Source organism: Lytechinus variegatus, chromosome 14 (assembly GCF_018143015.1).
Source record: "Lytechinus variegatus isolate NC3 chromosome 14, Lvar_3.0, whole genome shotgun sequence".
In the NCBI taxonomy this organism is placed as follows: domain Eukaryota; kingdom Metazoa; phylum Echinodermata; class Echinoidea; order Temnopleuroida; family Toxopneustidae; genus Lytechinus; species Lytechinus variegatus.
In genome coordinates, this window is record NC_054753.1 from 8578053 (window position 1) to 8650141 (window position 72089).

Sequence of the window (72089 nt, forward strand, 5' to 3'; positions counted from 1 at the left end):
ATTTACATGAAATGGCTTAGGCTTTATTTTCATTTTGTTAATCATTGTCAAGCTTGGAAAAAGTGTGGAGAAACAAGTGAAAAATGAAATGTAAACCCACTTTAAATGATAAAAACTTAGTGAAAAAAATGCTGGAGATGTCTGATATAAACTTTTGTTCAGATTTAGTTATGTCCTCAGATCCAGCTGGCACAAAAAGGGTAAAGGTTGTGCTTACTAAGTGTTGAAATTTCAATTTTGGGTGGTAAAATTGTTACAAAATGCTTGAATGTATCCATTTATTGACAAAACGTGCAATGGGAAATGTATGAGAAATGTTTCGCAGGTTTGATTTCGCATTTTCCCCTTGACACAGCGTGAAAACGAGCATTTCTGCGCAGATTTCTGCGAGCTTTACAAAAATGGACAGTGCTCACTCAAGTGTAACATTCTGTCAAAACTTTTATTTTCATTGGATAGATGAGACTCAAACCGGAGATTATATGCAGTGGCGGATCATGAACCAGAGGAGAAAAAGCATTGGAGGGGCACAGCATTGTTCACTATAACAATACAAAGTCCCTCCAATCAAATGTCTCCTCCGGGTCACGGTCCGCCACTGATTATATGTGAAAAAAATTACCCACATGTTGTATATTTTTATATTCCCAGGGCTTTTTCAAAGTGTAATTTTTTATACGCACAGTATAACACACATCCCATCAATAGAATAACGCGAGCGCGAAGCCACAGAGTTTAATATATATTTGCCTTTTTTTTCATATTCCGACCTGAAAATTTATCTAAGCAACTTGCTCATCATGAACAGGGTTGATATCTTACTAAACAATGGTGCGAGCACGAAGCGCGAGCCAAAGATTTTTTATATTCTTACCTAAACTACGTTCTTTCAGAAAGGGTTTTATATTTTAGAAAGGGCACTTTTCACGTTCAAAAGGTGTATTTTTCCTTTTTTTTATATAATTTGTCATTAATAACATGCAGCAGGCATCATAAGTTGATTGGTTTCGGCAGTAGGTTGAATTCTGTCAAGGTTTTCGACGTGTTTCTGGGAATTTCATTTATTGCTTTCATATTCTTTCATACATTTTGTTAATAATTGTGTATTTCAGTGTGAACTGTGATTCTATAGAATTTGATATTGTTTTCGTATCAAAACATTACCTTTATCGATGAATACACAGTATATACAATATAAATACACCGTATATACAATAGTCCATCGTTGCTAACAATATAGCTCCATTGAAAAGAATGTCTGACCATGAGCATACCCAATGCTTCCAAAACAAACACTTATTCTTATAGAATGTTTTTCATAACACCAAAACAACTGTTGCCTAATATCTTCACCTGTATTCTCAAAAGAGGGTTTGTTATTGCACATTTTCCAAGCAGTTATATATTGACGATAAAATAATGGAAGTTGTATCATTTCAGGCATTTGACATTCTTTTTCAAAAGACATTTTAAGAACAAGTGAATTCGGTCCAAAGTAATTGAGGTGTAGTTCAGGAAGGAACTTCCACCGAAAATTGTGATTCTTGTTTTCAAATAGATTGTTTAGCAAAACTGTTTTAGGGCGTTACATTGTAAGATAAAATCAGGCATAATTATTCATCCTCTTTCAGTTCTATCTATCATTGTTTTTATTTTTATTTTATCACGCCCTTTCCATATAAATTTAAATATAATTTGTTCAACTTTTTATTAATATGATCAAGCATGGGAAATACAGTCATTAAATAGGTAATGTTTGAAAGAATTAAAAATTTTAGTACAGTAACTTTTCCGAAAAAATGTTAAATATCAGTATTTCCAGAATAATACTTGGTTTTCAATTTTTGTAACTTTTTCTTTCCAAGTTTTTCATAAGCATCAAACTTATTTTTACTGAAATACACCCCAAGCGTCTTTATAAATACACTTTGCCAATCAATCTTTTGAAAAAGATTGCTATTAAAACTTTTGAAGCTAAAACCCGAGCTTTTCGAAACATTTAACGATGGTCCAGCAATTTTGCAAAACCTTTTGGACTCTCCTTTACAGTTTTTAAAGAAATTTCATCTGCTACAAATACGTTGGTGTCATCAGCGAATTGACTTATCTTGATCTCAACTGAATTATTTACAGTATTCGTCAAATTAATACCTTTAATGTTATCATTCTTATTCAAATCAATTGTTAAAATTCTACAACTACTAAAAATGACAGGGCAGATACTTGTCTTATATACTCCTCTAGTTAGAGGGAAATAAACTGACTACCAATTTAAATTCATGATACAATTTGCGCCCAATAGTCACAGCTGAATATATATATGATCCTTCTCTTCTTGTTATTTGGTTTGGCTGGCAACTATTCAAGTAATGAATATTTTCTGCCACTGCTTTTGGGGGCTTTTATTTCTTTGAAAGGATGAATAGCTTCTTTCATGTTTGAGTTATTTTCTTTTCTTTCTTGCTGCGTGTAGTCTTGCTTCGTGTGTTGTTGTTTTGTTGTTGTTTTAGCTTATATTGTGCTTCTCAACTTTACATTAAGCAGTTTAATTGCTAAAAAGCCTTTATTTGGTTTACATCATTCTTGATCTCCCCTTTTCAGGCCCAACTCACAGGATCTTAGAGGTCAAGTTCATCCCAGAAAGAAATTGATTTGAACAAAAAAGAGAAAAATCAAGCAAGAATAAGACTGGAAATTACATCAAAATCGGATGTAAAATAAGAAAGATATGACATTTTAAATATCGCTTTTTTTTACAAAAACAGTGTTAATTATGTATAACTCAGTGACATGCAAATGATATAGACGATATTTTCCTCACTAACGGTTTCCTTTGTTTTTTTTATTGTTTGAATTGTACAATTTTTCATTTTTTAGAGATTTGACAATAAGGGCCAACTTGACTGAACCATATATGCTAATTTTAAATGTTCAGGGAGGATTTAATCGTTGTTTCACTCTTCATTTCATTTCATTTATTTTCATATTTCTCATTGACATTTGATTGACATAAAATAAAGCAGCAACAATAATACATAACTATTGAATTATGAACAATTGAGAAGAATACAATACAATCAGCCGAGTTACAAGGTAACAGCTTAATTTAAGTATAATCATTTAAGTATAAAATAAGGTAAAAGCTTAATTTGAGTCCAAGAAATATGATGTCATTTACATAAAAGCAATGAGGAGAAATTGACAATGAGGAGAAAATTATGATATTCAATATTTCATAATAAAATACAAAAGAAATAGAGAGTGGGTTTCGTCATAAATGCTATTTTGTTCATGTGAATTTAATAAAAAAATATTCCATTTACTCAAGTTCAACATTATACGTTTGTTCTTTTTTTTTTTACCATTGTACTTACCCAGAGCGATTTTGGTAGCAAGCAACGTGGCAAAGATCGCCAGTGTTATATTCTTCTCCTTGCTACTATTAAGCGTGGTACTCCTTATACCTCAAGATCAGAAAACGTTTTTGAGCAAAGGCGTTCCCGAATTTCTTGCCCAAAACCACAGACGTAAGTATTAATTGTTCATATGATGCCAATGATATTAATCAGCCTTGAAAATTTTGTAAAACATGTATATTATTCTGTGGTCGATTTAATGTTAATATCATCACAATCATTATTATTATTATTGTCATCATCATTAGCCTATTCAACTATCATACTTACCATTTAGTATAGTAGTAGTAGTAGTAGTAGTAGCTGTTGTAGTTGTTGTTGTAGTAGTAGAGTAGTATAAAACCTTAGTAGTAGTAGTAGTAGTAGTAGTAGTAGTAGTAGTAGTAGTAGTAGTAGTAATGATATAGTAACAATAATATTGATTATATTGTTTGTTATATCCTACATAAATTAAAACACGTATACTGATTGGCTTAAATAGCATCATGTGACCAAACATATTCTCAATATTTCGTAATGGCCTAACGTTAGACTAGGACTTGGCTTTGCTAGTTTAGTATAGTGGCCGTATTCGATCCTGCCTGATGGATTGCAAAATGTGGGTTAGATTTGTGGATATAGCATAATTATTTTGGATTTTCAGACTACAATCTACACTGTACGCGAAAATTAAAATTCTAACCTTGAATAGGCCTATTTATCGTTGCTCATCCGCCATAGTGCCACATAAATGACAGACCAAGTCTATATCTTTCAAGTCCATATCTAGCTACGTCGAGCCGCGTCGAGATTATCCTGCCAGTGCAGTGCGGCCAGCATATCATTCGCGCAGCGCAGTACGCGCACCGTATACCGAGGTGACCGGGGAAGTTTCGGCGCGGCCAGACCAGAGCATCACGGTCTTAGCTCTGGCGTTAGTTTGTGTAGATTTGGTAGGGGCAGCGAAATTAAGGAAAAGAACGGTAACACAAAGTCATCAGTCAACGTATTTTTATTGCTCTGTAAACTACAAGAATCATGATTACCTTTTGTCTTACATTTTTTTACAAATAGAAATATAGAAAAACATATTTTTCAACACATTTTCATGGAGGTTTCATTATCCACAAAATTGAACAAACGAAAAAAAATCAACTACAAATCTTCCCAAAAAAGTGGTCTGGGATCCGGGAGAAAATGGTCACAAAAGCTGAGCGAAGTGGACCTTCCTAAAAGCAACACTGTCGTGTGTTGCTGCCCTTTTAGTTCGTTGGGTTGAACTAAGAGTACAAGAACTACAGTGCGTATAAAAAAAATACACTTAGTAAAATTCCTGTTAAATTATACATTTGTAATATCCTGAACATTTTTTTCTCCACATTTTAACATTGGCACAGATCCATTTAAGCAAATAACGGTACAACTGTCGAAAAATATTTCCGCTTGAGCACCACTTACTTTTGAAAAGTTAGTGAAAATGATTTGCGCAGAACTCTGAAATAGTTATGCGAATAAAAGTAGACCTTAATCATAAAGAACATGTTGAATTTAGCTAGAAAAATTGATATGAGGATATCTTTCACCTTTTTAAACTTGTTTCCTTGCACAAAACACTTCGATTAAGAGTGCATTGCGCCCCACCCCACTCCCCCACACATGATTAACATGAAATGGCTTAGCGGCTTGACTTTCAAGTTTTGTTAATCATTGTCAAGCTTGGGAAAAGTGTGGAGAAACAAGTAATAAATGAAAAATTAAAATTTAAAGCCACTTTAAATGATACAAAATTAGTGAAAAAATGCGGGAGATGTCTGAAATAAGCTTTTGTTCAGATTCAGTTATGTCCTCAGATCCAGCTGGCATGAAAGAGTAAAGGTTGTGCTTATTACGTGTTGAAATATTAATTCGGGTGGCAAAATTGTTACAATATGGTTGAATGTATCTGTTTTATTTCAAATGACCATAAGTGCAAGGGAAATTTATGAGAAATGCTTCGCAGGGTAAGTTTGATTTCGCCATTTACCCTTGACACAGCGTGAAAACGAGAATTTCTGCGCAAAAAGATTTCTGCGAGCTTTACAAAAACGGACAGTGCTCACTCAAGTGTAACATTCTGTTAAAACTTTTACTTTCATTTGATAGATGAGACCCAAACCAAAGAATATATGTGAAAAATACCCACATGTTGGATATTTTCTAATTCCCAGGGCTTTTTCAAAGTGTAAACTTTTTTTTTGGATACGCACTGTAGTTTAAAACGAGCATAATAGACCCCATATTTTTATTGTTTTAACGTCTTCAGAATATATTCTTCTACCAATCTGCAAATCCATAAAGGCAAACGTTAAATCCATGTTATTTATCAGAATATTTGAAGTAAATTTTCTGAGTTAGTATTTCAGTTAAACATTAAAACATTTTCCTTTGATTTAATCATCATCAAATACTCCACCATGACCATCATCATCACCATAATTATCATCATCATCATCTTCATCATCATCATCATTATAATGATTTGGTAAATTTGGTAAATGGTGATTTTTTTGTTCACCTGCTTGCTAAGAAAGCATGAATGCTTCTAAGAAAGCAACCAGAGGACCGATGGCTTAATGTCCTCTCCATGGGACCTGGTAATGAGGATGAATGTCTTACCCCTAGCGCACCAAGTGGGAATCGAACCCGGGTCACAGGGGGAATGTTTTATGAAAGGATTTTATCCGACAAGTCATGTTTTATTCGCCAATTACCATAGAAACAGCACCTCTCAGCCAATCAGAATCAGGGAAAGTATTAAGATCTTTCGACAATCCCCGTACCAGACAACACAACTAAATAATATAACGCTCTCAATAATAGTTTGGTAAAACAAAATAAGAATAGTCCTGTCTACATTAAAAATGCAACTCACATTTAACTTTTCGTGAAACATCCCCTTATGGGGACCAGGTTATAGCAGGCAAATAAAACTATTTCGTAATCGTATCGTTATAGGGAACGCTTGATGAAAGTTATCAGCACTCGCAGTTACCATTGTAACAGAAGGAAACCTATGCTTCTCTGCCAATGACAACGCAGGATAATTTGTCAGAAGAATTAATTTTCTTGTTGACGAAACGCTCCCTAATTTGTGACACATATATTTTAGCACGAGCTAATGCTCTGTGTCCTCTGACAAAAATGGTTTATATATACATTTTATAGCTCCATCATCCCATGTGAAAAAATTCACATACATGTAATCTAAAAGAATTATCTTTAGATTATCATCTGAAATTATTTCCTATATACTTTTAGCTGGGTTTGCTGTGCGACATATTGCAAGCAATGACATCTTTCCTCTTCAAAAAGATGAACAAGCATTATCCACTTCTGGGACAACATTGCCTCCCGATCTCTATCGTTTGGCGAAACAGGTAACTATATACTATTCATTTTTTTCAATAACTTAATTAAAAATTTCATAATTATTTTCATCACAACAAGAAAGATAAGAAACATGAAAGACGGTATAAAGGTTTACCTTTGGAGTACGCAATAAAAAATCAAATAAGTGAGCTTTGAAGGTTTGCATGGTAGTAAGACTGAATGGGGAGTTTCACCGTTACACCATGTAGGTTTAATAGTCCTGAAAAGGACTGTTTGTTTATCTTTCTGGTTATAGTTCTGAACTGAACAGAACAGTTTTCTCGACGTTTCGATCGAGCAGGTAAGCTTTGCTATTCGTCGGGAGTGAAGACTTGATTGGTTGGTTGAGTTTAGTGTGGAGGTGGCGCTATCCATCGATATTCGATGATTTCTGCCAGGCTAAGCGAGAGGGATTCCACCCTCCCCTGTACAGCTCTCGTCATTCGGTTTTGCTTTTAATTGCACTGTGTGTGAGTGTGTATTTGAGTTTTGTCAGACGTGTATCAATCAGATATGATTATTTACGTCTGGGACCGACCTTTAACGTCACCATCCGAAAGACGTGACCAGGGCTCGAACCTCGACCCTCTGCATCAATTTGTAACTTCCCCACAGCTTGGATTACAAGCGCACGCCACAACGCCCATTGTGAGCCAAATGTTGAGTACTTATACTATCTGAGGTGAATGCCGATTGGTTGGTTGCTAATTGGTGGATGCTGATTGCTGATTGGTTAATTATTAATTACTCGTTGCTGATTGGTTGATAGTTAATTGGTCGATGTTGATTGGTTGATGGTTAATTGTTTGATGCTGACTGGTTGATGGCTTATAGGTAGTGCTGATTGGTTGATGCTCATGGAAGAAGTTGATTGGTCGGTTGCTAATGGTTGGTTTGATGGTGAATTCAGAAACTTGTTAGGAACTTAGGGCTGGTTTGAAGGTTGGGTCAGAAGTGGTAGCCAAATGTTGTTCAGGATTAAGCTACTATCTTGAGGGACTGTTATGTTGGATTATTTCAATAGCCTCTCTCACTCTGCTTGTGTGCCAATTCTTGATGGTAGTTAATATAGCTGGCTGTCTTTCCACTGAATTTCATGTTTGTGTTGTTGAGCATGTTGAACAATAGAAGACTTCTCCCCGTCGTGTAGTCTCTGGCGAGATTTTGTGTTCTTTCAGACGAGTAGTGAAGTCTCTGCCAGTTTCCCCAATGCAGACCTTCCCGCATTCACAAGGGATTTTGTAGACACCTGGTAGCTTGTGTTGGGAATTCTTGAACTCAGGGGCGGAAATCTTTCCCAAAAGGTAGGGGGGACAAGGGTCTGGAAAATTTGACAAGCAAAAAAAAAAGAAAAAATAGGTCATCACCCCCAAATTCAAGGTCATTTCGACGAAAATAAATTTGACAAGCGAAATAAAAGGTCATCTCGTCATCTGATCTCGTCCCAAAATACATGTTTTATTTCTATTTTCAGTCATATATTTCTTACCATCATCAGAGACCAAAAATAGGGGGACATTTGATATTGTGTCCCCCTACTATTTTGAGTAGGGGGACACGTCCCCCCTGGGATTTCCGCCCATGTTTGTACTTGTTTCTGTTTCTGTTGGTGGTAACTCCCGTAGAAACTCAGCAAGACAGCATTTTTGCTGGTAAACGCCAAGCTGGTATATAACCAATTACCTTGGAAACATTTTACGTCTAGGTTAATCAGTCATAGTGGCTGACGTAATAGACGACAGATATCACTCTTGGGCCTTTTTATCAAAGTGGAGACAATGGCAGAGTTGGGATTCGAACTCACAACTTTGCGATTATGAGTCTAATGCTCTAACCACTGGACCACACGACCCGTATGGGTGTGGAGAGTAGAATGCAGTTTGTGTGAAGACCTGTATTTGGTTTGGATGTTGACTGTCTTAAGAATTCGTTGTAGCTTGCGAGATGCTCTTCCAAGGTAGGGTAGGACGACTCTGCTTGTAGGTTGAGTATTGGAGGGTTGGTCAGTATCCTGGCGAGTGGTAAAACGTGTTTTGATCTGTTCAGCAGGGTAGCCATTAACAGTGGTGAGGGTCCTCTTGATGTGTTGTAGTTCCTGGGGTAGGTGTTGTTAGTCGCTGAGGTCGTGTGCCCGTTTGATCAGAGTCTTGGGAATCGAACGGAGAATGGATGGCTAATGGAAGCATCTGAAGTTGAGACATCGGTCCGTATGGGAAGGTTAATATTTAACACTTAATAATCCATTGTCTACTCTATTGTAATTACGTAACAAAATTGTTATATAAATCTGTATCCCTTACGGAAAGTCTGTTGCTATTTGATTGGTCCAGAGCCCTTCACGTGACTAATCATAATTTCACCAGAAAATGAAATTCATCAGAGATCAAAATAGTTCGTGACGTCAGAGAAGAATAATTTTTGTCTCACCTGCAGCTCAGAGTGACACTAAAGGCGCCGCTTTTCCGACGGCGGCGGCGGCGGCATCAACATCAAATCTTGTAGACCTAGTTTATGAGACTTGGGCATAAGGTTAATCAGTACTGTTTCAGGTCACATGACCAAGGTCAAAGGTTATTTAGGGTCAATGAACTTAGACCATGTTGGGGAACTCAACATCAAAATCTTACCTAAGATTCAGTTTTTGAAATTTCGTCTTAACTTCGAAAGGAAATGGACCTAGTTCATGAAACTTTGCCATAAGGGTAATCGAGTATTACTAAACATCCTGTCTGAGTATCACGTCATATGACAAGTCAAAGGTCATTTAAGGTCAATGAACTGTGGCTAAGTTGGGGGTATTTGTTGAATTACCATCATAACTTCGAAAATTTATGGATCTGATTCATAAAACTTGGACATAAGAGTAATCAAGTATCACTGAGCGTCCTGTGGGGTTTCAGGTCACATGACCATAGGGTCAAAGGCCATTTAGGGTCAATGAATTCGGCCATGTTGGGGGTATTTGTTGAATAACCACCATAACTCTGTAAGTGTATTGGTCTAGTTCATAAAACTTGGACATAAGAGTCATCAAGTATATCACTGAACATCCTGTGCGAGTTTCAGGTCACATGACCAACTAGGTCAAAGGTAAATGAACTTTGGTCATGTTGGGGGTAATTGTTGAGTAACCATCATAACTCCGTATAGTGTATGGATCTAGTTCATAAAACTTGGACATAAGAGTAATCAAGTGTCACTGAACATATCATGCGAGTTTCAAGTCACATGACCAAAGTCAAAGGTCACTTAAGGTCAATGAACTTTGGCCATTTTGGAAGTAATTATTAGAATGCTGTCATAGCTTTCAAAGTTTATAAAATGTGGATATAGGGGTATCACTGACAAGTCTCGCATGATCAAGGTCAAATGTCTAATTGAAGGTCATTTATTGTCAATGAACATAGTATTGTATCATTATATGAATTGTGTTTTTTGTGAATGATTATTATATAGTAGTTTTCAAAGTCAGCACTGGTGCTATATTTAATCGCGTGATGCCGGTGAGACTGCCAGAGGCGCTCCACTTGTTTTACTATTTTGCTCCGACTGAAAACCACGCAATCACTCGGGCACATCGCACGACGGACTGCCTCGGCCGCCTTTAAACTTTCAAAGTTATAATGGTAATTCAACAGATACCCCCAATTAGGCCAAAGTTCATTTACCCTAAATGACCTTTGAACTTGATCATGTGACCTGAAACTCAAGCAGAATGTTTAGTATTACTTGATTAACCCTATGGCCAGGTTTCATGAGCTAGGTCCATATACTTTCTATGTTATGCTGCCATTTCAAAAACTTAACCTTAGGTTAAGATTTGGTGCTGACGCCGCCGCCGCCGTCGGAAAAGCGGCGCCTATAGTCTCATTCTGCTATCCATGGCAGAAGTCTCTGAACTTGAACACTTCAAATATGTTAATTTTCTGGTGTGTGTCAGCACCGCTGTTTATAACCCAAAACTATATATTATTCACAATTTAAATACACCTTTTCTTTGCTCCCATTAAAGGTCAAGTCCACCACAGAAAAATGTTGATTCGAATAAATAGAGAAATATCAGACAAGCGTAATGCTGAAAATAAAATATTATAGTAATGGTAATGCCACATGTTCAGGGAAGAATAAAACTTTGTTTCACATGACAATAATGAGAAAAATAAGAATATTTCATATTTCATATAATATAATACAAAAGAAATAGTGAGTGATGTGATCAGTCCCCTCATGCATAATGCTGAAAATCATCAAAATCGGATGTAAAATAAGAAAGTTATGGCATTTTAAAGTTTCGCTTATTTTTCAAAAAACAGTTAAATGCACAACACAGTGATATGCAAATGAGAGAGTCGATGATGTCCATCACTCAATATTTCTTTTGTTTTTTATTGTTTTAATTACCAATTTGGCATCAAGGACCAACTTAACTGAACCATAAAATATGATAGCAAGGGTAATGCCACATGTTCAGGGAAGAATGAAACTTTGTTTCACAGGACAATAATGAGAAAATAAGTCAGCGACTATTCCCCGGGTCCATGGCACAGTTAAGATTATGAACAAATACTTCAACTGATTTCATTCTGATTTGCATTCGTAGTTCACCATGGCACGGACAAAGAAACTGAATATTCATGATGAAACTCCCACAGCAAGCCATCAACTTTCTATATTGTTCATGTTCGTTTTCAATATAATAATCATTCTCTCTGAACAGCTGAAAAAAAAACGAAATGTCTTTAAACAACCGCAGTCCGGCCGGATGCACTGGCATACTGCAAGAGGCTTGAGGGTAGAAAAGGAAAGGGACCAGTTTAAAATATGATATTATTGGTTGAATGATTATGTCAATATCGAATTTTGACATACCGGAATTATAATCTTCAATTTTAAAGTAGATTTTCACTTAAAAAAGGCCAATATTTCCGCTTGCTCGCAACTCTCTAGATTCCCCCCGCAAACTGATTCGTTATCTTGTAACTCACAGGTTTTTGACGAGCTCCCGGACGAGTATCTCCCTGGTTACAAAAGCTCTTGCTGGATGGCTAAGAAGAACACACCTGGTATTGGACGTCTTCGGTGTCTGCCGTACTTCTACATTCTAGGAGTAGCGAAATGTGGCACCACTGATCTTTGGGACAAGATTGTTGCACACCCACACGTGGTCCGGGACTTGGGCAAGGAACCACACTGGTGGTCCCGGCGTCGATTGGACGGTAACCACTTTGTTTATAGAAAAACTACCTAACATGCACTGGTACGTATATAGGGGGTGGGGACAGCTCCCCCCCCCCCCCCGAAAAAACCCAAATAAATGTAAATGATATAAAAACAAAACGAAGTTCAACCAATAAAAAATTGAGAAATTGAAAAAAAGGGAAATGTATTGTTTGTTTATATATACTCTCAAAATCTATCAAACATAGCTTTACGTTTGAAGAGGGGACGAATTTTTCACTCACTTCGTTCTCTTTTTTTTTCTTTCCTTCTTTAATAGAAAAATTGCTCTATACACTTACGCTATGTTTGGCCCCTCTTTGTTTTTTTAGTACGTGCACAACTGATCTTCCCCCATCTCTCTTACTCTGGCCATTATCTGATACCGGTATATCTTTCCCTGTATCCCACTACTTTCTCCTTATATTATTATCTGTACCGTATGTCATCTCTCTCGTCCTCCTCTTCCCATTCTTCAATATCTCTCCCTCATTCATGTCATTTATTTAACCCCTTTTTTTATCTCTACCTCCAACCCCCCTCCTATCACCCTTGTCTTTCAGCTCTCCTCCCCCCCCCCCCTCTATTCGTCTATCATTGTTCCATCTTCCATGCTCTAATGTTTTTTTTATTATCTTTCAATAGGGGTATCATTTGATGCATATCTTCAGAAACGTTCTGCAAGTTTGGTCAGTTCGTTTAATCAGGACTCTTCGAATAAACTTACGCACATTGCGGGTACGTATGAAATGCATGTGTGTTTCGATTCAAATTTTCAACTCCAAGTGAAAAGTGGGGAAAAAAATCGTTTTGAAAGATGTAAGAAATAAATACGATTTGATATTCAGTCGATGTAGATTCGATTTTTTTTCGTTAGATTTGGTAATTTTGTATCAAAAATTTGCCATGATTTAAATTTTTGTTCGATATATTAAGATAGATTAAGATAATTTTTTTTCATATACACACAGTTCATTTATGTGTGCATGTTGTGGACTTTAAACCCTCAATGTTTGGTATCATTTGCCCCCCCCCCCTTACCTTATGTACTATGTTATCGTAATGGGTTTCATACTGCATTTATAATTTTATGTCTGGTAATTGTAATTTTTATGATTTTGGAAATTATGACATTGATTGCATTTATTTCATTTAGATTTAATATACATATAGTTTCAATGTCATCAACACCACAAGCCGGGTTAATAGTAACATCGTATTAAAGGGATGGTCCGGGCTGAAAATTTTTGCTGTCTAATAAGTAGAGTAAAATTCCCGGAGCAACATGCTGAAAATTTCGTCAAAATCGGATAACGAAGTTATTGAATTTTAAAGTTTATCAATGTTTTGTAAACACAGTTATATGCACATCGTCATGAATATTCATTAGGTGGGCTGATGATGTCACATCCCCACTTGTTTTTTTCTTATGTTATTACATGAAATAATAAATGTTTGATTTTGTCAAACATGTGTAAATGATGTGTCTCCATTATCATGAAATAAGTTGCGGCAATAAATAGCTAATGCACTGAATCAATTGTCAATCCAATTGTTTTGTTCTTGGTAGAAACTTTCTAAATAAACCTAATTTCATATAATAAAATAAAAAAGAACAAATGGGGATATGACATCATCAGCCCACCTAATGAATGATAATTGCCTAGAACTGTTTTACCGGAATAATGCAAATCTTTATAATTCAATAACTTTATTATTTGTTATCCGATTTTGATCGAATTTTTAGCATTTTGCTTTGTGAATTTTACTTTATTCATTGAGATATAAATATCTCCAGCCTGGACTATTCCTTTAATCAGGGCCCGCTGGTCATGCTGGTAGAACAGTTTTCAGAACTGAAGTGGCTACCCTGGGTAAAATATGACGTTATTAATTATTATTATTAAAGTGATTGGTTATCATTGGTTTGACTTTTAAAAAATCTGAGCTAGAAGGTTACACTTGTCACCCGTGTCTGTGATATGTTACAAAAATGAAGCCCAGAAAAAATTGCGTTCGAAAATAATTAGGCCTATTAAGTGCTTCAAAAATTGAAATATAAAGTGACCGGAAACACCATCTTAATTTCATCCCATACACTTGTGTGTACTATTTAGGCATCTATAAGACGCGTTTTTACAAAATCGGGGTTTGCCTTGTAGTTTTAGCTTTTCATTCTCAATAATGGTTGTTTTCAGGGTTTATTAGTTCTAATACAGGCACTTGCACACATGTTTCATCTTGGTTTGAGAATTTTTTTAAATCGGCTGTTCACAAAGTTAAACAATACCTTTAAAATACCATGAACCCATTCATATTTACACAACCACGACGAGGGAGGCCTATCATAGACTTCTGATGTGTACACTATAGGCTGATTGTTTTTACAAAGTAAATTTGTACTCGTATTCGATCTTAAATAAATTCATATTTAGGGGTAAAACGAAACCAAGTACTATGTGAATTTTATACCCTTAAATTTATCCACAAAACGTGGAATTCTGCCTGGAAATTTTTGGAGGACATTTGTCTTTCAACCCCAAAACTTGCATGTTCAATTTTTACCCATTTGGGGGTAAACCTTCACACAATCTTTTTCTTTTAGAATTAATGATTGGTCAAAATAGTGTTGTTGAACATGTTAAATAGTCGTGTATGTGTCCGATTGATCAAACTAATGATCAATATCAACCAAATATCTGGGGAGCATATCATCAACATTTCTTTGGCTGACAGGTTGTCAGATCTGACAATTTTCCTTGATTTTGATTGGCTGAGAGGCACTGTTACTATGGTAACTGTCCTTCTATGGATCGCTCTCGGGGTAGGTTCTAACCAACAATTTGGTTGATTTTTTATACCATTTTTTTCAGTAGGACCATGGTAAGACACAAATTCGCCAACATATTGTTTCCTTTTTACCAATCATTTTTTAAGGAGTGTAGATATAAAGATACATCAGGACCCCGTCTTACAAAGAGTTACGGTTGATCCAATCAACTACAACTATGGAAAGCCAGCAACGTCAACATCTAAAAATACACGTTTGTTCAAAATATTTTCTAGATAATGTATATTCCTATACAGTCACTGTTTTCTTGGCAATTCATTATGCTTCTATTTGTTTTCAAATGACATTGTGCAAATTTCCTAAATAACAAATTATGACGTTGATGGATTTCCATGTACTTGAGGTTTGATTTGATTTGATTTATTTATTTTCACATTCCAATAACAAACGTACATTCTAAAAAACGAAGAGCTAATTTAGCTCTTAAAGAGCGTGTATAGTGACTGCACTTCGAAGTGCTGATTTGTCTAGTTCAAATTTCAACCAGAAAAATCAGCACTTTGAAGTGCAGTCACTATAAACGCTAAATTAGCTCTTCATTTTTTTAGAGTGTATATACAATAGTAATCATTTTTTTTCTCAGCATAACATAACAATAAGCAATGACACAATGAATAGCATATGCATACCTACATTCTAACAATCTAATTGAAATATATTTATACCTGACGGATTTCTTTTATTATTATTATTAAAACAAATAGCAGAATATATATCGACCTAATACATTTTGAAATGTGGGAGACCTCCATCTTAAGCTTAGAGCTTGAAATTGATAAAGGCTTCGAAGGAAAGGGGAAAGAAAACCAGACAAACCGTGCATCATCTTAGCATGTTTCCTTTACCTACTGCAGGTGATGGTTCTGCATCTACCTTATGGGATAACAATCACTGGATGCAAATGTTTTCAGTGGTAAAGGAAGGTCCTAAATATGGCACAGCGGACATTTTACGTGCTGCTCAACCGAATGCAAAATTATTTGTAATACTGAGGGATCCCGTCTCCAGGTAAAAACAAACAAACAAACACTCCTTTTTTATCATTTACAGTTTGTCATTTTGGTCAAGGGCGTATAGGCTGGTTTGAGCATATATGGGGAGGTGCACATCCTGGGAAGGTGGAACTAAAGAGTTTGTAAAATCAGCTGTTGAAAGCAGAATTAAAGGTCAAGTCAACCTCAGAAAAATGTTGATTTGAATCAATAGAGAAAAATCAGACAAGCACAATGCTGGAAATTTCATCAAAATCGGATGTAAAATAAGAAAGTTATGACATTTCAAAGTTTCGCATATTTTCAACAAGATAGTTATATGAACGAGCCAGTTACATCCAAATGAGAGAGTTGATGATGTCACTCACTCACTATTTCTTTTGTTTTTTTATTGTTTGAATTATACAATATTTCAATTTTGACGAATTTGATGATTAGGACCTCCTTGCCTGAAGCACAAAATGTTAAAATAATGGAATTCCACGTGTAAGGGAGGAATGAAACCTCATTTCACATGACAATGACGAGAAAATAAAAATATTTCATATTTCATGTAATAAAATACAAAAGAAATAGTGAGTGAGTGATGTCATCAACTCTCTCATTTGGATGTAACTGGCTCGTTCATATAACTATTTTGTTGAAAATAAGCGAAATTTTAAAATGCCATAACTTTCTTATTTTACATCCGATTTTGATGAAATTTTCAGTGTTATGTTTGTTGAATTTTTCTCTTTTTATTCAAATCAAGTTTTTGTTGGGGTGGACTTGTCCTTTAAGAAGAGGTATAAATTTCGTTTTGCTTGCCAGTGTCGGAACTCCTCTGCCTTAGCGGGAGGAGGTACACGTGTACCCCAGCCTACGCCCTCGTTGGTAGTTCTTCTGGTACTACCAAGCGTGTAAAATTATGGTTGTTGAAAATTGGTAATGGTGGCAGTCTTCAAATTGAAGGGGTTTGGCAGAGCGGTTGCGCTATTAATTACCACGTCCCTAGGAAAAGACTCATAGCCGTCGGTCCTCAATATTGCGAATAATGTGAATTTATATTCATGATTTTCTATAGCCAGCAAATTTACTAATGAAAAGTTGTAGCTTAGATTTCCACCCCCCCCCCCCCGAGTGATGGTGTTGATATTCTGCAGAGGCGCGGTGCCATGGTATTTTTTCTGGGGTGGGCAAGACAACATAATATAGGTGACGTCATTTTTTGTCAAGTAAATTACAGGGATGACATAGAGTTACACCACCCATACATCTATTTTTTTTTTGTTAGTATATTCTGTTTCCATTTTCTTCCTCGTCACCCACCCAAAAGTAATAATAATAATAATAGATAAATTGATAAGAAAAATTGAATTCCCCTGCCCTCTTGGCAATTCCTCAGATTCTAACATGAACACTAAAACGGGACCTGTTCTGTCTGCATCATGTTGAATGTCGCATTCTACATTGCTCTGCAGAGACGGGCGACTGACTCTCCCGCCCGTTCACTTAGGCGGCGGAAGCGGGGGGAGGACGTGCCCCCCTAAATTTAAGGTGGGGGACGATCCCCCCCTAATTTTGTGTTGCTAACTTTTTTTTTTTTTTGCTTGTCATTTTTTTTCCTGCGTCCCCCCTAAAATTTTGGGGTTGATAACATTTTGTTTTTTGTCTTCACTTTTAAAGGTTCAATTCAATTCAAATAAAACATTTATTTACTTCCATGTCATTACATTTTTCGTAAACATAAATTTATACATAAATCAATTTGTTATAAAAAAAATATAAATATGTACGTAGGTGGGTTTATGGAAGAAGGCGTATACCCTATAAACACTGAGGCTTGTGGCGGGATACGCCTGTAGACAAAAATACAATACAATAAACAATACAAAGGAAAGGGCAGAGAAAAGAAAAGGAAAGGGAACAAGAGAGGGAGACGTGAGTGGGGAGGCGGGCATGTTTTTGTGTGCTTAATACATGTATATAATTTCTTTATTCAGATTGTTGTATACTTTTTAAGTATAAACGTAGAGACCTATTCTTTTTTGTATTGTATAATAAAATACAGAGATAGACTTTTTTTCTTTTTTTAATCATGGGACAGCTTATTTACATCTTTATTAAACAAAGTATATATATCAATTTTATTATTTGCTCAGAATTTAAAAAGTCTTTATGTTTGTTTTTTTTTAGTATACAATACCACATTATGATACAGAAAATACATGTGAAAATAATGGATTTCTTTGCATTATGGGTTGTGATAATCTTTGTTAAAAAATAATTATCATAATGTATATTTCATTTCTTATATTGCGACATTTATTTCACTTTACTTTGTATATTTTATTTATTATTATTGTATGCATAAATGTGATGTTATCTGAATAAAGGCTAAAAAGCATTAAAAAAATGAATAACATTAAAAAAAAATACTAAATGAAATAAAATTAAGGTTAATAAAATAAAAATAAGGTTAAGTCCACCCCCAGAAAATTTTTATCAGAATCGGATGTAAAATAAGAAATTTGTGACATTTTTAAGTTTCGCTTATTGTCACAAAATAGTAATATGCACAACTCAGTGATATGCAAATGAGAAAGTTGATGATGTCCCTCACACACTATTTCATTTTTTTATTGTTTGAATTCTGCAATATTTCAATTTTTACAGATTGGACAATAAGGACCAATTACTTGACTTATCCATAAGCTGTTAAAATAATGGTACTTTCACATGTGCAGGGAGGAATAAAATTTTGTTTCACATGACGAGGAAAAAATAGAATTTTTCATATTCCATATAATGAAATACAAAAGAGATAGTGAGTGGATGACGTCATCATTCTCCTCATTGCATACCGACCAGGATTTCTATATAACTGTTCAGTGAAATTAATCGAAACTTTGAAATATCATAACAGTCTTATTTACATCCGATTTCGATTAAATTTTCAGTGTAGTGCTTGTTGTATTTTTCTCCTTTTATTCAAATCAACTTTCAGTTGGGATGGACTTGTCCTTGAAAGTCCACAATTGATTACTATATGGCAATTGAAATGGGAGATGAAATTTAAAAAAAAAATAATTATTAGATTTAACCTGTTTGTTTTTTGTCCATTTGTAGGCTATACTCGGATCATCTTTATTTTGATGGCAGCCCGGACCCAGAGAAATTTCATAATGCCACGGTCGACACCATAGCCAGATTTAGGAGATGTACTGAAGCACTTACTCCTCGCGCATGCGCATACACCCTCACAATTCATAATGGAGTAGTAAGTAAAGACAAATGGGTGTGGGGGCGACCACTACATTCGATTTTTCAACTAGTGAGCAACATAAGAAAAAGAGGATGAAAACGGAAGATAGATCGAGAATGAAATTATAATATTACCACTGGTAATTTAATTGGGGGGTTGGGTCGGGGGCCCTATGAAAAAAAAAATTTGACGTAACAATCTCCTTGCTGCAAGGGCAGTGCTTCTGGGGGAGAAGTGGGGACACTGGGCACTGCATATTGCCCCATTTTCAAACACTCGCACAATTCCAATTTATATCTATGAAAACCGCCCTTTTTTATATAGCTAATGAAATGTCCCTTTTTTGTGTATTGACCCTTTGTAGACGGTGCCCTTTCGCATTCAGAGAAGACTGATCAATTTAGCGTAATAAATGTCTACGGCTCTTTTTGATATTTTTTGCCTGGAAATTGATATGGAAATTTCCATCCGCAGTTGTAAATCATTTGAAAGCAAACCGTTTTTAGTCTAATGTACGAAATGAATTCAGCACTTCTACCCCCCCCCAAAAAAAAAAAATGTGCGCGGGAGATTAACCTATTTAATGCTGTTATTTTTCTCACCATTCAAACAGCGCATCAATATTGGTCTGTATTCTATTTATATCCGAGACTGGTTGAAAGTATTTCCACGAGATCAGATATTTATTCTCAGACTTGAAGACTGGCATTCTGACTGTGAGGAGATTTTACCAAGACTATATGCATTTTTAAATCTAAGTAAGTGATCTATAAATGTGAATGCTAATATTTCAATTCCACACACTGTACTTATACTGTCGAGTGTCGATATTTGACTGTCTAATTACTTTAACCAACGTTTATTATTTTTTTTTATTTTGTTAGGATTCCTGGATAAGAAATCGAATAAAGTAAAGTTTAAAAACTATATTCATTTTATATTTTATACACCTCAATTTCTCTCTATATATACCTCTCTCTATCTCTATCTCAGTGCTTTTTCAATTTTTGTTGAAAAAATGTCAACGGAAGCCCAAATATTGACAAAGATCCCCCCCCCCTCCCCCCCCAAAAAAAAAAAAACTTGTACGGGTTTACGGTCCTATATAAGCATGGTAAGAATTTCGTTGAAAGTTAATCAAGTCATATATTCAAATTGTTAATTGTTTAAGTTACACTTGGAGGTTCATGTCTTTTTTATCTATTCGCAGAAATTTTGACGAAGGTTCAAATCTCAGATATCTGCCAGACTCGAATGAAAAATGCAAACACTCGTAAAGCAAGTAAAATCGGAGGAATGTTTAGCGAGACACGGACAATCCTTCAAGAATTCTACTCGGAATGGAACCGAGATTTGAGTAATTTACTCGGTGACACACGCTTCTTATGGCAGTAACCATGGTAACGATATAATGATGAACAAGAAACAAAGTTGGAAACCATTCTTTTTTTTAGGAAAGATATCAGCGCCGACAAGTTGTCATAATCGGTCAATTACCATAGTAACAGTCGGACACTTGTTGTTCTCAGCCAATCAAAAACTAGGAAATTCGTCAGATCTGACAACTTGTCGGACGGTAGATATTGATGAAACGTTCACCTGCAGTTTTTTTTCGACGTCGTCGTCATCGTCGTTATGGCTGTTGCTGCTTCCTCCATCATCTCTGAAATACACTTTATTCTCTCCAAATTCCGTAGATTGAAAGTCAATCTAATAAATTGTGGTCAGGAACGGATCGAAAGTTTTATCCAAAGTTTCAATCGATTAAGATTGTATTCTAAATCTATTAGATTGAAAATTTCAATCAAACTTCGACCACCGAAGGGCATCCCCTAAACCACGCAGGCAGATTGGTCCCTGATCGCAATCTATTTCAATCTAAGGGATTTAGAGAGTAAGAGTTGGCAGATATGTAATATCATTTCAATCATGTGTGTTTACAATCGATTGGTGATATACCACATTGTATTAACAGTTTTGTTTCTGTAATAGGCCTTTATAAAAAAATTAGGCCGAATCGTGGACCTCATATATGGCGAATGTGTGATCTATAGATTTAAGGGACTATTCAAAATGTTCTTTGGGTAATTATCCCTTATCTTGGATGAACGGTTTAATCTCAGGTTGTTTAGTTGCCAATGATAGACTAAGCCCAGTTGCGTTTTTTTCCAATATGATATTGCAATAATATTACGTGTTATTGTTATCAACTTATTTATAAATAAATAAAAAGTCTAAAAATTCTAAAAATCTAAAAAGTCTATAAAATCGAATGTTAAATCAACATTTGAAAGGTTGGAGGAGTGACAACCTTTTCCAAATGTCATATACAACCTTGTATAAAGCTGAATCCAACATTTTAAGTGTTGGGTAGAACCATTTAAAGTGGCAAATGCAACATTTAGAAAATGTAGTAACTCCTCCAACCTTTCAAATGTTTAGTAAACATTTCTTTTTTTAGAGTTGGTTGGTTTTGTGGTATATGCAGATTTATGGAATAATTAATTACATGACATTAGGTTATGCACACCGCTTTATTTATTCAAAGCTGTTTTGAAGAAAAAATCACTGGTAAGAGCTATAATATACAGCCGACCGATGACACCCCCCCCCTGCCGCACAGGCACACTCGCACACTTGCACTTTTCACTTTCATCAACATTACAATACCTCTCTTTGATTTTCTTTCCCGATTTACATTACTTTTGCTGCATTGATATTATTTTGTGCAATAAAAGAAAATGCTATTTTATTCCATTGCATTGTCTGGTTTACGATATTGCATGTATTTATTTGGTTTATATACATGTTTCAACATTTTTTTAAAGAAAATTTTCCATGTACATTTATGAGTGCCTTACAAGAATACAATGTTAATTATTGTTTATCATTATATATTATGATAAAATTATTTTATATTGTATTTACTTTTGTTATTGAAATGTAGAATAGAATAAAACAAAACAAAATCAAAACAAGAGGAACAAATTATTTCAAAGTGAATAAAAATCAAACCACAGTGGTCGAGAAATATACACAATATAGAACAATGTGAACTAAGTTAAGTAGTTTCGGAAGGTAGCTAACTAACTATTCCCTAATACTGACCCTACGAGGCATGGGCGGCAACAAGGTTTTTAGTCCATTTTTTTAGTTCATTAGCATTTTAGTATTATGATGCCGGTATCTGCTGGGTCTTCTTTGTAGGTCTTCTTTCGTCGTCCTCCTCCTCCTCTTCCTCTTCTTTCTTTTTTTTGTCGTCTTCTTCTTCTTCTTCACTTTCTTCTTTTTCTCCTTCTTCTTATTCTTCTTTTTCTTCTCTTTCTATTACTTCTTCTCAATCTCTTTCTCTTTATTCGTTTCCGTCCTAATTTCCTTCCCTCCTACTTTTTTTCGCAGTCCCACCAGTTGTTTGATAACATCCTTTCCCTATATTAAAACATCTTTCTCTGTTTCTTTTTCATCTGTGCGACTTACAATAAAATATAGCACTTTCGTCCCCCGTCCACCCTCTTTCCTCTTCTTTCCCTCTCCATCTGTAGATGTGTTTATGCTTCCATTGCGAGGACAGAATCAGCGTTTTCAAACGTCGATTCAAAACGCCGATCGTAAACGTTGTTCTGGGAGTGTTGTTGTTCAGAGGCGAAATCACGATCTCCAGCTGGCTTCGCAGGAAAGCGAGGTCAAACTGGACGCGCCCTTTTTCGATGTTTTTTTTTCGAGTGTTGGTATTACGTGGAGATAACATGGAGCAATGCGACTGTATTTGCCCGCGGATTTTCATCTCACCGGAAGCATGTACCAAATGACGTCATTTAAACACGTTTACGATCGTGGTTCTGTTTATACTTCCCCAGAAAGCCTGATTCTGGTCAAACGACGTTTACAAACTCACCTTTTTGTGAGTTTACGATCGGCGTTTTGAAACAGCGTTTAAAATGAAAGTAAGCATGGACGCAACCGTGTTTTGGACTAATCACGTTTTGAAACGCTGATTCTGGCCTGAAAAGTGGAAGCATAAACATAAAACATAAATTACTTCTCTGTTTTAAATATAGGGTCGTACCATCACCAAACCGTTCCCTTATATTTTATAAATTCGTTTATTATATACTTTTCGAGCTGTGCCAAAATAAGAGCTTACCGGTCGGGTAAACAACATATCTATATCTATAGTATTTTAAATAGAGTTTATCATTTATTTATTTCAGGTGATCGGATTAAGAACCAATGATTGTGTTTACATCAGTTTTGCTTTTTCAGTTCTTTAAAAATAACATAAAAATAGTTATTTCTATATATGTCATAATTTTAAGTAATTCAACGTTTCTGACTATGTTCTCATTTAGTAGTACATCTAAGTGTGAATGTATTTCAATAAATGTGTATTTCGATTCAAAGTATTATTGTAATTTTACTCAATTGCTTCTGTTTTTAAATCTTGATTATGTTATTGAAATGTGAATTTAGTTGTGTTTGTCGAACATTTAAAATGCTCGCAGTCAACTGCATTTCAGATAAATGAATAATCAAAGCAGTGTTGCAAACGATAGCTGTAAACTCGTCAAAAGGATTTGTTAAAATCGCGAATGCATTGATTAATAATTGGTCCGACCAGGGTCCGACCGACAAAAATGTTTTCTTTTTTTTTGTAGTTCGGTACTCGGTAGAGACCTCCTGTTGGCCCGGGGGGCCACTTACATTGACGAGTGGATACCATGCGCGACCAAAAAAACACGTAAAAAGGATGTCCTTTTCACGATAGGGCACGTTACGTACGTAACGTGATAAGGGTGTCAAAAACACAAAAATAATTCAAAAAAGGTATCTATTTCGCTAGGAAAATTACGTGTTTAGGGTCGAATTTGCGGGGATGATAAAACAAAATTAAAATGTTTTATAAAGGATGTCCTTTTGCCCCAACACTACGTGTTTAGAGTCCTATTTGCGCGAGGTGTAGAAGGTGGGGTCGTACTAAACCAAATAAGGCAAAGCCGACGACCGAAGGACCCGTAACAATAAAACATTCCTGTACTTGTTTAGGGGTTCATTTCAGGGAATATTTGCCAAGAGTATCGTTTTGTTTCCAATACTTGTTAAGGGTAGGGTTTCACACGCCAATACTTGTTAAGGGGTGCATTTTCAGAATATGGAAATACGAGTTTAGGGTGCTTTTCGAGACCCCAAGGCATGGTCGCGCATGGTAAGCCCAGGGTGACCAGACGTCCCGTATTTCCCGGGATTGTCCCGTATTTTGCTCCTGTGTCCCGGCGTCCCGACAAACCCTTCCCGGGACGCCTATTTGTCCCGTATTTCGGAATATTGAACAAAATGTAGTTAATACATTTAAAAGTGACGAATTTTCATTAAATAACCAACAGCTGACGAAGCAGGGACAACAATTAAATCGATAACTGTAAACTTTTGCAAGTTCTGCGGTGATTTCTTGCTAACCCAATACATTACAAACGAACTGGCCTCCTGCCTATGTGTGGCAGGCTACTAGCTAGGCATGTAGGATCGAAGCAAATTCTCAATGGTGAAAACAATCTCACATGATAAACAGTTTTTCCACCAAAATATTCACAAAAATATTCTTATTATTATACTATGGATTCTCAGATTAATGATTTGGAGATGTAATTGAATTAAGGAACAAGTTATTGACTTTTTATAGATCTAGTTGTTTCAGCTTTCGTTTTTGAGTCTTGGTGTGCACGATGCCGCGATGTTTCATCTAATTTTTAAGTTTGACAATATGTTTCACTTTGAAATTTTACTCATTTCTAAAACATTTTATTTCTTAAATTTTAAAAATACATTAAAAAAACACCAAATAAAATTATGATTTTTATTAGATGATTGGATTTTTTTGTTTACTTGAATTTTGAACTTTTTCTTTCTTTTATATACCCTATCCTTTCTGCTTGCCCTTTTTTGTTCCATCTATCTTTATTTCCAATACCATACTTTATCCGTATTATTAATTTTGTAATTATCTGTGTTATTATTTGAATATTTTTTTGTGTCTTTATTACCTTGTGAATACATGGCAATTCGGCCTTAGCCGCGATGATGTCTTGATTTTTATCAATAAACCATTTATCTAGCAATATCCTATTATTCTTTCCAAGACATTTTCTTTTCTCTCTCTCTCTGTTCATTTTTCTTTCTTTCCTTCTTTCTCTTGCTTTCCTTATCAAATATCCTTTATTTCCTTCATTCTTTCTTTCCTTATAATTACCTTGGCTTCCTTCTCTCTTCGTCTCCTCTCTATATTCTTTCTGTTTCTTTTCGTCCTTTCTCTCCTTCCATTATTTTCTCTTTTTTCGTTCTCCCCTCCCTTCATTCTTCCCTTCCACTCTTTATTCCTTTTTTAAATTTTTTTCCCTTCTTATTCTTTCCCTTATTCTTTCTTTCTTTCTTTTGTTTCTTTCTTTCCCTTCCTTCCTTCCTTCCAGTTTTCTTCTTTCTTTCAAAGAATGAAGGAAACATGTTTATTTTCTTCATTATTTCTTTCCCCTTCTTTTTCTTACCTTTTCCCCCTTTAATTCTCTCCTTTATTTTGTCTTTCAGACATTTATTCAGCTTTCCTTCCATTCTTTTTCTTTCTTTGTTTCTTTCTTTCTTTCTATATTTGTAAACATTGTTTACGAAGTAGCCCTACCATGAGATCAGTGGCGGATCGAAGGCGCGGGGACGCAAAGGGCAATCCCCCTCCCTATATTTTGAGAATTGCCCATTGAAGATACAATACAGCTAATTCTTAAAAAAACTTTCTTCTATCCCGGGCCTTTACCCCCCCCCCCTACCTTTAGATTTGCTTTTATCGCCCCCCTCTATTTTAAAATCATTAATCAACCACTGAAGATGGCCCACAAATTCGATTTTGATATCCTATAAGAATATAGACCTATCGCACACGCCCGGCGACAGCTTTAGATCTATTTAACTGCCAATATTGCCCCGTAAATATTAGCTTATCTACTGTTAAACATCGGTTAAACCATGTTTGTTAAACCTATAAAAAGGGCACAGGTTTCTCTGTTTAATCAAGAGTTTTTTTACCACGGTGGTATTAAAGTGATTGGTTAACATTGGTTTGACTTTTAAAAAATCTGAGCTAGAAGGTCACACTTGTCACCTGTGTCTATGATATGTTACAAAAATGAAGTACAGAAAAAATTGCATCCGAAAATAATTATTTATAGTGCTTCAAAAATTGAAATATAAAGTGACCGGAAACACCATCTTAATATCATCCCATACATTTATGTGTATTATTTAGGCGTCTATAAGACGCCTATTTACATAATCGGCATTTGCCTTATAGTATGGAAGCTTAAAAGTGCCACCGAGATGTTGAGATAATTATCTCGGGAAGTCGACATCTTGATAGTAAAAGATAAGATGACGAGATCCCAGATCTCATCATGTCAACATCTTTTAGAAGAGATGATGAGATGACAAGATCCCGAATCTCATCATGTCAACATCTTTTAGAAGAGATGATGAGATGACAAGATCCCGGATCTCATCATGTCAACATCTTTTAGAAGAGATGATGAGATGACAAGATCCCAGATCTCATCATGTCAACATCTTCTGGAAGAGATGATGAGATGACAAGATCCCGGATCTCATCATGTCGTCATCTTTTAGAAGAGATGATGAGATGACAAGATCTCGGAGCTCGTCATGTCGACATCTTTTAGAAGAAATGGTCAGATGACAAGATCTTCGATCCATGATCATGTCATCTCATCATCTCTTCTACAAGATGTTGACATGATGAGATCCGGGATCTTGTCATCTCAACATCTCTTCTAAAAGATGTCAACATGATGAGATCCGGGAACTTGTCATCTCATCATCTCTTCCAGAAGATGTTGACATGATGAGATCCGGGATCTTGTCATCTCATCATCTCTTCTTAAAGATGTTGACATGATGAGATCCGGGATCTTGTCATCTCATCATCTCTTCTTAAAGATGTCGACATGATGAGATCTGGGATCTCGTCATCTTATCTTTTGCTATCAAGATGTCGACTTCCCGAGATAATTATCTCAACATCTCGGTGGCACTTTTAAGCTTCCATATTATAGTTTTAGCTTTTTATTCTCAATAATGGTTGTTTTCAGGGTTTATTACATGCACTTGTACACATGTTTCATCTTGGTTTGAGATTTTTTTAAATCGGCTGCTTACAAAGTTAAGCAATACCTTTAAAGGCAAGGCCCGAGTCGAACTGCGCATGACCGAAATCAAATAATTTTTTTAAACATGATTTCTAGATTTTTTAATAAGATTTTATGTTAATCATTGTTAAGTTGGTCATTTTATTTCCTTTCTGGAAATTCCAGTCACACTTTACAATTCAGAATCATTAGATGATCTGTCATAAAACATAAAAAAGATATTTTGTATAGAACTTTATCGTCCTAACTATTGGGCACATTAATTGAGAGGATTCTAGTTTGAATTAATAATGTATTTTCTTTGAAATTATATTGACAAAAATGATGTTTTTTCGTGGTAAAGATTGGGAAACCCATAGGCATACACAATAATGTTGAATCATTCAAATTCTGTGAAAATTGTTGCAATGTAATGATTTTTTCTATTCTTAAAGAATTAAGTTTGAACGATATCATTTATATTTCATAATAATGATAATAATGATAATAATAGTCAGTTTTTATATAGCGCATAACAAATAATAAATATGTCTCTATGTACGTGATAACCTCTTCAATTTTTCTTTAAAGGACAAGTCCACCCCAACAAAAACTTGATTTGAATAAAACGAGAAAAATTCAACAAGCATAACACTGAAAATTTCATCAAAATCGGATGTAAAATAAGAAAGTTATGACATTTCAAAGTTTCGCTTAATTTCACAAAAACAGTTATGAACGAGTCAGCTACATCCAAATGAGAGAGTCGATGATGTCATTCACTCACTATTTCTTTTGTATTTTATTGTTTGAAATATAAAATATTTTGATTTTCTCTTCTTCATGTCATGTGAAATGAAGTTTCATTCCTCCCTGAACACATGGAATTCCATTATTTTAACATTTTGTGCTTCAGGCAAGGAGGTCCCAATCGTCAAATTCGTAAAAATTGAAATATTGTATAATTCAAACAATAAATAACAAAAGAAATAGTGAGTGAGTGACATCATCAACTCTCTCATTTGGATGTAACTGGCTCGTTCATATAACTATTTTGTTAAAAATAAGCGAAACTTTGAAATGTCATAACTTTCTTATTTTACATCCGATTTTGATGAAATCTTCAGCATTGTGCTTGTCTGATTTTTCTCTATTGATTTAAATCAACATTTTCTGAGGTGGACTTGACCTTTAAATACCGAGAAAGTGAAAATGTACTGCTGAAGAGATACAATAAAATTCATTGTAAGCACGGGAGAAAAGATTGCCATGGAGCGAAAAAAAAATCAAGACACCATGACGTAAAGTGGAAACACAAAGTTATAAAAGGGGAGGTGGAAAAATAAGGTTATTTTCATCCACATAATCATATGAGGGGAGGGTGGGTTCGTATAGGGTGTGCGCATGTGCGGGATTGACCAATCTTTACCATTGTAGACTGCCCTCATACTTTATAATTTCCTTCTTTTTTTCTTTAGATTTAATTTCTTTCTCTCTTACTTTCTTTCTACCTTTCCCTCTTTTTCTGTCTTCCCTTCTTTCTTTTTGTTTCGCTCTTCCTTTATTTCTTTATTTTTTCTTTCTTTCTTTCTTTCTTCCCTTTCTTTTTTTCCTTTCTTTTTTTCTTTCTTTTTTCCTTTCTTTCTTTCTATCTATCTTCCTATCTGTCTTTCTTTCTGTCTTTCCTTCTTTCTTTTGTTTCGCTCTTTCTTTATTTTTTTTCTTTCTTTTTTCTTTCCTTTCTTCCTTCCTTCCTCCTTTCTTTATTTCTTCCCTTTATTCCTTCCTTCCTTTATTTTTCTTCTTACTTTATTTCTTTCTTTCTTTCTATATTTCTTTCTTTCTCCCTTTTTTTCCTTTTTATACTTTCTTTCTTTCTATTCACCTTGCTGTTTTTTTTCCGTTTCTTTCTTTTTTTGCGGTATAACTATCTTTATGTATGTCCATATGTATCTATCCTTCAGTTCTTATGATGTCGTGTGTGCGTGCGTATTGTTTTGTGTTCAGATATTCTGAAGTGAAATGTGTTGTTTTGTATAGTGTCTATGTTTGTTGTTTTATTTTGTGTGCATGTGGATGGAGCTCTTAATTCCCTTTTTATAATTACTCTTTCATTGTAATTTCATTGATTTGTGTATATGAAAATCATTTTCTACAATGTTCTTTATACAGTGCGTATCAAAAAAAGTTTACACTTAGAGAAAAAATCCTGTAAAATGATATATTTGTAATATTCTGAAGATTTTTCCACATTTTAACATTGGTACAGATCTATTTGAGCAAATGACGATATAATTGTCGAAAAATATTTCTGTTTGAGTAAGCACCACTTACGTTTGAAAAGTTAGTGAAAAATGTTTGCGCAGAACTTTAAATTGTTATGCGAATAAAAGTAGACCTTAATCATGAAAAACACATGGAATTCAGCAAATGAAATTGATTCGAAGATATCTTTTACCTTGTTTAACTAGTTTCCTTGTCAAAAACTCTTCGAAGAGTGCATTGCGCCCCACCCCACTCCCACACACACCGAGGCCATCGTGACGATATTTGCTTTACACTGAGCTGTGATTTACATGAAATGGCTAAGTTTGTTTTTCATTTTGTTAATCATTGTCAAGCTTGGAAAAAGTGTGAAGAAACAAGTACTGAATAAAAAATGAAATGTAAACCCACTTTGAATGATAAAAACTTCGTGAAAAAGTGTTTTGAAATGTCTAATATAAACTTTTGTTTACATGCAGTTATGTCCTCAGATCCTGCTGGCACAAAAGAGTAAAGGTTGTGCTTACTAAGTGTTAAAATTTCAATTTTGGTGGCAAAATTGTTAGAAATGCTTGAATGTATCCGTTTTATTGCAATTGACTAAAAGTGCAAGGGACGTGTATGAGAAATGTTTCGCGTGAAAGCGAGCATTTCTGCGCAAACAGATTTCTGCGAGCTTTACAAAAAACGGACGGTGCTCACTCAAGTGTAACATTCCGTCAAAACTTTTACTTTTATTGGTATAGAAGAGACCCAAACCCAATAATATATGTGAAAAAATACCCGCATGTGTTATATTTTTTAATTCCCATGGCTTTTTCAAAGTGTAAACTTTTTTGATACGCACTGTATTTTGAATATATATAATATGACATGACTACCCAATATGTTATTTGATATGAAATTGTTTGGCATATTATGAATAATTTGTACCTTTATGCATTTAATCATATTGTAACGTTTTGCAATGTAGGATTTTAACTGAATGGATTTAATGAATGTTATTAAAAACAAAATTCCTCATAATGGTAAACAGTGTTGATCAAAGGGTCGTAAATATATGTTGATTAAGTTCATGAAGCACGAATTTTCCCCCTTTTATACTTTCTGGCATCAGTTGTTGATTATGATTTCTTAAAAACATTATTAATAATATTTTAGATAGTTCAGCAGGTACTATAAAAAGAGGGAAAAAAGAAAAAATAGAAGAAGATGATGATGATGATGATGATGAAGAAGAATAATAAGAAGATGATGACGAAGTAGAAGACCTATATGTCATTCTGACCAGCAGATATTACGGGCATCATAATACTGAATGGCTATATTACCCTTTATTCCCTTTAATATAATTAACTGAGACATGTGAGAAGTATGGTGGCCCTGAAGGGAATCGCAAATAGACCAAATCGCGAATATTCACGACGAAATTGGCGACGAAATTCACGACATCGTGAATTTCGTCGCGAATTATTCACGACGAAATGTATGGTGGATCTGAAGGGACATCGCATATTGACCAAATCTCGAATATTCACGACGAAATTCACGATGTCGCCAATTTCGTCGTGAATATTCAAATTGACGCGCGTTGGTTTGGAAACGAGTGGCAGACGAGAGGCCGATAAAATCAACTCAAGAAATTCTTGAGAAACATTGTTCAGTTCATAGTTCAATAAGTCTATATTAAAATCTCCCATGAGAAAAAATATTTATTGTCAAAATTAATATCTCTTAATAAATCTGAAATATATTGTAAAAAATCTTGAGTTCTAGAGCTAGGGGATCTATAAATAACATCGGCGATGATATTCTTATTTCCAGGAATCAAAATTTCAATGAAGAGTGATTCAATAATGTTGTTGCAAACCGAAATTTCATTCAAAATAGTATAGTTAAGTGATTTGCAAACGTAAAGAGCAACACCACCACCAACTTCATTTTTTTCTATTTTTATTAATGAAATCATAATCCTTTATATGAAATGGGTGGTTTAAATCGTGATTTAACCAGGTTTCCGTAAGGCCGATTAGAGAAAGTGGGTTTGACATGGGCTTATCTATAAGTGAAAGAAGTTCATCAAAATGTCGATTCAAACTTCTGATATTTAGGTGAAGTAAGGAAAATGTATTTGATTCAAATTCTTTCAAGACACTGGAAAACTGATGTAATTAGTAATTCCTCGTTGGGCTGGGTTATCGAAATCAAAATCAAACTCTAAGTTTACAGATGAAGAGTTCATGCTATCTCTGATAAGATTGTCGTAGAAATTAGTAAAGGTAAGAGAGGCATCATTAAATTGAATAGGTTGATGTAACTCGAAGAAATCGTCATCACCAAGCCTATGGAAAGGCAATGATTGTCTATCTAACGAATCAGACATCGTCATAGATGAAAAAGTATTTTCTTATCACAGATATTTGGCGATTAAAAGGAATCATGTATAAAATGGCACTATCAGCAAGATATAGAGGATGTGGGGAATGAACAACGTCCACATGAAGTAAGATTGGAGACGAGTAGATGGATAACAAATGCAAATGGAAGAAAGTGGCGATAAGGAACAAAAAACGATTGGAGATATGAACACACGATGATGGTGATGATGATGATGATGACGATGATGATGATGATGATGATGAATAAGAAAGGAGATACAAACACAGGGTCTCTGGTGGCACAAGAAATTTAGGGCAATCTAATGGCTGGAACATTATAGGTAAAAATATCAGCATTAGAATTAATAACAAGAACTTGTATAATGAGGAATTTTGATAGAAAAGAGGTATAGATCATGGAATATACTTGTAACAAATTTATTCTAATGAGGAAAAAATGTCAATGTTTTCTAAAAAGTAGCAAATACTACTATACTGATAAAACAACCCTTATTTAGATGACTTGGAAGATATTTCATTCGCACCACTAGGGACAACAAAAAATATCGTAAACCAGACTATACAATGGAATAAAAGAGCATTATCTTTTATTGCACAAAATAATATCAGAGTAGCAAAAGTAAATTAAATAGGGAAAGAAAATATCAAACAGAGGTATTGTAATGTTGATGAAAGTGAAAAGTGCAAGAGTGCGAGTGTGCATGTGCGACAGGAGGGAGGGGGGTGTCATCGGTTGGCTGTATATTATAGCTCTTACCGGTGAATTTTTCTTCAAAACAGCTTTGAATAAATAAAGCGATGTGCATAACTTAATTGTCATGTAATAAGTTATTCCATAAATCTGAATACACCCAAAACCTAAAATAAATAAGTTGATAACACGATATTATTGCAATATCATATTGGAAGTAAGAATGAAACGTGACTGGGCTCAGCCATCAATAACAACTAAACTACCCGAGATTAAATCATACATCAAAAATAATTACCCAAATATTATTTTGAATAGTTCCTACAATCTATAGGTCACACATTCACCATTATGAGGTCCACGATTAGGCCTTATTTTTTTCTGCCTATTACAGAAACAAAACTGTTAATACAATTTGGTATATCACCAATCGATTGTAAACACACATGATTGAAATGATATTACATATCTGCCAACTCTTACTCTCTAAATCCCTTAGATTGAAATAGATTGCGATCATGGACCAATCTGCCTGCAGTTTAGGGGATGCCATTCGGTGGTCGAAGTTTGATTGAAATTTTCAATCTAAGAGTTAGAATTCCATCTTATTCGATTGAAACTTTGGATAAAACTTTCGGATTCGCCCCTGACCACAATTTATTAGATTGACTTTCAATCTACGGACCTTGGAGAGAATAAAGTGTATTTCACAGATGATGGAGGAGGCAGCAACAGTCACAACGACGATGGCGACGACGACGTCGAAAAAAAACTGCAGGTGAACGTTTCATCAACATGATCAATGTCTACCGTCTGAAAAGTTGTCAGATCTGACGAATTTCCAGGTTTCTGATAATAGCAGATGTCTGACTGTTACTGTGGTAATTGTCGGACTATGACAACTTGTCGGCGCTGATAACTTTTATAGAAATAAATAACGGTTTCCAGCTTTGTATCTTGTTTATCATTATATCGTTACCATGGTTACTGCCATAAGAAGCGTGTATCACCCAGTAAAGTACTCAAATCTCGGTTCCATTCCGAGTAGAAATCTTGAAGGATTGTCCGTGTTTCGTTAAGCATGCCTCCGATTTTACTTGCTTTATGAGTGTTTGCATTCTTCATTCGAGTCTGGCAGATATCCAAGATTTGAACCTTCGTCAAAATTTCTGCAAACAAATTGAAAAAAAAGACATGAACCTCCAAGTGGGACTGTAACATTAATAACAATTTAAATACATGTCTTGATTATGTGGAAGAGCTGTGGTGTAGTGGTTCTCAGGGGTGGATCCAGCCTTCGCCAATAGGGGGGCGGATTTTTTTCAGCCATATTTTCCACGATCGGCCGCTCGATGATGATTTTGGTTTCTTTGAAGGGGTCCGGCGAAGGGGTAGTCCTATAACTAGTCACTTCTTAGCTTTATTTTTATAAATCAACATAAATATATAATATCAAAATCCTTATTTGTATGATGTGAGCGGGAAGAGCGAGCTTTTTGGGGCGGGGAATCTTATTATTTTTTTTCTGAAATTTGAACAATCTGGGCAATGTTTGTTATCCTGAAAAAGATGTGTATGCAACTAAATAATTACTACGAACACGAAGCGCGAGCAGAAATGAACTGATGGAAAATGTATTTGGTAAAGACTGCAAGCAGTTAGCCATGGAGACGTTACATAGTTTAAAAATCAAATAAAGCGAGCGCGAAGCGCGAGCTAATTTTTTTTATACATTTTTTACCTAAGGAATGGAAATTTTAAGCACTTTTCGTAACTTAAACAGAAAAATAAGTAAAAAGCTAAACAATTGATGCGTTCGCGCGCGTGCGGAAAAAATTCGAGATTTAGACCTATTGAACGAGACACTCTATTCAATTCATGTTTTCTAAATCATGAAAAGGACGAGTAATTGGGGGTCTTCGTTATATTATTTTTTTATATACGTTTTGAGCTGATCGAAAAGGTACCTATTAATGACTGCTTGCACTTAGCCATGAAGACGTTTCATATTTCAACAATCAAACGATGCGAGCTGAAAATTTTAATCAATTGTTGTAATCGTGAACAGGTACTAAACAATTGATAATTTGATGCGAGCGGAAAAAATCGAGATTTAGACCTAAAAACGGGACATTCTATTTGTAAATCATGAAAAAATGAGTAATAGGGGATCTTCATACAATAACAATGCCATCACAAAGCGCGAGCAGAAAATTGTTGATATTGTGATCTGAAACTGGATTATAATTTAAATTAAGAGAACAAGTTGAGTATCTGTATAAACATACGCGCGTGTGTTTCATATTTAGACCTATAGAATCTATAGGCATTCTAAATAATCCTTTATCATGTAAATCAGAGCGAGTGCGAAGCGCGGGCTTAAACTATTTGATATTCCGATCTGAAAAAAAGAGTTTTGACATAGGACCGGGACATCCTTAGGACATGTCATCTTATGAAAATAATGACTGCCTTCCTATTCCTCTTGCTAAGCGCAAGATAAAACAAAAGGGACAATTTAATTATTAAATCAATATCATATTTATTAATACCTATAATGAGGGCGCGAAATCTGATGATATATGGCCTGAAAAATTGACATTTCAAGCACCTTTGTAATCATAGATAGGATGCATCAGTTAATATATTGAAACCATTAAAGCGAGCACAAATTGCGAGCCTAATTTTTTATACACCGTCATGGAAAGGGGATTTTAAGTATTTGTTGTATAATCAATATTGAAACATAAATCGTCAATCAAAATGCGATCTTGCAGCGCCAGCTGATACGTTTTTTACAATCAGACCTAAAAATTGATATTTTTAAAACTTTATGGAACACAAGAAACTAATCGGTACCTGATAAATCAAAATTTGCGAGCGCGCAGCGCGAGCAGAAAATTTTGATATTTAGACCATAAAAACTGACATTTTTACAGAGCACTTTTTAGAAACAATTTGTAAATCACACAAAATAATGAAAGTTCGACTTCCGAGATGAAATATGTTTTGCATATTGAGTTCCAAACTTGATATTTCAACTCCATATTAAACAAGATATGAAAATTACCAACAGGCAATGCGAGCGCGAAGCGCGAGCGAAAATTTTATTAAGTGACGTGAAAGATTCTTTTTATTTTACAAGCCTTCTCCTCATCATATTTTGTTCACTCGCCTTCCTCCTCTTCTTTTTTTCTCCTCTCTTTTTCTCCTTTTTTCCTTGATTTTCTTTCTATCCTTTTTTGACTTTTTTTTTGCTCCGCCAATAGGGGGGTGGGCGGGCCCCTTGCCCCCCCCCTCCCCTGGATCCACCTATAGTTCTGAATCTCGCCTTGTAAACAGAGGGTCGTGTGTTCGAATTCCACCGCGGTCTAGCATCCTTTGGCAAGGTGTTAATCCACACTTTGCCACTTTCGACGAAGGTGTTAAATGGGTACCCGGTAGGATGCGAAAGATATTGTATGTTCGATATGGATTTTGCCACAGTGCGATGAATTCAAGGAATGCTTCCCAAGGAGTGGAAACTGTGCACTTTTCGTGCGGGATTGAAATGAATCCAATGACCGGGGTAAGGGTAATAATATGCCTTAACGCGCTTTGAGCCATTCTTGGAAAAGCGCTAGTAAAAAAATTGGCTATTATTATTATCTTTCAAGGAAATTCTTACCATGCTTATATAAAGCCCGTACAAGATTTTTTGTTTGTTTTTTGTGGGGATCTTTGTCAACATTTTGGCTACCGTTGACATTTTCCAGCAAAATTTTAAAAAGAAGAAAGATAGAGAGAGGTATACATTTATAGAGAGAAAATGAAGGGTGTAAGACTTTTGAATTCTTATCCAGAAATGTTAACCAAATAAGAAATAATAAACGTTTGATTAGACAATCAGATATCGACACTCGATAGCATAAGTATATGGAATCAAAATATTAGCATTCACATTTATAGATCACTTACTTAGATTTAAAAAAGCATATAGTCTTGGTAAAATCTCCTCACAGTCAGAATGCCAGCCTTCAAGTTTGAGAATAAATATCTGATCTCGTGGAAATACTTTCAACCAGTCTCGGATATAAATAGAATACAGACCAACGTTGAGGCGCTGTTTGAATGGTGAGAAAAAGAACATGCCAGCATTTAGTAAGTGGGTAAATCACTCGTGATGTTTTTTTTCTTTTGTAAATGCTGAATTCATTTAGTACGTTAGACTATAAACGGTCTGCTTTTAAATTAATTGCAATTGTGTAGGGGATTTTCATATCAATTTCCAGGCAAAACATATTTTTAAAAAAGAGCCGTAGGCCTATATAGCCCGAAATTGACCAGTCTTCTCTGAATGCGAAATGACACCGTCTACAAAGGGTCAATACACAAAAAGGGACATTTATCAGTTATAAAAGGGGCGGTTTTCATACACTGTAAAAACTGTGGTGTGAATACTGACACAAATGTGGTGTGAATAGAGGACCACACCCTGAGGTGTTAAAATTACACCCTAGAGATTAAACATAACACTAAATAGTGTAAATGTAACAACGAAAGGTGTTGTAATAACACCTATAGATGTAAAACTAACACCACCAATTTAACACCGGTGTAAAAAAAATGGTATGGTCCTCTATGTACACCGGTTAACACCACAGTTTTTGCAGTGTAGATTTAAAATGGAATCATGTGAGTGTTTGAAACGGGGGCAATATGCAGTGCCCAGTGCCCCATTTCTCACTCAGAAGCGCTGCCCTTGCAGAGTGGTCACCCCACCCCCATTTGACTTTACTTACTACTCCATTATGAATTGTGAGTGTGTATGCGCATGCGCGAGGAGTAAGTGCTTCAGTACATCTCCTAAATCTGGCTATGGTGTCGACCGTGGCATTATGAAATTTCTCTGGGTCCGGGCTGCCATCAAAATAAAGATGATCCGAGTATAGCCTACAAGTGGACAGAAAACAAAAGGTTAAATCCAATAATCATTTTTTTTTTCATCTTCCATTCCAATAAGCCAGTTCGGAGTTCCTTTCTGCGCATGATCAGAAGAAGGTCATTTGTACTAAAGTGACTTGGTGCTTTAAAATCTAATGAGATAAGCACCAACTTTGATGTTTTGATTATTCATATATTCTTTCGAATTGTCGTTTTCATTTACATCCACAAAAAACAACAATGCGTTGTGGCCCAGTGGATTAGTCTCCGGACTTTGAGGCAGAGGGTCGTGGGTTCAGGTCCCAGCCATGGCGTAGTTTCCTTCAGCAAGAAATTTATCCACATTGTGCTGCACTCAACCCAGGTGAGGTGAATGGGTACCTGGCAGGAATTTATTCCTTGAAATGCCACCGCGCTGTAAAAGGCTGCGGGGCTAAAGCCAGGGTAATAATATCCAAGTCCTTTGGAAGCGCATAGAGACGTTATTTATAATGTGTTATGCGCTATACAAGAACTGTCTATTATTATTAATGCTTCCACGAACACTGGTATTTCACAGTTTGTCAATTACACTGTTGTGCAACATGCTAAGATAGGCATTAAAAGTAGGAATGCAACAAAAACCTTCATTAAAAGTGTTCATTGGTGTGCTATTCTAGTCACCTGGTCTATTCAATTCCTTCATCCTGCTATGTATGTACGGCAAGCTTACGTAATATTTTGCTTTGAAATCTGCCTATCATGATGAAAGAAATGAAAGGTCATTTGACCAAACTTGCCCATTAGTCAGGTCCAGATTTTTAAAAATGTGCTCAGAAAAAGTTCTTTAGGCATTTTGTGTTAATGCTGATTTATCAATTGTTTTAAGGTAATTCAGGAGTGCTGAACCCAAAAATGCTGTTTGCCAAACTCGATTCCGACGTTTTCATCCTCAAATCGGCAAAAAAAAATGGCGGCATTTTTAATGCAGTTTCCCACATTAAACGATTTTTATGGGTGATTATATTTAGAAATTAGGGATCTATGCGTTATTTTTGATACCGAGGGTTGGAAACATAATGTGTCCGATTGATTCGTCAGCCATCTTTAATTCCAAGATGGCTGCCATGATTCAAAGCTGCTGATTTGATAAATAATATGACAAAATGTTTGATAATTTGGGGGCGATGCTTGCATAATCACATTGGATATCTTTAACGTGTCTGCCATTTTCTCATCGCCTGCATAGGAGAAGCAAGACGTTGACGTCGCTTTTCCGACGGCGGCGGCGAAGTAAACATCAAAACTTAACCAAGGTTAAGTTTTTGAAATTTCATGACTTTTAGGGTTTAGATTTCTATTTCATGAAACTTAGGCATGTTAGGATTAAACAAAGTCTATTGACACAGGTTATAGTTACAAAAGGTTACCTGGAAATCCAACATAGCGTCCACAACGGCAGTCGCTGTACCATCAAGTCCAAAAATAAAGAAAATCATCAAAATCAAAATCATCAAAAAGCTTTCAAGTCAAATAATGAATCAGGACATGTTTACAAGATAGTCAGTGTGTGTGTCAGAAAATCCAAGATTACCTTCCAAAATGGCGTCTATAATGGACGTTGTAACTTTGAAATGGTCTAAATTCATGTAATATCCACCTGGTAGAAATAACCTTGGGGTCTACCGAGAATAAAATAAAACATATAAAAAATCATGATTCCAAAGGGAAAAATTACATTGGAAAAATTTCAAGGTTTATCAGTGGTGCAGTTTTGCCCCCATAGTTGTTATTTCTTAAAAATCTGGCTGCAACGTTCATTACTACCTACTTACAATGTAAGAACATTTTTGTGCCTTTCTCATGATATCAAGGGTCATATGATATAGGTGAAGACAGAGTACAGGGAACCACTGTTGTCAATTTAGTCAAAAAATTGAAGAACGCTTCAAAAATTACATTCAAATTGGCCACCATTGTTACAAAAATGACAATACTTCATATCCCATCTAGTGCCACTATTTTGGTGTCTCTGTTGCTAAGACCCTTGACAATGTGTTTTACAAGAATTAGTGACATAATTAGGTGGTGGTGCAACAATAAGTAAACATCCAAAAACAAACTTCAAAAAATAAGGTACAATTTCACCTATAAAAATTCCATAATTCACTTATAAGTATTTCAAGACACATCATTTTTGTGCTCAGGACTATCCTTTGGTTTCATGATTAGGGAAGAGTAGTCATTTTCGCGCAATTTTAGAAGTCGCTTTGGACTTTTTACGACGAAAAAGAAACTGACCATCTTTTTTATTTGTTCCGATTTATTAGTTCAGCCTTCAAACCACAATGCATGTAGTGTAGATTTTGTTCACCTAATTAATATTATGTTTAGCTAATGGAAGTCTTTTAAGACTAACTTTGAAAGCCAACTTTAAATAATCGGCAAAATGGACTGCTTCATACCATAGTAACTAATCCAAAAGTATTATTCAACCCTTGAAACCATAGTGTAGACACCAACATCATATTTCCCAAATATATTTTAAATAGATAATGTCAATTTTTGAGTATCAGCAGTCATTTTAGACTCCTTAATTGAAACCACCTTGGATTTTTAGACGTACAGGACCATTGATTGCCCTTGTACCTTATCCTAATATTTTACTTGACCATTTAAACCAAGGGTTAGACAACATAATCATATATCCCAGGCGGATATTAAACAAACTATGACAGTTTTTAGGTAACAATAGCCATTTTAGACTCCAATTTTGGAAGCTGTTTTGGATTCTTGGACATGCTGGACCTCTGACTGTCCTTGTAACTGGTCCTTATTTATTATTTGACCCTTTAAATCATGGGTTAAATACCAAAATCATATTACCCGGGCTGATACTAAACAAACTGTGTCAGTTTTTCGGTGAGAACGGCCTATATAGACTCCATTTTTGGAAGCCGTTACGGACTTTTGGACATAATGGAACCACTAACTGTCCTTGTAACTTGTCCCAATCTAATACTTGACCCTTTAAAACATGCGTTATACTAAAAAATCATATTCTCCAGGCGGTTATTAAACAAACTGTGTCGGTTTGTAATTAACGACAGACATTTTATACTCCATTTTTGCAAACCATCCTGGATTTTTGGACATGGAGGACCATAGACTGTCTTTTTTACTTGTCCTAACGTATTTTTTGACCAATTAAACCATGGGTTGGGCATCATATGTCCAAGGCAGGTATTAAACAAACTATGTCAGGTTTGTGGGGGTTTTTTTTAGATAACAACAGCTATTTTAGACTCCAATTTTGAAAGCCATCTTGGATTTTTGGACATAGTGGACTGTTGACTGTCCTTGTAACTTGTCCCGGTTTACTTCTTGACCCTTGAAATCACCAATTAATACAACCCAAATAAAAGACACTAAAATACGTAAAAGATGAATTATGATTTTTTAAGCCATGGCAGCCATTTTTACGCAATCTTGGATTTTCAGGTATCCTGGAGTGCTTATGTTCACTTTTTCCTTTTTGCCCTCCACCATTGAATACATGTATGCACCGAAAAAGGTGTCTAGGGTAGATAAAGTGCCGGTTATTTTAATTTTCAGTTAATGACGGCCATCTTAGACGCCATCTTGTAAATAACCACTTTCCCGGATACGGATTTTGGTGGATTTTTAGTATGTTGCTTTTGAGATCAAATAGTACCAAACACCGTTGACAAACATTTTTGTTACAAGTTTTGGGGTAAGAATAGAGTAAAATTGGGTGTAGAATGGCGGCCATTTTGTTTTTGCCGATTTGAGGATTTTAACATCAAAATCAAGGTTGGCAAACAGCAAATTTGGACTCAGCACCCCCGAATTATGTTAAAGCACTACTCAATTCAGCATTAACACGATTTGCCTAAGGCAGTTTACTTTTCTCAAATCTGGACCTGACTACATGAAGTAACTACGAACTGGTCTATTGCCATAATAATCAATTGTGGGCATTAAAGGACAAGTCCACCCCAACAAAAAATGATTTGAATAAAAGGAGAAAAATCCAACAAGCATAACACTGATAACATTGATTGTGGGCATTAAAGTACAGGTCCACCACAACAACAATAAAAAAACACTGAAAATTTCATCAAAATCGGATGTTAAATAAGAAAGTTATGACATTTTAAAGTTTCGATTAATTTCACAAAACAGTTACATGCATGGAAATCCTGGTCGGTATGCAATGCGCAGACTGATGACGTCACCCACTCACTATCTTTTTTTGTATTTCATTATATGATATATGAAAAAAAAAAAATTTCCTTGTCATGTGAAACAAAATTTTATTCCTTCCTGCACAGGTGAAATTACCATTATTTTAACAGCTTATGGATGAGGCGAGTAATTGGTCCTTATTTTCCAATCTGTAAAAAATGAAATATTGCATAATTCAAACAATAAAAAAACAAAAGAAATAGTGAGTGAAGGACATCATCGACTCTCTCATTTGCATATCACTGAGTTGGGATCCCTCTGTATATGGTACCTTGCCCATTGGCGGCGGAAGCCAAAAATTTTAGGAGGGGACAACCAAAAATTTTTTGACAAGCAAAAAAAAAAAAAGGTTCTCAAGGGACGAAGGAAAATTAATTGACAAGCAAAAAAAAAAAAAAAAAAAAAAAAAAAAGGTCATCAACAACAAATTTAGGGGGGACCGTCCCCCCCTCCTCAAATTTAGGGGGGGACACGTCCCCCCGCTTCCGCCGCCTATGGCCTTGCCCCACCCCCAGAAAATACCATGGCACCGCCTCTGGCAGAATATAAACACCATCACTCCTTTCGGTGGGGGGGGGGTGGAAATCGGCGCTACCACTTTTCATTGGTAAATTTGCTGGGTGTAGAGAAGCATGTATATAATTAAATTCACATGAGCAATAAGAGGACAGATGGCTATGAGTCTTCTCCTAGGGACGTGGCAATTAATAGCGCAACCGATCTACAAAACCTCTTCAATTTTTAAGACTGCCATATACATGCACCATTACCAATTTTCAACAACCGTAATTATACGCGCTTGGGAGTACCAGAAGAACTACCAACGAGGGCGTAGGCTGGAGCTGCACTGGGTGTGCATCCTCCCGCTGAGGCAGAGGAGTTCCGACACTGGCAAGCAAAACAAAATTTGTACCCCTTCTGCTTTCAACAGCTGATTTTCCAAACTTAATTTCCGCCTCCCCAAGATGTGCACCCCCATACCACTCTAGTTTCAGGATGTGCACCTCCCCATGCATGCTAAAACCAGCCTACGCCCTTTATCAAAATGACAAACTCTAATAAAAAGGGTGTGTGTGAGGGAGGGTGTGTGAGGGTGGGTGTGTGAGAGTGTGTGTGTGTGTGGGAGAGCATTTTTTTGTTAGCTTATTTGTTGGTTCTTATTTTTTTTACCTGGAGACAGGATCCCTCAGTATTACAAATAATTTTGCATTCGGTTGAGCAGCACGTAAAATGTCCGCTGTGCCATATTTAGGACCTTCCTTTACCACGGCAAACGTTTCCATCCAGTGTTGGTTATCCCATAAGGTGGACGCAGAACCATCACCTGAAAAAAAACATGCCAAGTTTTCCTACTTTGGCCCGTCTTACAAAGACTCACCTCAAGTATATGTGAATCTATCAGTGTAATAATTTGTTATTTAGGAAATTTGCACAATGTCCTTTGAAAACAAAGAGAAGCATATTGAATTGTCAAGAAAACGGTGAATGTATGAATATTCATTATCTGCAAATTATTTGAACAACGATGTATATATTTTGACGTTGCTGGCTTTCCATAGTTGTGGTTGATTGGATCAACCGTAACTCTTTGTAAGAAGGGACCCTGATGTATCTTTATATCTACACTCCTTAAAAAATGATTGGTAAAAAGGAAACAATATGTTGGCGAATATGTGTCTTACCATGGTCCTACTGACAAAAATGGTATAAAAAATCAACCAAATTGTTGGTTAGAACCTACCCGGAGAGCGATCCATAGAAGGACAGTTACCATAGTAACAGTGTCTCTCAGCCAATCAAAATCAAGGAAAGTTGTCAGATCTGACAACTTGTCAGACAAAATTGTCGACGAAATGCTCCCCAGTTTATCAGTCAGCAACAGTATTTTGACAAAAAAAGTTTACCCCCAAATTAGGTAACAAGTGGAACGCCTCTGGCAGCTGTCTCACCTGCATCACGCAATTCGATATAGCAGCGGTACTGTCCTTGAAAACTGCTAATGAATAATTATTCACAGAATGAAATACTAATATGATAAAAAACAATTATGTCCATTGACCCAAAATGACCTTTGACCATGACCATGTGACCTAAGACATGTGCAAAACAATCAGTCATACCTGATTACCCTTATGTCGATGTTTCATGAGCTAGATCCATAAACTTTGTAAGTGACCTTTAAATGACCTTTGATCTTGAACATGTTCCTGAAACGTGCACATGGTATACAGGGATACATTGCTGCTCTTATGTCTAGGTTTCATGAACTAGATCCATAAACTGTTAAAGTTATGACAATTCCACATATACCCCAAATATTACCAAAAAATTTACCCTAAAATGACCTTTGACCTTGGTCATGTCTTTGACCTTGGTCATGTGACCTGAAACTCGCAAAGGATGTTCAATGATACTTAATTGCTCTTATGTCCAAGTTTCATGAACTTGATCCATAAAATTTTAAACTTATGATAACAATTCATCAAATAACCCCAACATGGCCAAAGTATGTTGACCCTGAGTGACCTCTGACCTTAATCATGTGACCTGAAACTCTGGCAGGATCTTTAGTGATACAGTATTATCCTTATGCCTAAGTTTTATGAGCGAGGTCTATATACTTTTGAAGTTATGATAACACTTCAAAAACTTAACCTTCGTTAAGATTTCGATACTGATCATCCCCCAACATGGTCTAAGTTCATTATCCCCAATGACCTTTGACCTTACTCATGTGACCTGAAACTCAGGCAGGATGCTCAGTAATACTTGATTACCCTTATGTTCAAGTTTCATGAACTATGTTAATAGACTTTCTAAGTTATGATGATATTTCAAGAACTTAAGCACGGTTAAGATTTCAATGTTGACGACGCCACCATCGGAACAGCGGCTTTCCGCCGCGGCACCTATGTAGTCTCGCTCTGCTATGCAGGCGAGACAAAAATGTAACGTGCGTGTTTTGGGGTAAAAAAAAATCCTCTAAAATCAATCGAAATTGCACGTTTTGTGGATAATATTGAAGGATATAAAGTTTGGCAAAATTCAGGTCATTTTACCAAAAAAAAATTATTTGAATAACAAGCGAAATTCTAGTAAGTAGAAAACTGAAAATTTCCCCAAAATCTAATGTAAAATAAGAAAGTTATGACATTTCTCAGCTTCACTTAATTTCACAAAACAGTTATGTGCACATCCTGGTTGATATGCAAATGATGGGATTGTTGACGTCACCCACTTACTATTTATTTTGCATTTCATTATATCAAATATGAAATATTCTAATTTTCTCGTCATTTTCTTGTGAACAAAGTTTTATTCCTCCCTAAACATGTGGAATTACCATTGTTTTAATATTATGGTTCAGTCAAGTTGGTCTTTCTTGTCCAATCTGTAAAAATTGAAATATTGTATAATCAAACAATAACAAACAAAACAATGCGTTGCGTATATAACCGTTTTGTAAAAAAAGAATAAGCAATATTTAAATAGAAATTTCTTATTATACATTCGATTTTGATGAAATTTTCAGCGTTATGCTTGTTTGATTTTGTCTATTCAATAGACTCTATTGATTCAAATCAAAATTTTTTTCTGGGGTGGAGTTGACCTTTAAGAACGAACACGAGTACAAATATACTTTCTAAAAAAGATTGACCTAATGTAAAAAAGATCGACCTAATGTAAAAAAGATCGACCTAATGTAAAAAAGATCGACCTAATGTAAAAAAGATCGACCTAATGTAAAAAAGATCGACCTAATGTAAAAAAGATCGACCTAATGTAAAAAAGATCGACCTAATGTAAAAAAGATCGACCTAATGTAAAAAAGATCGACCTAATGTAAAAAAGATCGACCTAATGTAAAAAAGATCGACCTAATGTAAAAAAGATCGACCTAATGTAAAAAAGATCGACCTAATGTAAAAAAGATCGACCTAGTGTAAAAAAGATCGACCTAATGTAAAAAAGATCGACCTAATGTAAAAAAGATCGACCTAGTGTACACATCTGTGGCCTATGATAGTTCTACATGTATATGGTCGTGGTTGTGTAAAGGTCTATAAATTTTGTTCATGGTGTTATTGATGGCACTAATACTACATTAAATCTAAAAAATGCAATCAATGTCTTGATCCACAAAATCATAAAAATTACAATTACTAGACATAAAATTATAAATGCAGAGTGAAATTCACTACAATAACATAGTACATAAGGTAAGGGGGGCAAATGATACCAAACATTGAGGGTTTAAAGTCTACAACATGCAAACATACATGAACTGTGTGTATATGAAAAAAAATGATGTGAGGATGCGTGATGGGGTGTGTTTGTCAAGGGGATGTTGATAAAGCTAACAAAAAATTAAATCATGGCAAATTTTTATTACAAAATAATCAAATCTAAAAAATACAAAACAAATCGAATCTACATCGATTACGTATCAAATCGCATTTATTTCTTACATCTTTCAAAATAGCTTTTTTTTCTCCACTTTTATTCTGGAGTTAAAAATTTGAATCGAAACACACATGCATTGCATACGTACCCGCAATGTGCGTAAGTTTATTCGAAGAATCCTCCTTAAACGAACTGACCAAACTTGCAGAACGTGTATGAAGATATGCATCAAATGATATCCCTATTGAAAGAAAATAAAAAAAACATTAGAGCATGGAAGATGGAACAATGAGATAGACGAATAGAGGGGGGGGGGTAGGGAGAGGACGGGGAAAGACAAGGGGTGATAGGAGGGGGGGTTGGAGGTAGAGATAAAGAAGGGGGTTCAAGAAATGACATGAATGAGGGAGAGATATTGAAGAATGGGAAGAGGAGGACGAGAGAGATACAGATAATAATATCAGGAGAAAGTCTTTGGATACAGGGAAAATATACAGGTATGGCCAGAGGAGAGATGGGGGAAGAGCAGTTGCGTGCGTCTAAAACACAAAGAGGGGCCAAACTTAAAGTAAGTTTATTGGGCAAATTTTCTATTAAAAGAAAAAGAAAAAAAAGGAGAGCGAAGGCAGTGAAAGAATGTGTCCCTCTTCATACGTAAAGCTATTTTTGATAGATTTTGAGAATATATATCCATGTATAAAATATCATATTTCTTTTTTTTTCTTTTTTTTCTCAATTTTTTATTGGTTGAACTTTAGCTTGTTTTATTTTATATCTATTCATTTTGGAGGGGAGTGGCAGTGGTTACCTTGCAAACGACGCCGGGACCACCAGTGCGGTTCCTTTATCACGTTCCTGACCACGTGTGGGTGTGCAACAATCTTGTCCCATAAATCACTGGTGCCACATTTCGCTACTCCTAGAATGTAGAAGTACGGCAGACACCGAAGACGTCCAATACCAGGTGCGTTCGTCTTGGTCATCCAGCAAGAGCTTTTGTAACCAGGGAGATACTCGTCCGGGAGCTCGTCAAAAACCTGTGAATGACAAGAGAACGAAAATAGGGGGATTAAACAGCTGCGAGCGAGCGAAAACTTTGGCCTTTTTTTAATTAAAAAAATATTTTAAACTCGAACATGTCAAAAATATTTGACATTATCATTCAACTAAAAATATCTTATTTCAATCTCACCCCTGTCATTTTCTTTCCTTTTCTGCTTCTTTTCATTTTTTTTTATTCTCGGTCTTGGAATCTGAGTTGCTCAATCCCCCCTATCAGTGTACATGTATATCGACTTCCACGATGTGGTGTAAAGATATCTCGATTTTTTTTCTTGTTTGTGTGTGTGTTTAGAAAGAGATAATGATTATTATAATTATTACAAATGAACATGAACAATATAGAAAGTTAAAGGTTTTATGTGGAAGTTTCATCACGAATATTCCATTTCTCTGTCCATGTACTATGAATACAATTCAGAATGAATCAGTATATGTTTTTATTCATATTCTTGACTGTGCTTTGAAATGGTACTACCGCTGACAGGCAAGTAATGAAATGGCAGGTTCAAATCCTCTAAGTTTTTCCATGGACCTGCTAAATCGGATATTCCATTTACATTAAATAGGCGCAAAAAATGTATTTACATTATAATTGTAATGATTTTGGGTCATAAACAGTGGTGCTGAAAATTTTAGTGAATTACACCAGAAAATAAACATAATTAAAGTCTTAAAGGGATGGGCCCAGCCTGAAAATATTAATATCTAAATGAATAGAGTAAAATTTACAGATAAAAATGCTGAAAAATTCATAAAAATCAGATAACAAATAACGAAGTTATTGAATTTTAAGTTTTATTAATATTTTGTGAAAACAGTTATTTGCACATCGTTATGAATATTTATTAGGTGGACTGATGATGTCACATCCCCACTTTCCCTTTTATTTATGTTATTACATGAAATAATAAATGTTCCATTTTTCATACTTGTGTAAATGATGTGTCTCCGATCTCCATTATGGTGAATAAGTTGCGGCAATAAATAACTAATGCACTTAATCAGTTGTCAATCTAATTGTTTTTGTTCTTGGTAGAAAATTTTTAAATAAACCTCATTTCATATAATAAAATACAAAAGAACAAGTGGGGATATGACAACATCAACCCGCCTAAAGACATGCCTAAAACTGTTTCACTGGAATAATGCAAATCTTAAAATTTAACAACTTCGTGATTATTTTGTTATCCGATTTTGATCAAATTTTCAGCATTTTGCATTGTGAATTTTACTCTATTTATTGAGATATAAATATCTCCAGCCTGGGCCATCCCTTTAGAGTTCTGCCATGTTTTAGATATGTAATTCTGAATTCAGGTGATCAAATATTACATTCAATAAAGTTTATTTCTCTGGGCTCACCAAACAATTAATAGTAAGTAGGGTCCATGATTCAACACTCGGCATAATTGAGTGCATTTTGTGGTGGGGTTCATTAACTTTTGAGAACAACTGTATTATTTGGTTGATTAAAAAGTCTTTGAAAACATGTTATCATAGATGTCGATCTTTTAACAAATATAAAGAAAACATAAATATAGATGAATATCATTAATATATCTTTTTGGCACTCTGTATCCATAAATCAATTTTGTTCCGTAATTGCATTGGGGTAGACACTTATAGATCACTTAGCTTGAAAAGTATTGATTTGCATTTGAATTTGTAAGAGGCTTGAAATGAACAAAAACTGTATATAGGTTAACCTTTGTATCGTCTCCCATGTTGTTTAATTATGTTTCATGTTTTGGTGTAAATAAAGATTATGCAGATTATTTGAATAAATACTATTGGAACAAAAATGAATCCTTACTATGATTTGGCTAATCTTGTGTGTCCTTCCGTTTGTTTGAAGCAGCTTTTCTCCGTGGTTTTCCACTCAATCGAGCTGGAATTTTTTCTAAACATGGTTAAATTGTTCTCAGATTGTCATGAGGGGGGTTGTTCGTGGAATTTTGGTCGCATTATTTAAAGTTTTTTTTACAATTCGTAACTTTTTGGCATTCCTTTTCGCAGCCCTGAGTATAGCTTCGAAGTATTCCCAGTCCCTTTTACCTCTCTCGGGTCAGCGAAATACAAAGCACGGTACGGTATACCAAGGAGCATGCGCTGCGCTGGCTGCATGTATGTGTAGCGCTGGTAAACAACATACCGTAATCGGCCGATGTCCTCCTCAGTGGTTACCGTACAACATGTGGGCAGTTGTCACAAAGAGGTTATTCCTATTCTGACTTGGCTTTTTGAAAACAAGCGTTGACTGGGGGTTTGCTGGGGGGTCTACATCTAATGTTTCTGCCCAGTTTCATTAACACATCCTTTGTATTTAATCCTATATTTTAACAGATTGGGCTACCTGCTACTCAACGCTCCAAAATCAAACTGTACCAGTGCTCTGTTGTACACAGTTGAACAGTGCATTGGTTAGTATTTTGACGTAAAATGTAATATTTATATTGAATGATTGATGCCGCAGTAAATCTAAATTCCAACATATGATGAAGTTGTTTTGTTGAGTCAGATAATCAACTCAGTGCTAAGTTCCAAAACCCAAAATTAAAATTGTCTTAAATAGATTTGCTATTAACCCTTTTATTTAAAGGCAAATTTGATCAGATTTTCTTCTGCAAATTGGCAACACTGGCATTTTTTTTGCTACACATATTTTGTTTGACATGTATTCTACAAAACTCTGTTGTACATATGTAGATGTTTATTAAAAATGTAGATATGAATAATACAGTGTAAAAATGGTTTATCGCTTCAACAGCCAATACCGTGTATAACAGACATACGGGACCTTATGCATTATGCCATCTCAAATATTATGATCTTTTCATCTGTATACTGTTGTAGCATATCATGCCTTTAATTAACATGATATTTTTATGAAAAAAGACATAATCTAACATTCACGTATCAATATTGTTATTTATTTGAATGAAATTATAATCAGTGAAGATGCCCACATAACTTTTAAAAGACACAATAATTCCATACTACATTTACAGTGTACTTTCTAAGATTTTTATCAATTATCTCAATGCATAACTATTTGATCCACCAGTAAAAAAAAAGATATCTAAAACCTCTAAAAAAAAGATTAAAATGCCCATGTAAGCCATACAAATCTTATCTTTTATCACAATTAACATCTAAAACCTTTTCTCTCTCTCTCTCTCTCTATCTCGCTCTTTTGTATTCTTTAATTTCTCTATCTCTCTCTTCATCTCTCTCTCTGATTTTCCCACTGTCTCTCTCATTTTCCCCACTATCTCTCTCTCTCTCATTCATTTTCCCCGTGTGGGTCTCTTTCATTTTCCCCTCTGTCTCTCTGTCATTCATTTTCCCCTCTGTCTCTCATTTTTCCCATTCTCTGTCTCTCATTTTCCTCACTCTCTGTCTGACTCATTTTTCCCACCACTGTTTCTGTCTCACTCATTTTATCACCCCCCCCCCTTTCTCTCTCTCTCACTTCTTTTCGACATCCTGCCATACTTATATATGATTGAGCAACCTCTAATTTAAAAATTACAAACAACTGCAGTCTAATGTGCATTGTAAGGTACATGTGCAATGTACTTACATATTTATTTCCGACCCAATACATGTAATCATAACATTTCTATATCACAATAATTGCCTCTTGACTGCTTACTGAATACACCGTGTTCTAATACATTTTTCCATTTTATAGTTAGATTTGGATTTCACTCTGTAATGATTATTGAAGTTCTTCCTCCAGTTCAACCCAAGATGCTTAACTTAATTGAACCTCCTATCTATATTGAAAGAGAAGTCTGCTATAAATCAGTTGTCTAAATGTATTTCATCAATAAACTGCCCGGCTTTCAGTGTAAATAGGCAGTCTAGCTGTACATACGAGAATGTCCCCCTCCCCCCCCCACACACACTTTGATAAAGAAAAATGACTCCTACCCCCTGTGCTGCCACGGGTAATTGCTGCTAGTAGTATACAGTTACCTGTTTCGCCATACGATAGAGATCGGGAGGCATTGTTGTGGTATTCGTTGTCCCTGAAGTGGATATTGCTTGTTCCTCTTTTTGAAAAGGAGAGATGTCATTGTATTCAATATGTCGCATAGCAAACCCAGCTGAAAGTATATAGGAAATAATGTCAGCTGATAATCTAAAGAGAATTTTAAGATCACATTTATGCAATTTTTCACATTGGGGTGATGGGGCTGTAGTAATAATAATAATAATGATAATAATAATAATAAAAATAATAATAATTAATAATAGGCATTAATATAGCGCCATTTATCTAGAAATATTCTATTCTGAGGCGCGATGTTATCATTATTATTATTATTACCCCGGCTTTAGCTCGAGCTGCCTTTCAGTGCTCATGCATTCAAGGAATCAATCCCACCGGGTACCCATTCACCTCACCTGGCTTGTGTGCAGCACAATGTGGATAAATTTCTTGCTGAAGGAAATTGCGCCATGGTTGGGATTCGAACCCACGACCCTCTGTTTCAAAGTCCGAAGACTAATCCACTGGGCCACAACGCTCCACATAAAAAAGGTTGGATCTATATTTGCCAGAGGATACAGAACATTAACTGGTGCTAAAATTAGCTGCACTGTAAAAACTGAAGCGCTAATTAAGCACTTACAGTGCTTGTATTGTGACTTCACTGCGAGTGCTTACTTTTTAGCTTAATTTTGAACTAGAAAATCATTAGTTTTCCTTTTTTTTGAACAGATGACACAGAATAAACATTTTCTCGTAATATGTCTGTAATTTTTGTTAAAATGTATGTATGCTAGCTATATTTGAATTAGACTCATAATAAACATCCAACCATTCTTCACTTGAAGATCACTTTTGAATAATTCAATCTTCTAATAGATTATTCTTTTCGATATTGAATTGAGTATAAGTTATTTTTTCTATTCTTTTTCGCACAATGCAAAAACTGGTAAATGGTCAGATAGATCGGATATTATCAATCCGTTGGTAGTATCTCTGTTTAATACATTTGAAAAATGTATAGATAAGTGTTGAGGAATTATGATCAATTCTATTCGATTTCTATACGTGGGGATAACATAGCAACCAACATGAATGCGTAGTGTGTGGGAATAAATCATGTTCGTTATTTTGGGATAACGGGTCAATGTTAAAATCACCCAATGCAGATCGAATATATTTCTTTCTCTTCTTTTAGAGCATAATGAACATACTGTTTAAAGCCCGCGCACGCTTTTAGTACAGGGAAACAAATAATAACTTACACTTTTAAAATCCTAAACAACAAAGTTTAGATTCAAATATTTGATTATCAGTAATTCAAGCACGGTGACTTGTTTAATTGTTTAAACAACTGCTGTGCGATTCACATAGTAAACAGCGTTGTTTAGAGTATTTTATACCAGTGTACTCGATTTAAGGGTTCTTTCAGTTTGATTAATTGATCGATTCATCATGTTCATTTAACAAGTGGAACGCCTCTGGCAGTCTCGTCTGCATTACGCGATTTGATAGAGCAGCATGCAATACTGCATGGTCGACCTTCAAAACAGCTAAATGTGTTGAATAAATATTCACAAACAAAAAATTCATAAACTATGTCCAATGACCCAAAATGATTTTGACCGTGATCATGTGACTTAAGACGTGTGCAAAACAATCATTCATACTTGATGACCCGTATGTCTATGTTTCATGAATGAGATCCATAAACTTATGATGCCAGTTCCACAAATACCACCAACATTATCATGTGACCTTTAACTAGCACATGAACTACTACTACTACTACTACTACTACTAGTAGTAGTAGTAGTAGTAGTAGTAGTAGTAGTAGTATAATAGTAGTACTGCTACGACTACTATTACTACTATTACTACTACGACGACGACGAATACTACTACTACTATAAATGGTAAGTATAATAGTAGGCTAATAATGGTAATAATAATGATAATAATAATGACTGTGATGATATTAACATAAAATCGACCACATCATAATATACATGTTTTAGATATCAAATTTTCAAGGCTTATTATCATTGGCATCATATGAACAAGTGATACTTACGTCTGGGGCTTGGGTCAAGAAAATAGGCAACGCTTTTGCTCATAATTGTTTTCTGATCCTGAGGTATAAGCAACATCACTCTAAAGAGTAGCAAGGAGAAGAATATAACACTGGCTATCTTTGCAGCGTTGCTTGCTATCAATTTCGCTCTGCATGGGTAAGTAAAATGATAAAGAAAAAAACGTAATATTGACCTTGAGTAAATGGAATATTGGGAATTTTTCCATAAATTTACATAAACAAAATAGCACTAATGACGTCATCCACTCACTATTTCTTTTGTATTTATTATATGAAATATGGAATATTGTAATTTTCTCTTCATTGTCAAGTGAAACAACGATTAACTTATCCATGAACATGTAGAATTAGCATATATATGGTCCAGTCAAGTTGGTCCTTAATGCAAAATCTCTGAAAAAAATGAAAAATTGTATAAACCAAACAATAAAAAAAACAAAATAGTGAGGGACATTATCGTCTATCTCATTTGCATGTCACTGAGTTGTACATATCACTGTTTTGTGAAAAACAAGCGATTTTTAAAATGTCGTAAATTTCTTATTTTACATCCGTTTTTTATGAAATTTTCAGCATTATTCTAGTTTGATTATTCTCCTTTGATTCAAATCCAAATATTTCTGGGGTGGACTTGACCTTTAAGATCATGTGAGTTGGGCCTGACAAATTGAGATCAGGAATGAATACAAGCCAAATAAGGGCTTTTAAGCAATTAGATTGCTTAATGTAAAGTTGAGAAGCACATCCTCTTAAAAAACAGGAGGACTTTCTTTCACGTTTAAAATAAAGTACAGCATATATTGTATATAAAGTCTGATGACTGTCAATGAGTCTTTAAAGTGACCGGCTAGCTAAAGGCATGCCGGTAACACCGCCCGAGCGTTGTTGGAGCGGTCGTTGATCGGAAGCGAGAGAGGGTCGAATTTCGCTCACAAAATTGAGGAAAAAATCGAAAACAAAAATCAAAAACAGAATAAAAACATTCGAAATCAAAAATGGTGAACGGTAGCGAGTGGTGATGATTTTTTTCTCTCCGCTCCACGACCGCTCCAACAACGCTCGGGCGGTGTGACCATGCAGGCCTTAAGCTAAAACTTTCTTGACAAGTTTTCAGTTTACTTTCAGTAAATGAAGACGATCTAGTACCGATAGCAGACAACTTTAGAGTAGATTAAAAGAGACTGAAAGTCTCCCTATATCGTCATTTTCCTTTTAAAATTCAAATTCGAATTAAAGGGGAAGTTCACCCTGAAGAAGACTTTGTTGTAAAAATAGCAGAAAAAATAGTAAAAAATATTGGTGAAGGTTTGAGGAAAATCCGTTAAAGAGTAAGAAAGTTATTAGAGTTCAAAGTTTTGGATTTGTGACGTCATAAACGAGCAGCTGCCCCATGTGTTATGTAATATAAAACGCATGAATTTCAAATTTTATATGGTTCCTGATGACTTGATTTTGTTTTCTATTCATGATCGGGTGTGAAATGATTTTTCTATTGATATACAAAAGGAACAGTAAACACCATTTTCAATTTTCTGAGAAAATGACATTTCAGTGATTTTTTACCATTCGCAATGCAGGAATGCTGCTCGCATATGACGTCACAAATCAAATAATTGAAATTCTAATAACTTTTTTAATTATTTGATGAATTTTTCTCAAACCTTCGGCAATATTTTTCATTATTTTTTCTGCTATTTTTACAATAAACTTTTTGTCAGGGTGAACTTCCCCTTTAAGATATCCATCCCGCTATTCAAGTTTATGGGGGCATATCATTAAATAATTTATATTTGTCTATTATCCGTATTCCATAAATCATTGAAGTACATTTGACAATAAGTCATTTCAACTGAAAAAGAAATACACCATCTGCATGAAATATCCAGAATTTTTATACATATACCAATTAATAAATCAAAGTGGAGGGACCTATATTGCCCTGATTGCAAAGCTTGTTAGACAACTATAGCTGTTATAAGCTAATTAAATTCTTGTATTTGATTGGCTCAGATTATATTTGTAGGGGAAAACAACTGACAAGGTAATGCCTACTTTATGAAACACTCCCCAGATCAGAGATTCACTCCACCCCTCACCATCCCCCCCCCCCCACCAGGACTTTTAGCCTCGTGTGTTGAGTCCACCCTCTATAACACGAAAAAAAAAATCGGATGAAAGTTATTGCAATTTAAAGTTTTGCTTATTTTTCACAAAACAGCTACTGCACAACTCAATAATACCAACATGCTTATAGCGCATATCACTGCCAAATGCGTCCCTATGCGCTTACCTGGATATTACTACCCTGGCTTTAGCCTCGCAGCCTTTTACAGCGCGATGGCATTTCAAGGAATAAATTCCTGCCAGGTACCCATTTACCTCACCTGGGTCGAGTGCAGCACAATGTGGATGACTTTCTTGCCGAAGGAAATTACGCCAAGGCTGGATTTCGAACCAACGACCCTCTGTTTCAAAGTCCGAAGACTAATCCACTGGGCCACAACGCTCCAAACCAACGCTCCACACCAATTCAATGACATGGTATCACGCACTCACTATTACTTTAATTTGTTTTTCAATTGTTTTGAAATATATAGGTTTCAATTTTTCAGAATTGACAGTTTGGACCAACATGACTGAACCATAAAAACTTTATTTCAAAGGACAATCAGGAGAAATTGGGAATACATCATAATTATTTCACATAATGAAATACAAAAGAAACAGTGAGTGATGTCATCAGTCACCTCATTTGCATATCATACAGACCATGATGTGGATGTAACTGTTTTATGAAACTTTAAAATGTCATATCTTTCTTATTTTACAACCGATTTTGATGAAATTTTCAGTATTATAATCGTTGAATTTTTCTCTTTTTGTTAACGTCAACTCTGCACACTAAGAAATAAAGGTTCAAAATTGAACCCCGAAAGGATGATGCAAAATCAGCACCCTATGGGTTCAAAAATTGAACCCTGCGGTTGGTGTTCATTTTTGAACTCTGCGGGTTCAAAACTGCACCCTATAGGGGTTCAATTTAAGATTTAGGGTGCAGTTTTTGAACCCGCAGGGTGCAAAAATGAACCCCAACCGAAGGGTTCAATTTTTGAACACCAAATCAGGGGTCAATTTTTGAACCCATAGGGTGCTGATTTTGCATCAACCTTTCGGGTTCAAATTTGAACCTTTATTTCTTAGTGTGTGTGTTGAGGTTAACTTGTCGTTCTTACTGAAGAGAATACACAATGAAACTGTAAATTTGCTATGTTCTTGCCTCCCAGTGTATGCTTTTGTACTTTTATTCTCCTGTCTTACGTGATTTTCTTCCTGACGATCAGCTTTATCGTTTCATCAGAGAACATATTTTTTTGCCATTGATCATCGAGATATTTTCAAACGCCTGAGGTGAGACTACATGAACCAATACACGAAGCAAGACTACAAGCAGCGAGAAAGAAAAGAAAATAACTCAAATATGAAAGAAGCTACTCATTATTTCAAAGAAATAAAAGCCCCCCAAAGCAATGGCAAAAAATATTAATTACTTGACTGGTTGCCATGCAGCTAGCCAAACCAAACAAGAAAAAAGAAAAGATGGATCATCAGCTGTGACCATTTGGCCCAAATATTCACAGCTGATTTAATTAAATCTCCTGTATGCAAAAATTAGACAATATAGTTGATGTTGGACGCACTGTAAAAACTGCGGTGTTAAAGCTGACACCAATTGGTGTTAATAGAGGACCACACCCTGGGTGTTAAAATTACACCCTAGAAATTAAACATAACACCAAAGAGTGTAAATGCAACAACAAAAGGTACTGTAATAACACTTATAGGTGTAAAACTAACACCACCAATTTAACACCGGTGTAAAATAAGTGGTGTGGTCCTCTATGTACACCGGTTAACACCACAGTTTTTGCTGTGTGGGCCAATTACAATTCTCCTCATAAGACGGGGCCCAGTTGCATGGAGCCTGATCGAAGCGTCGAAGCAAGAGGATATTTAGCCACGGACTCGAGAACTGCTCGACGGCCGGTTTATAAGATCAAGTCTTTTCTTCAAAGTTAGAAGCAGACAATGTGAAAAACAAGCATGGACCCCGTGCATGAACCTCGGGTGGGAAGATGGGATTACAGCTCTCACCAAAGACAATGGGATAATAATAAATCGCAGCAAACTTCACTCAATTTAGAAAATAGGACAAAGCCTATAATGAAATGGTAAAAGATCCCCCTGTGCAAAACGTTTTAATTCTGTCAACAACGATCAAAATGCCTTGTTGTGACTCAGTCATGTCTTTGGTGGATTCGTGAATAGTGTTCCTCTGTTGACCTACCCCTTTGGGGGTCATGCTCTGATTGGATGTTTGGAATATGTTTGTTCAATCTGTTTGGATGACACATAAAAAAGACTTACCTCTAATCATGGAGATTAATAGCTCTATGCTCTAACGTTAACGACGATGGGAAAGTAAATAAAATAATTCGCATTACTTTAAAGGCGTAATCAATTTTTACAGTAAAAATATTACAATCTCTTTTAGGGGCAAATTTGATTTTTTGGGGGGAGGGGTAACTCTTTGATTTGATAGTATAGGTTTTACGGAAACTTGGTTAGATCATTCTATTCTTGATTCTTAGATCCACTTAAATTGTTATAATCTTTAAAAAAAGATCTAAGAATTCAACAGGTGGCGTTTTGCCTTATATCACTTCAAATGCTAATCGAAGATACGATTTAGAACTTGTAGAGCTGGAAATATTATGCGTTAAACTAAAATAAAGTAAAGTAGAAATATTTACAACCTTATTTATTTGCGATTGTTTACCTCCATCAATTCTCTTACCGTGACATTTTGGATAAATCATAATTCAATTTGAAAAAAAAAGATTTGCAGCATACGTTAAATTTTGTTGTCCTAAAAAGATTTTATTGTGCTCGTTACTGAGAAGTTAGAGCCCACTTCCAACAAAATTTTTAAAAAACATATACGAATTTAAATTACAGCAAAATATCGGTTACACTTCGTAATTCCGACGGCTCTTTATTCCGAAGGTTCGTAATTCCGAAACACGTAAATTGTCTATACCTCGATGTTCGTTAATCCGAAAACGTAAAAGGGTTCGTTAATCCGAACATTTGTGGCGTTATTCCGAAGGTTCGATAATCCGAAAACAAAATAAGGTTCGATGTTTCGAAGGTTTGTTATTCCGAAAACGAAATAAGGTTCGTCAATCCGAAAACGAATTAAGGTTCGTTGTTCCGAAGGTTCGCTACTCCGAAAACAAAATAAGGTTCGTTAACCATTTCGTTTTCGGTTGCAAATGTATGCACCCCTTCCCACATCCGACAAAATTAAATATTATGAGAGAAAGCAGTGTTTGCTGGCCGATCATGAAAGCACACATGGCTTTATTTCTGTTCTCTATCCTCTACTCAGACTAATTTATATGAATATGAATTTATATGAAGCGAATCGTTCATGAACAATTCATGAATCTTCAGTAACCACCCTACGCTTTAAAAACTCGCGTGCGGCGCTGGTAGTGTGGAGACTGGAGAGGCACCATATGGTCACATTTGTTCTATATACGCCGGCCGTACGGCGAGTCAAAAACAGCCGTTTTAACATTTTTGTGCCAGCTAAAATAAAGGTGGTTTGAATAAAAATGATTAAAACGGCTGTTTTCCTGTGACCAGGAATAGCTGGTATGAATTTTTGATGATCTTGCCCCTAATTAGATAAAAAAAATCTCACGCCTTTTTCAAACCGTGATAACGCATTATTATATCAGTCCTCCAAATTATCATCATCAATATTCGGTGACGAAGTGAGCCAAAATCTTGTGGGGCACTTCGTGGCGTATGTAGGAAAATACCTAAAAAAACGACGGCAGAAAGCGAAAATCGTGACTTTTTTAAATAAAAATCTAACTTTGTAATAGATTTTGACAACATTCTACACATACCATATGTTTCACTTGTCCTTTCATTTTCTTTCTTTCTTTCTTTTTTGATCATGGAACTTTTTGAGGCCATTTTTTAAAGCCAACGTCATGCGTTATTAATGACGTTCCCATACAAGGCATTCTTATTCCATTCTTCTAACTTTACTTCTTATTCTTATTCCATTCTTCTAACTTTACTTCTAACGTACAGCCTTACAATTTCATGTTTTTACCTCTTTCATAATGTTTGTACCTTCTTTTCTTCTGACTTTCTGCTCTACTTCTTCCCTTCACTTCCCCTCTCTCTCTCTATCTGCCTCTAATCCTTCCCACCTCTCTCTTACCTTTCCAAAATTCCACAACACAATAGTTTTTAATACCATACTTTATCCGTATTATTTATTTTGTAATTATCTGTGTTATTCTTTGAACATTTTTTGTGTCTTTATTACCTTGTGAATACATCGCAATTCGGCCTTAGCCGCGATGATGTCTTGATTTTTTTATTAATAAACCATTTAAAATGTTTAAGGAATATGAAATAGACCGAAGGGAAATGGTGAAAATAAAACACAACAAAAAACGTCATTCGCGATACCATCCTTCCCATAGTTAACACAGAAATAAATAAAAAATCGCATAAACGAACAAAAATGTCAATAAAACGACAAATAGAAAATCATGAATTATAGTTAAAAAATTATATTGCATATAGGACTATCTGATTTATATATCGCATACAGTTAGGCCTTTATACATATCTGTAAACAAAGAAGAAATATAATAGATATTTATTGAAAAAAAAAGAAAAAGTTAAGAAAGAAAGAACAAATGTTAGAGACAAGTTCCTTACCTGAACTCCATTGTTATGTAATATACTATCCTAGATATTGGTCATGTTGGTGTCAGCACGAATAATATACAAATGGCAGATTAATTTCTTTCCACATCTGTGCACGCACGTGAAATGAACCAACGTTTACAATACATCATCTCGGCTATAATGACGTCGACACGCAATTAAGAAAAGTAGCATCGCAGATCTGAAACTGATCCGACCCGCACGCACAGGAGAATGAAACCATTGGAACAAGATAGCTTGTGTGAAAACAGAAAAAATCAAAGAAACAGATCAAAAAAAGTTTGAGAAAAATCGGACAAATAATGAGAAAGTTATGAGCATTTGAATATTGCGATCACCAATGCTATGGAGATATCAAATTGGCAATGCGACAAAGATGTGTGATGTCACTTGTGAACAACTCTCCCCATTACTTTAGTAGGCCTATATATTTCACTTGAATTGCCTCTTTTCTCACATCTATCCATAGATCATGTGTTCTTTCTACATGAGGGCATGTAATACATATTTTTTTAGAATACATCATGGATAGAGAGTTTGTATCATCATAAGAAAAAGCAAAAAGAGACATTTTGAGGGTATTTTAGGGAAAGTTGTTCATCAGTGACATCACACATCCTTGCCGCATTGCTGATGGCAGGATCTCCATAGCATTAGTGATTGCAATATTCAAATGCTCATAACTTTCTCATTATTTGTCCGATTTTTCTCAAACTTTCTTTATTCTTACTCTTTGATTTTTCTGTTTCTACACAAGCCTATTTGTTCCAAAGGTTTCATTCCTCTTTAAATTTGCATTTGCGTTATGTAACTTAAAATAACTGGAATCCGTTTTCAAGGGGTTATTTAATCCTTCACTAAGTTTAATTATATGCTTGACAGGACAAACAGGAAATGAGTTATGTCTTTCAATGAAAATGTGAATTGAGTCAATTTTGAAGGAGCTAGATGTGGAAGATTGGGTAAAATGCATTAAAAAGTTGAGAGCACGCAAATATTCCCACTTTTTTATTACAATATCAAATTTTGTGATAGATTTCGACATAATATTCAGAAAATAGTATCATATTTTACTTTCTATCTTCCATTGTATTTCCTTTCCACTTTTTTTTCTTGGTCATAATTTTTTTTAATGGGGGGGGGACATCCCCGAGCCTCCGCCCATCTGTATGGCACTGTTCAAAAGGCACCATAACCTTTGTAGCACACAATGAAAGGTATTGAAAAAATATACACGCTCTCCCATACTTCGGTTGAAAAAAATGTTTTGCTTGAAGAAGGAATATTCAAAAAGCTTAAAGAGAACATTATAAAAAAAGAAACATCAACATAACAATTCAAGCAAATAAATAGGTTTGAAAATGAATTTCGACCGCATAATTTGAAACTTATAGCAAAATTAATGCAAAGGTTATAGGAAGTCTGCTGATTAGCAAGAAGTCCGATCATCATATTTATTATTTTATGCCATTTTGGCGCAACCCTCCTTTTTAACCCCAGACAAAAACATTCCGTGTTCGCTCAAGCATGAACGAAACTATTTTTTAATGGCATTTGAAAGATAAGACTTCAGAGCACCTATTAACATCAAAATATAGACATCATAATTTGATACAAAAATTTTATAGACTTTTCAAATCTGTCCCGTTTTTTATTCGCACTGCATTGTTTAGGATTTTAAACACTTGTTTAATCTGTCTGTACATCTGTTGCAAGGTTCATGAACAGCGGTGAATAAAAAAAATTAATTAGCGTTTTCACCGTGAATATAATTCAGAGTTCTAGGAATCAGTTGCAAATGAAAACGATTGCTAGTCAATTCGTTTTGATTCCGAGAAAATTTTATCGTAAATACTGGAATTTCGCAAGTTCTAATAAGTGTTCCGAACTGCTTTCATATTTCCAACGTTTTAATTTTTTAGTCTACTCTGAATGATTGTCTATAAGAAGATTTGTTCTTCCGAAAAAGTACTTCGTTGTTCCAAAAACTCAAAAGTCTGAAATGAGTTAAGGTTTGTTTAGTTTAATGGTTATTTATTTCAGTTCTAAAGAAACGTTATTTGATTTCCGGATCATCGTGATAAATGAATAAATAAATAAGTAAATAAATGAATAAATAATTTTGATTAAATAAATTTGTATGGCACACCTATCCGCCTTGCTAGGTGCTTAAGGCGCTCCTATACAGTGGAGGATCCAGAGGGGGGCGCCCCGGGCGCGCGCCCCCCTATTTTCGCCGGATTTTTTTTTTTTTTTGATGGTTATATTTACTGGATTGGTACAATGTAGTCAATTTCAAGGGCTAGATCTAGTCAAAACTATATTTTAACTTACGCTCATGGCCTTTGTGTTCGCACAAATGCACCTCTGTCATACTGTATTGCAATATGTAAATTCCAGAATTCCAGGGCGCGCAAGTCGGTTGGTTGGAAAGTTGCACCACTTGTAATCGGGAGTTGCAGTGCAGTGACCAGTGTGAAGATGTTGGATTGGATATCATTTTTTCCCGAAATTTTGTGTTTTTTGTAACATGCGTTTGTCCGTCTTTATGGCAAATACATGTAAATTGTAACAGATCGCGAGAGAAAGTGTCAACGATGCGAATGATGTCTATCCCCGAGATTATTCTTTACTCAAAGCCCGGAGGGGCCACTTACATTGACGAGTGGATACCATGCGCGACCAAAAAAACACGTAAAAAGGATGTCTTTTTCACGATAGGGCACGTTACGTACGTAACGTGACAAGGGTGTCAAAAACACAAAAATAATGAAAAAAGGGTATCTATTTCGCTAGGAAAATTACGTGTTTAGGGTCGAATTTGCGGGGATGATAAAAAACAAAATTCAAATGTTTTATAAAGGATGTCCTTTTTGCCCCAACACTTCGTGTTTAGAGTCCGATTTGCGCGAGGTGTAGAAGATGGGGTCGTACTAAACCAAATAAGGTAAAGCCGACGACCGAAGGACCCGTAACAATAAAACATTCCTGTACTTGTTTAGGGGTTCATTTCAGGGAATATTTGCCAAGAGTATATCGTTTTGTTTCCAATACTTGTTAAGGGTAGGGTTTCACACGCCAATACTTGTTAAGGGGTGCATTTTCAGAATATGGAAATTACGTGTTTAGGGTGCTTTTCGAGACCCCATGGTCGCGCATGGTATCCACTTGTGAATGGAAGTGGCCCCCCGGGACTCAAAGATGAAGCCCTATATCGGGCGCCACGTGCGCAGCATTATCATTCTGCCTTGGTCATGTACGTTTTCACTGAAATGTATAGGTCAGACATATTTGTATTTAATGTAAACTAACTTTTACACTTTCTGGTAGATTCAGAGGCATATTATCCAGGGCGCCCCAACTAAGTTTCGCCGAAGCAATCATTCCAACGAATTATCAGGAGCAAAATTGTATATTCTCAATCACCAGTCGACCCCACTCCGCGTTTGCTGTGTATAGGCAGCTATATGTCAGCGTAAGGAGCGAAGATTTTATGTGACGGGGGGGTGGGGGTTGGGGGAGAATAAAAATACTTTCGTGCTGGGGAAAAACGTCCCGAGGACACATTGTGTATTGTTAAAAAGTAGAAATTGTGACATTAACCCCCCCCCCCCCTTACCCCATTTTTAATGTTTGATAATCTATAGGTTTGCTGATTACAATATATCTTTAAAAAAAAATTGCCAGCAAAATCGAAAACGTAAACAATAAAAATGATGAGAATCCCCTTAAGAAGCATTATATTACTTTGAGGTTGTGCAGAATGACTGGATTATTGAAGATGATTTGAAAATAATACGAGGGAAAAGGTTGATTACCAGAAGATGATGTCGTTTTTTCTGTAGTTTGTAACAATTTACTGTGCATTTTGGGGGAAAAAGAACCAAATTTTATGCATGTTGCCATACGACTAAACAATTCTCGTTTGAAACACACAATGTAAATACACAAATGACAATAAACAGAATGGATTATTCGGAACTTATCGATTACAAGTCTCAGTTTCGTATCATTTAAATTTGACGTTTCAATCACACGATGCAAGCAAGTGAAGAGCCTTTGCCAAATGTATGTTTTGAATGACCGCTTATACGGTGTGTGACTGGAAACCAGCTCCTAAATGAGTCAGTATGTGTCTTTTATTCATGAAGTTACAGTGATTTAAGTGTGCATTTTTCTTCTAAAGGTGCTCTCAAAATACGACTTTTGGACATGATTTTTTGAAAAAGTCCTTGCCGTGGGAGGGGGTATCCCCCCTCCCACACCCTCCCCCCGCTCGGTCGCTTCGCTCCCTCGCCGCTGGCGCCCCCCCTATTTCAGAATCCTGGATCCGCCCCTGCTATATTACCCCGGCTATAGACGGTCTCATAAATATATATATATATATATATATATATATATATATATATATATATATATATATATATATATATATTCCTTTGTCATTTTATATTTGAAACATGCCCGAAAACTTGAATAATACAGCTATTTCATAGTTTGCTATGACGAGGAATTCATTTAAGATATCGTATTTCACTTTAAGCAATGTTAATGTTGTAATTAGCTTAATTGGCGTAATTAGCTAAACAAAGTGGAATGCCTCTGGCAGTCTCGCCTGCATTACACGATTTGATATATAGCAGCAATTTTGACTTTGAAAACAGCTATTGCATAAAATATTCACGTAAGAACAATTCATATGATGTCCATTGCTCTAAAATGACCTTAGACCATGATCAAGTGACCTCACATGCGTGTAAAACAATCCTACATTCTTGATTACCCATATGTTTATGTTTCATGAACTAGATCCATAAACTTTCTAAGATATGATGCCAAGTTAAAATACCCCTAACATGGCCAAAGTTCATTGACCTTACATTACCTTTGATCTTGGTCATTTGACCTGACATGCGCACATACAGGGATAGGCCAACATGTTTGCATTTATGTCCAAGTTTCATTAACTACATGTGGATCCATAAACTTTTAAGTTATGACAATTCCACAAATACCACCAACATGGCCAAAGTTCATTGGCGCTAAGTGACATTTGACCTAGGTCATGAGACTTGAAACTCAAACAGAATATTCAGTATTACTTGATTACCCTTATGTTTAAGTTTCGTGAACTAGGTCCATACACAGGTTATGACAACATTTCAAAAACTTATCCTTGGTTAAGATTTCGATATGCATTCCCCCAACAAGATCTTCGTTAATTGGCCGTAAATGACCATTGACCTTAGTCATGCGACCTGAAACTGAGGCAAGATGTTCAGTAATACTTGAATACTTTTATGTCACAGTTTCATGAACTAGGTTCATATACTTTCTAAGTTATGATGACATTGACATTGCTTGGTTTATATGATATCATTGTTGACGACGCTGCCGTCGCCGCCGCCGCCGTCGGAAAGGCGGCGCCTATAGTCTCGCTCTGGTATGCAGGCGAGACAATAACTACGGTGACAACGAAATATATGTATTGCACCTGTATTCTAATTACCACTAACCACAGGATAGCGGTATTTTTCATGTTTTCAGGCACACTCGATATGTAAACTAACAGATAAAATGAAAACATGAAAATCCATAATTTATTGATCGAAATAGACATGAAATGAAAAACTCCGAAAATTTGCTTTGACTAATTGATCGTGGGCCCGACAGCCGCTGTGCAGGGCAAGATCGATGAGGCTCTATCCATTTAATCGTTGAACGTCAAAGAGGGTAGCAGCAACTCCCATCTTTTAACGTATTTTGGTCTGATGCGGCCGGGGTTTGAACCCCGAACGCCCGGTTGTGAGACACAGGCCTGGTGAGACGGACGCTCTACCAACCGAGCCAACACACTGGTCATAGGAATATATACTTGATATATTGCACATAGATGTTAATTAGTGCATTGGGCCAGTAATTCTAATTAAGGCATTGACATTTGTTAAATGGAAAATTACTGTCATAAATGAATTCATCAACATAGCAAACATAAGCTCTATTATATATTTTTTCAGGCCTATGTACACTCTAAAACACTGAGTAAAATTTTACCCACTATAGGTAGAAAGGGAACATGCATGTTTGCGGGTATTTTTTTACCCCATATTGGGTTATTTCAACGCAACATTGCGTTAAATTGCCACCATACTGGGTATCTTTTTACCCAACAAACATGCATGTTCCCATTTTACCCAATAATTGGGTAAACCTTTTTTAGAGTTTACACAGTACTTTAACACAGAAATCTATTTATTGCAAATAGATGTTAATTAGCGCATTATGCTAATTAAGCTATAATTACAATAATAACATTGCTTTAAGGAAAAAGATAATGTCACAAAAGAATTCCTTATCATCGAAAAACTATAGGATAGCTGTATTATTAATGTTTTCGGGAATTCTCACTCAGTATGACAAAGGAATATATATATTGCACTATATGTTAATAAGCGCATTATGCTAATTATACTAATTGCGACAATTACATTGGTAAAAAGGGGAATATACAATGTTAGAAATTAATTCCTCGTCATAGAAAACAATGGGATAGCTGTATTATTCATGTATTCGGGCATTTTCGGTATAAAATGACAAAGGAATATATAATAATAATAGACAGTTCTTGTATAGCGCATAACACATTATAAATAACGTCTCTATGCGCTTCCAAAGGACTTGGATATTATTACCCTGGCTTTAGCCAGGGTATATATGTGTTGCACATATATGTTAATTAGCGCATTATGCTAATTATGCTAATTACGACAATTACATTGGCAAAATGGGGGAAAAAATAATGTCAGAAATTAATTCCTCGTCATAGAAAACCATGGGATAGCTGTTTTATTTATGTATTCGGCATTTTCGATATAAAATGACAAAGAAATGTATATATTGCACATATATGGTAATTAGCGTATTATGCTAATTATGCTAATTACGACAATTACATTGGTAAGAAGGGAAAATAATGTCATAAATGAATTCCTCGCCATAGAAAACAAGCACAGGGTAGCTGTATTGATCATGTTTTCGGACATTCTCGATATGAAATGACAAAGATTTATATATTTTATATGCATTACACATAATTATACGTGTATATGTGTTAATTAGTGCATTATGCTAATTACGTTCATTACTAATATTAACTTAAATTAAAGAAATCTCATATTATGGTCTGATTAATGAACCTTTGGGCTGACGTCTCAAATTAGACCCTCTTCTTATTTGCGGACTAAGGATTACGTGTTTCAGAACGCTTGGAAGATTCAAAGTGTTCCCATTTTCGGAATATAACGAACCTTCAAAAATGATGAGATTTTATCACAATGATGTAAATGTATATTGAAAAAAAAACGCGATGGTGGGTTTCTATTTGGCCAATAATATGGACTTTTCGAGCATATCAAAAATATAATTTTATGATAAGTAAAAAAATGTTCTGTTCTACTCGTTTCGGAAGGAGCCATAGCGGATCAGAGAGTGTTTTCAATTTGGTGTACAAATTTTGGTTTAAAAGTGGCACGAAGTGGGAAACGTGTCAGGCCCCAGGGTCGTCAGGGGGGCAGACTGCCCCTCTGGCGAGTGACAACCCATACAACAGACATATCCCTGCCGCCCCTGACGAGCTTGAAGACCTTTTTTTCTTTTGCTTGTCATATTTTTTTCCGGGTACGATTGAAGATCTTTTAGATTGAAGAGCTTTTTTTTTTTTTTGCTTGTCATTTTTTTTTCGGGTACGATTGAAAAGCTTTTTGATTTGATTGAAAACCTTTTTTTGCTTGTCAAATTTTTCGACCGGTTTTGCCCCCCCCCCCCTGTGGAAAATCCCAGGTACGCCACTGCCTGAATCTCACGCATCTATATATTTTAGAACAAGTTAAAGGGATTGTCCGGGCTGAAAGTATAGAGTAGAATTCACTGAGCAAAATGCAGAAAATTTGGAAAACAAATAGCAAAGTTATTGAATCTTAAAATTTAGCAATATTTTTTGAAAACAGTCATCATAAATATTCATTAGGTGGGTTGATGATGTCACATCCCCACTTGTTCTTTTGTATTTCACTATATGAAATTAGGTTTATTCAAACTTTTTCCTCCAAGAACTATATAGAAAAAATGGATTGACAACTGATTTAGTGCAGTAGGTATTTATTGCTGCTACTTATTTCATTATAAGTGAGACATATTATTCACACAAGTATGAAATAATGAAAAAATTACGATTTTATGTAATAACACAAGAAAAAGGAAAGTGGAGATGTGATATCATCAGCCCACCTAATGAATATTCATGCGATTGTTTTCACAAAATATTGCTAAACTTTAAACTTCAATAACTTCATTATTTGTTATCCGATTTTGATGAAATTCGACATTTTGCTCAGTAAATTCTACTCTATGTATCAAGATACAAAAAATTTCAGCTCGGACCATCCCTTTAACAAATTTACATAAAAGTAATCGTGAAGATGAGTAAGTATCATAAAATAACAACCAATGTGTGGGCTCAGTTGATAGAGCGTCCGTCTCATGACCTTCAATAAATTTGTAGTGAAACTTTTTTTTCTTTCTTTTTGCTTGTCAATTAATGTCTCAGGACCAAATAGATATCCATTTTGTAGTGATAACCCTTCTTTTTTCTTTCTGTCTTTTTAAATCCACTTGAGCACCCCCAATTATATAAAAAAAAAAAACGATGCCAGGGCCCTGAGAGGTCGGGAGTTCAAACACCGTAAGACCAAAGGACGGGAGTTGCTGCTACCCCTGTGCACATGGGCTTTTACTTCAGCACCATGCCAGGGCCGTGATGGGAGGTCGGGAGTTCAAACACCGTAAAGACGGGAGTTACTGCTACCCCTGTTTGTTTTACTTTAGCACCATGCCAGGGCCGTGATGGGAGGTCGGGAGTTCAAACACCGTAAGCAAAAGACGGGAGTTACTGCTACCCCTGTTTGTTTTACTTCAGCACCATGCCAGGGCCGTGATGGGAGGTCGGGAGTTCAAACACCGTAAGCAAAAGACGGGAGTTACTGCTACCCCTGTTGGCTTTTACTTCAGCACCATGCCAGGGCCGTGATGGGAGGTCGGGAGTTCAAACACCGTAAGACCAAAGGACGGGAGTTGCGGCTACCCTTATTGGCTTTTACTTCAGCACCATGCCAGGGCCGTGATGGGAGGTCGGGAGTTCAAACACCGTAAGACCAAAAGACGGGAGTTACTGCTACCCCTGTTTGTTTTACTTCAGCACCATGCCAGGGCCGTGATGGGAGGTCGGGAGTTCAAACACCGTAAGCAAAAGACGGGAGTTACTGCTACCCCTGTTTGTTTTACTTCAGCACCATGCCAGGGCCGTGATGGGAGGTCGGGAGTTCAAACACCGTAAGACCAAAGGACGGGAGTTGCGGCTACCCCTGTTGGCTTTTACTTCAGCACCATGCCAGGGCCGTGATGGGAGGTCGGGAGTTCAAACACCGTAAGCAAAAGACGGGAGTTACTGCTACCCCTGTTTGTTTTACTTCAGCACCATGCCAGGGCCGTGATGGGAGGTCGGGAGTTCAAACACCGTAAGACCAAAGGACGGGAGTTGCTGCTACCCCTATTGGCTTTTACTTCAGCACCATGCCAGGGCCGTGATGGGAGGTCGGGAGTTCAAACACCGTAAGACCAAAAGACGGGAGTTGCTGCTACCCCTGTGCACATGGGCTTTTACTTCAGCACCATGCCAGGGCCGTGATGGGAGGTCGGGAGTTCAAACACCGTAAGACCAAAAGACGGGAGTTGCTGCTACCCCTGTGCACATGGGCTTTTACTTCAGCACCATGCCAGGGCCGTGATGGGAGGTCGGGAGTTCAAACACCGTAAGACCAAAAGACGGGAGTTACTGCTACCCCTGTGCACATGGGCTTTTACTTCAGCACCATGCCAGGGCCGTGATGGGAGGTCGGGAGTTCAAACACCGTAAGACCAAAAGACGGGAGTTGCTGCTACCCCTGTGCACATGGGCTTTTACTTCAGCACCATGCCAGGGCCGTGATGGGAGGTCGGGAGTTCAAACACCGTAAGACCAAAGGACGGGAGTTGCGGCTACCCTTATTGGCTTTTACTTCAGCACCATGCCAGGGCCGTGATGGGAGGTCGGGAGTTCAATTTCCGTAAGACCAAAAGACGGGAGTTACTGCTACCCCTGTTGGCTTTTACTTCAGCACCATGCCAGGGCCGTGATGGGAGGTCGGGAGTTCAAAGACCAAAAGACGGGAGTTGCTGCTACCCCTGTTTGGATTCCAACGAAGAAAGGGACAGCAGAGCCTCATCGATATGGCGCTTCACACAAATCAGTCAAATTGACTAGACCAGGAGTCGGCTGGGTGCACCGTATGGCAATCACTGATAGTCACATTTCTGACATATATTCTAGTCCGAAATAACTTTGTTCTAGTAAAATACGACTAGAAAATAGTCAAATATGACTAGAATAACAGTTGCACCCAGCTGACCTTATTAACTAGTCATTTTTGACTGATTTGTTGTTAATCTAGAGTTCACAGCGGCTCACGGGCCCATGATCAGTTGGGCAAAGCAAATTTCATTTTTTTTTAATTTCGTATAACATGTACTTCTGAACTGTGTTAAATTGCATGTGAGTGAAATAGACATAGTTATTTTCTGAATGCACTACCTCTACAAAATATCCCAAATTTATGACGCCAATTGTTTTTAATTTAACTGTCTTCTTGTAGTTCAGTTTTCTTTTCTGTAAATTTCCATTGAATCGTCTCTCTTTTTTTGAGCTCTTTACGAAAAAAAATAATGATGAATAAGAGAAAAAATAAAGAAAATTTCATAATATCATTTGATGATTTTCATTCATAACCTCCATGAGCAGAGCGAAATTGACCGGTTTTTAGTATTTACCACGGCCTATAGAATCAACTTATGTAAACACCAAGACCTGATAATGTATAAACACCGGGAGCGGTACTTCAGGGGGCAGGGGATGTGAGGACCCCTATTGTTTGTTTTTCTTGCAGACCAGTCATAATTATTGGGTCCAATATTGCCACTTCGTCTAATCACCATTTCGTCTATTACCATTTCGTCTATTACCATTTCGTCTATTACCATTTCGTCTAATAACCAGTTGGTCTAATAACCATTTTCTGTTCATTTATTTTGCACGATTAACATTTTAGTTTGATTAGACCAAATGGTATATGGACTGAATGGCTATTGGACCAACTGGTTATTAGACGGAATGGCATTAGACTAAATAAAAGCGCAGACCATGTGGTGAGTAGACGAACTGATGATGGACCAAATGGTAGTAGACGAGTTCATAGGCGGCGGAGCAGATGATAATCTTTTGTGTTTGGGGAGACTCAACAATAGCCGCCCCCCCCCCCCCCAACACATAAGATAATCCTCTGTTCCGCCGCCAATGGACAAATTGGCAATTCGTTTTTGATAAGGGTGGAAAATGATATCACTCCGCCCTTTTTCCTCCCCTTCCACTCTTTTTGTTATTTATGTTTTATTGCCCCTTATAATTTATTGAGAAAACATGCTGCCTCCCCCCCCCAGGTTAAAATTTCCTGGTACCCCCATCCGCCCTGAATAAAGTAAAGTGAAAATGGTGTAGGAACCTGAGTTATTATGAAGCCAAAGGAGAAAATGCCAAATTTCTTGAGAGTAGGCATACAATAATAGTAATGTCAAGTGTAAGTTAAATAAAACACAAGCAATTCAGCAAATAAATCACGAGGTTTTATAAATCATTATAGGTTTTAATGACAAAACTCATCGTATTCAAAAGGTCACTAAATGTAGGCATTTATAACGCTTTCATTACATTTGATCCGGCGACAATTGCTCCGATGGAAAATCTGCGCGTTAA

At 35.8% G+C, this 72089-nt stretch overlaps 2 protein-coding genes across 2 annotated transcripts; one reads left to right on the forward strand and one right to left on the reverse strand.

Annotated features, from left to right (window-relative positions):
* The first annotated feature begins 6018 nt into the window (after positions 1-6018).
* On the forward strand, positions 6019-20541 carry LOC121427920 (carbohydrate sulfotransferase 15-like). The gene is made up of 8 exons (XM_041624497.1): positions 6019-6064; positions 6693-6811; positions 11791-12019; positions 12666-12758; positions 15726-15879; positions 18972-19122; positions 19721-19865; positions 20318-20541. Exons 1-8 carry the CDS (start codon positions 6019-6021, stop codon positions 20500-20502), a joined length of 1122 nt encoding a protein of 373 aa, XP_041480431.1. The 3' UTR covers positions 20503-20541.
* Positions 20542-32446: 11905 nt separating this feature from the next.
* LOC121428147 (carbohydrate sulfotransferase 15-like) lies at positions 32447-60404 on the reverse strand. The gene is made up of 9 exons (XM_041624738.1): positions 60182-60404; positions 53351-53499; positions 51261-51391; positions 47026-47254; positions 46366-46458; positions 42984-43137; positions 37424-37574; positions 36600-36744; positions 32447-33811 (listed from the first exon to the last, which is right to left on the reverse strand). Exons 1-9 carry the CDS (start codon positions 60190-60192, stop codon positions 33627-33629), a joined length of 1248 nt encoding a protein of 415 aa, XP_041480672.1. The 5' UTR covers positions 60193-60404; the 3' UTR covers positions 32447-33626.
* Positions 60405-72089: the final 11685 nt, after the last annotated feature.

Excerpts from the sequence above, each read along its gene's own strand:
- LOC121427920 (XM_041624497.1), top strand. The coding sequence starts at position 6,019 with ATGGGACCTGGTAATGAGGATGAATGTCTTACCCCTAGCGCACCAA. Across the intron at positions 6,065-6,692 it reads TCTTACCCCTAGCGCACCAA|CTGGGTTTGCTGTGCGACAT; the intron begins GTGGGAATCGAA and ends ATATACTTTTAG. Across the intron at positions 15,880-18,971 it reads CTGAGGGATCCCGTCTCCAG|GCTATACTCGGATCATCTTT; the intron begins GTAAAAACAAAC and ends GTCCATTTGTAG.
- LOC121428147 (XM_041624738.1), bottom strand. Across the intron at positions 37,575-42,983 it reads CTGAGGGATCCTGTCTCCAG|GCTATACTCGGATCATCTTT; the intron begins GTAAAAAAAATA and ends GTCCACTTGTAG. Across the intron at positions 36,745-37,423 it reads TCACAATTCATAATGGAGTA|CGCCTCAACGTTGGTCTGTA; the intron begins GTAAGTAAAGTC and ends CCATTCAAACAG.